This window comes from Pelecanus crispus, chromosome 1, assembly GCF_030463565.1.
Source record: "Pelecanus crispus isolate bPelCri1 chromosome 1, bPelCri1.pri, whole genome shotgun sequence".
NCBI lineage: Eukaryota > Metazoa > Chordata > Aves > Pelecaniformes > Pelecanidae > Pelecanus > Pelecanus crispus.
The window spans coordinates 127032098-127103073 of NC_134643.1; the positions used below are offsets into that span (position 1 = coordinate 127032098).

The 70976-nt window shown below is 43.7% G+C and overlaps 3 protein-coding genes across 4 annotated transcripts; 1 reads left to right on the forward strand and 2 right to left on the reverse strand.

The window, feature by feature from the left end:
- Window positions 1–2118: 2118 nt before the first annotated feature.
- Window positions 2119–20851, reverse strand: TMPRSS3 (transmembrane serine protease 3). The gene is made up of 13 exons (XM_009488890.2): window positions 20834–20851; window positions 19270–19414; window positions 17177–17287; window positions 16162–16278; window positions 14254–14377; window positions 13085–13210; window positions 12307–12350; window positions 11439–11604; window positions 9753–9922; window positions 8021–8116; window positions 6743–6885; window positions 5088–5240; window positions 2119–2139 (listed from the first exon to the last, which is right to left on the reverse strand). The coding sequence occupies exons 1-13, from the start codon at window positions 20849–20851 to the stop codon at window positions 2119–2121; spliced, it is 1434 nt and encodes a 477-aa protein (XP_009487165.1).
- Window positions 20852–22911: 2060 nt separating this feature from the next.
- Window positions 22912–45674, forward strand: UBASH3A (ubiquitin associated and SH3 domain containing A). Of its 2 annotated transcripts, none has more exons than XM_075714022.1 (14): window positions 22912–23024; window positions 27274–27327; window positions 28947–29133; window positions 31443–31641; window positions 32356–32525; window positions 33464–33672; window positions 34528–34654; window positions 36602–36710; window positions 38100–38222; window positions 39026–39118; window positions 40221–40365; window positions 43796–43902; window positions 44421–44527; window positions 45428–45674. In XM_075714022.1, the coding sequence occupies exons 1-14, from the start codon at window positions 22912–22914 to the stop codon at window positions 45563–45565; spliced, it is 1881 nt and encodes a 626-aa protein (XP_075570137.1). In that variant the 3' UTR covers window positions 45566–45674. The 2 variants fall into 2 exon arrangements, with proteins under 2 accessions (XP_075570137.1, XP_075570145.1); XM_075714030.1 differs by having other exon boundaries at window positions 36611–36710.
- Window positions 45675–61770: 16096 nt separating this feature from the next.
- RSPH1 (radial spoke head component 1) lies at window positions 61771–67387 on the reverse strand. Its single transcript, XM_075714138.1, has 8 exons — window positions 67337–67387; window positions 66629–66742; window positions 66402–66507; window positions 65143–65233; window positions 64770–64905; window positions 64400–64471; window positions 62409–62625; window positions 61771–61970 (listed from the first exon to the last, which is right to left on the reverse strand). Exons 1-8 carry the CDS (start codon window positions 67385–67387, stop codon window positions 61771–61773), a joined length of 987 nt encoding a protein of 328 aa, XP_075570253.1.
- Between the last annotated feature and the right edge of the window lie 3589 nt (window positions 67388–70976).

Consider the following 70976-nt stretch of genomic DNA (forward strand, 5'->3'; position numbering starts at 1 on the left):
AGCAAATGGCCTAAAACCCCATATATCTTCACCTGGGTTAACACAAAGAAATATGCTATTATTGTGATTATATATATTTTTAAACTGTTGGCATGCATGTTAATGGCATAAGTTGGGCAATGAAAATCCTCCTTTACAGAATGACTTTTGTGTTCTGCCTATATCTAAGACACCACAGGGAGGGGCATAACAGAAATCAGAAGAAAGGTTTGCAGCTTAGTGAGCCCGGGCTGGGTCTGCCCATAAGTGACTGTCATTGATCTGGGGGTCAATGTGGCTTCTTGCTGGGAAGAGTTCACTTGCTTTCTACATTTTACGTTCAATTTCTCTTTAACATAAAGGCAGACCACAATGGATACTTACCATACAGTCTTTTTATGGAAATAGAAGGAGTTCAAAGGGAATTTCCAGGGGTGTTTTCAGAAATACGAAATCACAACTCCGTGAACTCAGGGAGCAGTGCCCTCATCACCAGACTGCTGCTGCTAAGACTAAAACACGAGCCATGCTGCGGCTGTGAAAATGTTATGATAACAAACAGTGAACATTAAAACTCTGGTTCTGTCAAGTTGAAATTCCCCATTTCATTCCAGGTTTTGTGTCAGCTTTGCAATAACGCTTCCCTCTTCTTTTTAACAACATGCCATTTCTGGAAGTGCTGTTTCCATTGCACTGCAGTTTCTTTAGTCAGGGTGAAAGGTATTGAGGTCCTCTGAGAGCAATGTTTGTATCCACAGAACAACGTGGAGGTTGACAGTTCATGCAGGTTTGCTGTTCTCTCTTCATTTTGACCCGACATGTTGTAGTGAGAATGCAGTTCCAATTCCGCCAGTGCTTTCTTGCAGCAGTGGTGGATGACAGTAGTGATGCAGATACTGATTTAGAAGCATACAGACTGCATCCAAAACCACATTTCAAGCAGATTAGCAGCACTTGATCAGATGATAAGATCAATTTTAGCTGATACTGAAAAGCTCTGACAATATTATCCATTATACAGCCTACCTTGTCCCTGGCAATTCTAAAATTGACAACTTTCATCCCAAGATTTTTACAAAGGGCAAGTGCAAAACGATCAGGCATTTTCCAACCTAACAACACAAGGCTGTTATATTAAAATGGCTTGTAAAACAGGAAACCACAGCAGCACTGCAGTTATTTTGTGCCTTGCCTAGCTGGCATCAGTTCATCTGCACCATTGATGTCACTAATAGGTGCAAAGAGCACGGCATCTATATTGTCCTGTCTTCAGAGAAAGGGAGGGAAAATGGGGAAGGTGACTGAGCATGAGTGCCTTGGTGAACTGTACTACATGATGTGAGCTTGGGAGTATTCAATGGCTATTGCACTGCATGGTGCATCATAGATAGAGCAATGATTTTGGCTCTCTAGCCTACTGAAAGGCAGTAAAGAAGCTCCTCTTCCCTTTAAGCCTGTTCAGTAATCTCAGAACTTTTCATTCAAGTTACAACCTGCATGTTGCTCATTTCAGAGCTGTTTACTGCAAGAAAACATCTAAGAATTCAATTTTTTGTTCACAGCCACATGATAAAAGATTTGAATCCAGAGAGTTTTTTCTAACAAGAGTTGAACACATTTGCAAATGCTTGCCAAAATTGTCAGCTGCTTGCTTCCTGCTTGCTTTATGGCTTCAAAGAAAGCTGCTGCTGCCTGTGCAACAGAGCATGGACCTTATATATGAATACTTTCAGGAAAAAAGTCTTTTTGTAGTCTGGTTCTTGGAAGGTAAGTACTAAAATAATAGCTAGCAACCTGATCTGAAGTTGCTCTACTCTTTTACTCATAGTGTCTGCAAAACTTTATTTTGATAACATCCTGGATTGTCAGGTTTTTAGCACTTTTTCTACATGTGAAATTTGTAACTGACAGTAAACATGCGTGCCCATCATGCAGCTTCCAAATGCCTCTTCCATCCAAAAGAGGCTGAATGTGCAACAGTTTTCACTAAGTACAGTTACCAGTACCAAAAAGAAATGGTAAAAAGTAGTCTATGAAGGTACAAAGCTCAGAGCAGGTGTCCAGAAGAGTGCAGTGGGTCCTTCTGTGGGTCTGGAGCGTGATGTGGGTTTTCAGAAGCCCAGCGCACTGCCACTCTCCTTAGATCTGCAGTTCTTCTCTCTGAGAAGCAAAACCAGTTATGCATCTATTCAAATGCTCATGTTGCCACCTATTGAACTCTGAAAGGGAAAGACTTGTTTTTCCCTGCTGTACTAGGATCACCAGAGGAACCACAGGGCTGCTGGAGCCACTTCTGCCAGCTGAAGTTCTTCAGAAAAACACACCACCTCAACAAAAGAGATGTGGTCCAATTCCCACTGCGTGCACTGTGAACTTGAGCAAATGCCATCAGCCTCTCTCACCACTTTAGTTCGCTGATTCTCAGCCTTGCATGAGCTGAGACAGGAACACAGGGCTCTTAAAGAAATATGGTTATGGGGGATGGAGGAATATATTAGTAATAGTGGTAGATACTGCATGCATGGGACACATGCATACAGGGAGCTTAAGTAGGCTTTGAAGGGGTTTATTTTGTTTCCTCTTAGTTGTTCCATTGGTGGTTTCTTTTTTTTTTTTTTTTTCTTTTTTTCTGGGGTGGGAACCTTTCACATCTGTTCAGATTTAACAGTTGAAGCACAATATTTCTCAGACAGTAATGTATGTAGGTCACTGGTACTCCCCTTAGTGCTATAAACTTTTTGCTTCCTGCCCAGTGGGAGAGCTATTCAAAATGGAGGCAGCAGAAATTCTGTGCACAATATTGGAGAAACATCTTGCTAAATGGCATCAACTCATTTTCACCACTTAGTGGAAAGCAATAAAAAACTTTTCTTTGCACTCACAGGAGAGAGCCTTTAGCAAAATATTTGTATCCCCCTGAAAATCTGAGAGACAGAAGTACTTTATTCAGGTTTCAAAACTGGAAATAGAAGATCAGAAAACACAAATGCCTCCTCTTTGATCATGCCTTGCATCATATGATTAGCCCTGACAGATGAGCTGTTATAAAGCTAATTTCCAGAAAGAGAGCTTTTAAGGGCATGCTGATGGCCAAATTCCTTATCTTGCGATTTTGCATCTCTTAGATCAAAATAGATCTCTTTCCTAACTCCTTTGCTAAGCCTGAGCTACAAGAGTTAATTTTGTTCGAAGGAAGCACAGAAACTTCTGGAGAGATCAAATGAACCCCAGTCCATGGTGAACAACAGCAGGTAAGAGCAGATCAGGGACCGTTATGCCACAATACAGATCTGCCAGGTGCAAGCCATTCCCTTGGTCCCATTCCAAAGGCACACTAGTTCTACTTTTGGTTCGTTTCAGACTCCATTAAAAAGTGTCCATGTTTCTGTGCTGCAGTTGAAAATTCTTTCTAAGAGGATAAATTGATGAATTAATGTTTACATCTGAAGGATGTCCCTGTGAAAAAATATAACCTGTTAGCATTTAGCTAAACAAAGATTTAGCTGTACTTTTTTGCCCTTGATCACTTCTTTATAATGGAGATCTGTGCTTTCACTGGATATGAAGTCTCCATCTGAAATGTCTGGACTTCTGTATCTGCAAATGAATCACAATGATGTATGTATTTGGGGGGAAGAAAAAAAAGGTAATATTAGAGGTCCTAAAGATTTAGAAATGTTATCCTGTCTTCTTTAACTTTGTTGAGTGACAGATAGGCATGTGATAGCATAAATCTTCATGTGCAATATAGGCTGTGAAAACAGCATGTGTCATACAGTATACAGATGGGGGCTGAACTGGAATTGCACACATAACCTTATTTTGGGCATTTTCTTGCCTGTGAATGCTTGATATTGGCACTCTAGGTTTGAGGAGGAAGTCTCACATATTTCACAAACAAGTTGGGGGCAGGAGTGGTTTCATCATGTGCCATCATGGTGGCACAGGCAGCTGTTGGGGCTGGGGGCTGTATTGCTGGTGCTGGAATAGCATCACTGCTATTCATTCACTCAATCTGGCAAACTGGGTGCTGGAATAGCAGCACTGGCACCGCTGTCCATGAGGGCCAGGCTTGAGCAGGATGGGACGTACACTTTGGTGCTTAGGGTGGCTTTGCCATGAAGCTAAGAAAATGACAATTAAGAGCCCATGCATAGGTGTCTACCTGTGAGCTCTGTGTCTAGGCTCCTACCAGGGCAGTGGAGGAGGGTTCACTTGCCTTGCACATGCACTATCTAGTGCCACTTGTGGTGTCTTAGTGCACTTTGCCTGATCTCCAGCAGTTGATCTGGAAGGCCTCAGATCTCCCATAGATCCTCTTATCATATCTAGCTGAACCGTCGCAGGGTATCTGAGACACCCCTATGGGGACGGTGGGTACAACCCAAGGCTAGCTGCAGATCCTCGCCCTTCTGCAGGGGCACCCGTGGTCCAGGCAGGAGAGCCTGGGGTCTCTAAAATGGCTCTAGATGCCTCTGCTTAGGTGACAGATCCCTGCCTGTGAGCCCACCTGAAGCACAACCACTCTCCCTGCTCAGCTGACTGAACCCCACATCTCTCTGGCAGCGCTGGAAGGGTGCTGACAGCAGAGGACCTGGTCTCTGGAGAGTGGGCCATGCTCAGGACAGGTGAAGGTGGCTGCAGGGTCCCCCCACTTCTTTGCCTCTGCTCTCCTCTCCTTCCAGCCAACACTCTCCCCCCTCTTCACTTTCTTTGGCCCACTCAGCTTCCACTCCCCAGACTTTTTTGTAGCAGCCTCACAGCTTCAGGTAAAGTCCCCTAGCAACTCTCTTCTTGCCCCCCATCTCCTTACTCAGCCCTTTCACACCTCTCTGCTCCCTGCTCTGTGCCTCCAGGGCTCCTCCCCAGTCAATCCCATGCTCCTCTCCCCTCTCTACCCCTGCCCAGGTGCTCCCCACATCTCACTAGGACCCCCACACTGTGCTCTGCCCGCTCTGCGCGTGGACCTGCCCCAATCCTCAAACGCACCCTTGGGTCGCACATGTCCGTACAACACAACTCAGCTGTGACAAATACAAGCTAAACCCTGTGTGGCACAGGCGGAGCAAAGCAACAACCAGAGATGGAGAGACAGGGCAAAACCAGACCTCCATCTGTTCGTGTATCCAGTCCAGAAACGAGGTGGTTCGGCTGTAGACACCTGGCTTGTTCTTTTCTGCACAGCCCACTCCAAAGCTAGTGGTCCCCACCAGCTTCCAGATACTCATATCTTCGCATGCTAAAGGGCCCCCACTATCTCCCTGGAGGACAAAGAATTAAAACAAACATCAGTGCTCCAGAAAAGGAAGGGAACGTCTATTTGGGGGAGTAGGGGGAGAGGCATAGTCCAGTAATTCAAAGTCTTCTGTTTCTGCTCTGTTCTGGGTCCTGGGAAAAGCATGTTACGGCAGAAGTTGGAGACTTTTTAGACATGTGCATTAGATTGTATTTTTCTTTCCCCAGTTAGCAGTACAGCATAACAAGCAATGCTGAAGCCTGCTGTTGATTAACATTTAGGTGCTGGGGAGCATGCCTGTCCTGCAGGCTAATCTAATCACTAATCTGCAGTCTCCATGCCATGGTCTTAGTCTCTCACAGCTGCTTCTCTCAAAAAGCTCCTAGCTGTTGAGCTGAGCTGAGCCCAGGGTTGCAACAAGCTTGTACCCCACCTCCTTCCCTGCCTATTCCTGCATGCAGACTTATACACTGCTTTTCTGGCCCTTCCCAGACACTTTGCTAAGCAGATTCAACTCAATGGACTCACATCTGAGTACTGAAAATGCTCAGTTTATTTTGCTGGGGCAGTTTCCTGCCCTATGAGCATCAGAGCCAGCACAACAACAGAAAAAAAGGGGAGTTTAGAACAAGCCTCTCCCTTTGGTGAGTAGGGCTCATTTTGTCACTTGCTGAGCATGCTGCCTTTGGGCAGCTCTCCCAGGCATAGCGACGTGCTGGTGCCAGGTACCTTGCTGGAGGGGTTGTGCGAATAGGCACTTAAATGAAGATCTATACGCCTAATGTCCTTGCTCTGTCTTATCCCATGTGTAATTGGGACTGAGAAAATCTGAAAACATGAAGTTTCTCCCCAGCCCTTGCTCTTCATCCATGACTAGCTAGGTGAGTCCACATTAGTGTGTATGAGGGTGAGACCTGACACCAGGTGGGCACCGTCATGACTCTGACAGTGAATTTGAATCATCACCACCCTGTGTTGTGAAGGATCCTCTGATTCATCGCTGCTATGAGCCCCTCTCCCCCAGAGTCATTACCAGTCCTCTGAGTTACTCAAACACCTCTCCCTTTCTTCCTTCCCCTGCCTCACTCTATTGTTTCCAAAATCGCATGCTTCTGCTTCTCTATTGATATATGCTTTGGCTGCTTTTCACCACGGGGTTTCTACCCCTTGCAGGTCTCCGGAGCTGCTCACAGTGCAGTGCAGTGCAATTCAGTGCATGCAGAGGCTGCAGGCAGGGCAAAGAAAGGATGGAACCATGTTGTAGTACATGCAAGAAATTAAAAAATGTCTTAAGTAAATTTGGCTTCAGAAGTAGCAGATATGGTCCACAGAAGAAATATAAAAAGGGAATTGTAGCATATGAATGCATGCACAGTCAGTGATCGATATACATGGTAAAGAGATTAAATGGCACAAAACCAAATGTTTGCCCAAGAAAAGCCTGGGAGTGCCTTCTGTTAACTTATCACTCATGTTTTTCCATTGCTGCTGTTAATAAGCACAATTGCAGTTTGGAAACTTCCATACCTGGCAGGTGTCTACCCCTCCCTTTAGGAAACCAGCACAAAGCATTGAAGGAGTTATGATCCCACCGTAGACATCCCTGTGATTGCAAATTGCATTAGAAATCAGAGGAACACCTGCATAATTCATGGTGTCAGATGTATCACCTATTAAAAAAAAAAAAAAAAAAAAAACAAAGAAAAAACCTCTTTGTCCTTGAAACTAATCTCTAACTATAAACAGAACATATTTTAGTATATGAAGAATTGGCAAGCAAGGGTGAAAGAAATATGGTTAAAATGACATACAAGTAAGGCAACTAGGTATCTCATCACTTATAGAATCTAGTAACTAGTGACTTTACAGAGCTGTGGATTGTCACAGTACATAACATAATGCTGTACATTATATGTTTCTACTTCAAACTAGACAATCATTGACAGTAATGAACTTAAAAGCTAGTTGGACGCTGTCTTCAGTACTAGTGCCAAAATTTGTTTTGAATTTATCACCTGTTCTGTTAGTCAACAAATCATTTGCCAGCATCTTATTTATTTTATTTTATTCAGAGTCTGAATGGATCATTTCTACAAATGGGAGTATTTGCACACTGTCTGTTGTCAATTTATCGCTGACTTTTTACGTGGTAAACCTTGCTTTCATTTTTTTCCCACCTTTCGCTATTATCTGTAGGTCATGTAACATACTGTTCTTGTTCTCTGAACAACGGGAACATGTTAAATGAGATGAATGAGGAATGATAAAAAGCAATGACCTGAGAATTCAAGCATTTTCACATGAAAGTGATTCAGTATATATTATTGATTAACATGACCTGTGAGTCATGGTAAAAAGAAAAAAGAATTCCCTTTTCTTTGTGACATTATTCACAGATACAATTTCTACATCATCCAGCCTGCCCGAAAATGCATACGTGCTCTCTCTGAAAAAAATGGGTGATCGATTCTTGCATTCATGCTGTGCTTTCTATGCATGAAGTTATAAAGGACACAGCCTGTTTGACTGAGGCTGAGTACAACATTGTGGACAGTGTTGCTGCCTACATGTCATTTTCAACCTTTTCACAGAGTGTACCCATCCATTCCTTGTGATAAGGGTTTGTACAGCACTTCTGCAGTTCAGGGTGTGCATAAAATTTAGGAATATGTCTTATTCCACCACACCAACCCCCCCAGATACTCCAGAAAATTTAATGTTGAACAATGCTCCAACAAAATCCTGTATTTACTGTATGTGAGATGTTTTCATGTAGTGTAATCAACAGCAGACCATTTAAAATACCTCCTTCCACAGTTGCTCCCCATCCTGATACCCAACACATTTTCCCTTCTGGGAACTGTTCACCAAAATTAGGCAGACAAATTGGCTCTATGTGACCTATTTAAAAAAAAGAGAGAGAAGGAAGAGAGAATTGCTTTTAAAATTTAGCAAAAAATTGTATGCCTCAGTAAACTTTAAGGGTTTGGCTTGCAGTGAACTTGTTATGAACACCACCTATGCCCCGCATAAATAGCCTGGCAGTTCTGCAGGTCTTTTGTCTTATGGCAAATGCCATAGGTTTGAAACAATACCTGCACCAGGCCTAATTAGTTTGAAGCACGAAGCAACAGAAGAAGGTGTTGGCAGGCCAATAAACTGAAGAATGAACAAGCAAGAAATGTACCGTGCACGCAGCTGACAGGCAGATCAGAGACCTGATGGCACGCTGCTCAGGCAGAGAAGTGGCCTTGGCTAACCACGGCATGGCTGCACGGCACCTCCTAACAGGTTTTGTGCCACAGCACGTGCAAAGAGCCGTACATGCGCATCTCTGCGCTCTCCTGAAAGGGCAACAAGACCTCTGGGGTGCTCTTTGCTTCCCACCCATCGGCTCATAGAGTTTCAGTGCCTCTGCTCTCTGGGGCACTGAATGCCATGCAATACAGTCAGTGTTGGATGCTTGCAGGGACAAACTGTGACATGTCAAGATGAGGTGGCACTGAGAAAAGGGAGGGAAGATACAAGGTATTACTGGGCCATTCCTGGTGGTTCAGTTCTCCATAGTGCAGTGATCCCAGCTCAAAGCATCAAGCCCCCAGCGTGGAGCACCCAAGCCCCCCGGGCTGCCCCCAGCCCCCCCAGGGCACAGTGGGTATCTTGCTTAGGTGCAGAGCCATTACTGTTCTTGACAGCCTCCCAAACTTATTCCCAAGCAAAAGAAAACAGCACTAGCCGAGATATAAACCAGAACAAAATCAAGCTTAATTTTCATTCAAAGTGGAACTTTAAATTATTTCAAGAGAATTAATTTAGGAACTGACAATTTAGATGCGTCAGACCAAGCCAGCTCCCTTTTTCAGAGAGCTCACAGTGATGAGGAGATATTGGCAGGTGATCATTTAAATTCATACAATATTATTATACATTATTTCATTTCTCTAACTGTGTCAGCTGTAGGTAGCATCCTGCTGAGCAAATAAAAGTAGTTTTAATTTAAAAGCATCATTATATTTGAATTGCCTTTCCTTCTCTTTGAAATTTAAGCTTGATTTTCAGCTTTGGACGCTGCTGGATCTCACAGAAAGGACATGATAAAAATCTCTGTGACCTCCAAGTAAAATGAGGTGGGGCGTTTATTTTAGATAGGAAAAATATTTACAAAGAATAAAGTTAATGCTTGCCTACTATTAAATGCCTTCAGTAAACCAATACCAGGGAATCGGAACACTTTGCAGAGCCCTGTGACCACGTTGTTGCTCTCTGTGTCTGGATACTGAGTACAGAGGAGCTCCTGATACTGAGGCCGGGGGGTTTCTGCTGGTGTAGGCGGAGCAGGGGTCGCTGCCTTGCCACCACAGCAGCAGGCTGGCTACACCCACGCTGCGCATCTCTCATTGCTTTTAGAGGCAGTGGGGTTCCACTCGACTGTCCTGGGTCAGGCACAGGGCACCAACAGAAATTTCCCTGTCTGTACTAGGAAAGCTTTTAGCTAGAAAGGTGAGGAAGTCAAGTGAAAGCTAACAGAAAGAATTACCATTGAGAGCCAGTGGTGCTGCTAGTTTCATCAGTGCTATATCATTTCCCATTGTCTTGGGTTTATAATTTCGATGGTATATAATTTTTTCCACTGAATATGGGTGAACCTGGGTGTCTTGCTGAGTCACAAAACCAACCTGCACACTCCATGAGCTCGGCAAATACAGGCTGAAACAAAGAGGTAGGAGAGAGTGAAAAACCTTCAAGAAAACCCTCAGGTTTCCTAATTGTCTCCTGAGCTTAGGAACGACATAAAACTCTACAGGCAAATAGCAAGTGTCAGCTGTACTTGCTTCCCTGTCTATTAATATTGGCTATGTTTTGCATCTAATTTCAAAAAATATAGAAAGGGTGACTAATCTTAGTAACACACTGCGTCACTGGTATATTATCTGTGCAGCTTTCTACAAATATATGACAGTTTTGCGTTGGCCTACCTGTCTCCTCCTGTATGACCCCACAGCAGCCGATGCTGCTGCCTGGCACACCTGTGCTCAGCCACCTGGCTGGCTCAGCGGCACTTGTGGCAAGGCGTTTTCAAGGGAGAGGCTTTCCTTCTGGAAGGTGCTTCTGCCCCCAGTTCATGAGCAGCCGCATCTTTCAGCCTCCAGCACACGAGCAGCTCCTCTTCTCTTGGCTTCACCCCACCGGGCTAGCAGTGGGTTAGCGGCAGTGCTGGGAAAAGGCTCCAGGGATGTGGGTTGTGTTGCCAGCTCCCATCCCCGTCAGCCTTTGACCACACCACAACCAACTGGGTTGTGGGGGACAGAGCTAAGGACAGAAGTCCTAAAATTCTTAATTCCTAAGTAATTATTTTTATGGCAACACAGGGCTCTAAATAGGGTCTAGGAGTGGGATTTGTCTGTCCCATCTCTTCTCCCTGCTGGGTGTAAAAGCATCCTACAGGACTTGTTCAGAAGCAGGCATCCATGATGTGGGTGTCTAAAAGTGGTCAGACAAAGCCCATTTTAGCTGTCTAAATGTCTTTGGTGAAAGTGGCCTGGAGTTTGTAAGAGGGAGAAGAGCTCTCCTGCACTATTAGTGGCAAACAAGGCTGCAAAAACAGAAAACTCATTATAAATAAGAGAGGGCTATGTTTATAATTACACAGAGAAGAGGAGTCTAAAATAACTGTTTAGTATCTATTTACAACTCAAAGAGTACTTTGAACAGCATAAAAAGGACCAGTGATTGTGTGGTACAGGGCACTAAGCACACAACAACTCACTAACTAGCACTGATTGATCCTGTCAGCTTGAAAAAGATTGTGTAATTTATTTTGGAGCTCCAGACTACCAGAGCAGCCAAGTACAAATTCCTCCTGAGCTGTTAACTCACGTGCAACGTACAGATTGCGTTACCTAAAATCTAGCCTCAAATGTTGTTCTAAGCTGATTTCCCAGGAAGCTGGGAGTGCCCAGAATATCTGAAAACTGGGGCCCTTGATTTGGACCACTTCTTGGAGAGACTTTTTTTCAATAAAGACTTGCACTCGTGCAAGAAGACAGAGACGGTTTAAATGTTACAGAGCAAACCCATGAAATAAGGATAACCCAATCTCTCCTGCAGTTTATTTTTAAGAGAAAGCATGGTGCATTAGCCCTCCGCTGCAGTGGCCCCACACACAGACCTGCTGCAAGCGGGGTCAGCGGGACACCCTGAGCAAGACAATTTAGGGACTTACTCGTAGACGCAATGGGCAGCTGTGATGATCCAGCGTGGGGTGATGACGGACCCTCCGCAGAGGTGGTGCCCGTGGAACTGCAGGCTGACTTGCCAGGGCCACTGCTGGGGGGAGGACACGTTGCCCCCCACAATCCGTGGCCCATAGCTGGCTCGCGTCCCGCATGCTGCCAGAAAGCCAAGTTTACAGTTCGCAGACGAAACACAGGCATGTTTTCGGTCATCTTCAGCCCCTCTACTCCCAGCCTTGCTGAGCAGGACTGCCCCATCCCCATGGCCCACATCTCGGGCTGTGGCTGCCCCCAGAGGTTTCTCCTCTTCCCCTGCCATCCCTGCAGCATCGTGCCTGGCCAGTGTGGGGGCTGTGGGGCTCACATCTTCTCCCCTGCAGACGTAGTGCTCAGCTGAGCTGTAAACCCCACTGTTCCGCCTTCCTTAAATGCACAGGGTCCCAGGGGCCCACACAGGTAGGCTGAAGCATCTCCTCTCCCCTGGTGATTATTTTGCTGTTGTTTTTTGACTTGGGATGGAATTTCAAAAGTTAAGACAGATTTTCCCTTTGGCCACCAAGATGGCAAAGATTTGGAATTACAGTATTAGTCCATGGACTCAACTCACAATCCTTAAATGTCTACTTCCTACTGCAATTCTCACCAAAACACTCCTGCTCCCTGATACTCCCAATCTGCCCTCCCAGCCAATTCTCACTTTCTGAAATTCCTTTACATTTTATAAAAGAAATATAATTTTTCTTTGGTGTGATATGCTGATGGTATAGTATGCCCTGAGTACACCATTCCTCCCAACTCTTGCCATGCAGTGGATGAAGGCCAGTTTCTGATTTTATTTTCACTCTTCCTGATTCTTACCCAAACATTTTAAGATGATCACGTTGCCAGAAGTGCATTCCTCTCTAAGATGAAAAGACAGTGCGGTATTAGTTCCAATTCACAAACTCTGGAGGTTTTTTTTCAATATTGTGTCATCTTCCTGTACAGCTATGTGCACATAAGTATAAGTAATTCATATACTGAAGGAGGTACAAAGTCATGTACTCATCCAATCTACTTAGGGAATTTAGCTGAAATACTTAAGTTAGGAGCTTAGACACCATCGGGAGCCTGCAGACCATATGTTGCCCTGCTAAAGAGTGGGGAGGCTCTTCCGTGAGGGGAGGCCCATCAGCAATTTTCAACATGTGATCTGTAGTCTCCTTGGATCTATAGCTTGCTTCTCAGTGAAAGGTAACTAAGAAAAACAAGCAATTGTCAAGAGGAAGAAATGGACCATAAAGGGTTCATAAGCCCACTGGGAAATATCTAGGGATCTGTAAACTGAAACAAACTGCTTCACAATGAAAAAAGATAAGTGCCTGGTGTCTATTCATTTGCAAAAAAAGGGATCATGGGACAAATAGGCTTTTAAAATAGCTCATTTTAAAGCCTTTGTTGATTTTAATGGGCCTTGGATCAGGCTCTTAATTTGTATTCCAGCAAGACTGCTACTGAACCTTGGTCTATGATACATAACAATACCAACCACTTATGAAGTACTACATGCCTGAAAAAATAGGCAACAATCTCAAACTATTAGTAATTCTTCTGTTGGTTGCTCTCTTTCTGTTAGGATGAACAAGCTGAGGTATACCTGAGGTTTGTTGCATTGTGCAGGGATGTCACTTGATCAGCTGATAACCAGTGGCTGAGGGATACGAAATGTCTTTGAAACTGTTTTTCGACTGCAGCCACGGGCAGGTAACCTGAACTCACATAACTGCAAATAAACCATAAACACAGCTTCCTCAGACAGCATTTCAGTAATCTGTTTAAATAATTCAGTGGTTCTGCTAATGAAAACCCAGTGTAGCAACCACAATAATCAGATTCTGACACTTGATAAAGTTATCCTATCCTCCCCAAGAAACATTTCTTATAACATGCATGTATTTTTGCCATAATCATGTGTGGAAGTCACACATGCTGAGAGGCATTTAAGTAAGTAAATTTTAGTTCTAATATTGCAATAAAGCTTTTATTGTAACTGGATGGCACATTTCCTGAAGCACTAACAAGCTCATTGTCTCTTTTTTCTAGAGTTATGTTTTGCAGCAGGGAGGATGAATAATTTGTAATTTTTTCTTGTCTTTTTTGTTGAACAACTGAAATGTATTTTATCCTAAAAGCAACAAGAATTTATTCAAAGAAGCTTTATACTGCTAACTATAATGTGCAGAAATCAGAATGACACCATTGTAAGAAATAACAGAGCGTCATTGCAAGTCACAACTCCAGACTCTTTCTCAATTGTGTGAAAGTTTGTGAAAGAAATGGTGCTTTTTCAGGAATGGGATCAATCCAGCAAGAACCACCTTGCCAGGTTCTTCTTTAATTATGAGTTGTGAGTTAATTCCTAACACATATCATGACATGAATTGTATATACAGTTTTCCTGCAAAGGAAGTAAAATAAATGGAAAATGCTCATATGGTATTTAGTGCCTCTGACAGGCTGTAAGCTATTAGAGAGACAAGCAGGATTCAGATACCTGCACCCCACAGGGAAGATTTAACCAAACCATTGTATTTAGCTGTCATCCAGGATTTACAGCAGTAATAAATGGTATTTGCAGTGCACAAGTATTCAGGACTATTTCCCACATCATCCCAAATCTCCTCAACCATATAATTCACAAAGATGGATTGTTAAGTCCTTTTTTCCTTTAAAGCACAGACTAATAGAAGGCTTCATTAGAAGGATTGAAAACCTCGGAGTTTGTTCAAAATGCCAAATACAGTTTCTTCCATTTTGTGTTCATACCTTGAGAAACCCAAGTGTTTGCAGGTAGTATTTCCATACTCTTCTTTCCAGTCATCAGAGCAGACCGTTCGCCAGGATCCAGAAGTGAACACTTGCAGCACTGCTTTCTTGCCACTCAACCTGACTTTGAGATTCAGGAGAAGAAAAGCCTGAGTGAGTTGTGAAGAAGAACCACTGGGTACACAACAGGAACACAACAGTGTCAATGCACCACTGTGGCACCCACATTTCTTGGCTCACTGAGTTTTTACTACTTGTCTTTTTCATCACTTGGATCCTTTGACACAATTTTTCTGTGCCTTTTTTTCCCCCTTAAGGAAGGGAACCAAGGTACACTGAGCTAGAACAGCCAGGAGAAAGAAGTCTATGCTCATGGGAATGGATGCTAGCTATAATACAGATGGAGAAGGCTGCCTTGCCCTCTAGTGAGCCTAAGCAAGTCTTGCTGATTGCAGTGAGTTGGACCTGCAGATGCTTGGCACAGAGGAAACCTACAATCAAGATAAGTCACGAAAGGTGGCTGGAACCTCCTGCACTGCACAGCACAGTCAGAGAGGTGGATGCACTTGCACCCAGCTGCCTCTGGGCTCCCATGGAGTTTCCTACCTAATTCCCTCTGCTGAAATGGGGCTGGTGTGTCTGGACTGATGAGCGATGCGCAGGTTGGGAGCTGCCCCTCCCCATGCCAATCTGGCTCTGCTCAGCACAGCACTTCCCCATGGGCAGCTTTTCATGCCAGCCCAGCTGCAGGGCTGAGCCACCCCACAGACCTAGCACTGCTGCAAACTGTGCTGCCTCCGGCCAAGAGACCGACAGGGAAATACTGCAGGAGGCCCAGGTACAGAGCCATCACCCACAGTCCATCCTGCATGTTGCCATGTCCTCCTCACCCCACAGTCCATCCTGCACATTGCCATGTCCTCCTCACCCCTGAAGCCCGCACCACAGCCCCAGATAAGCAGGAGGCACCTGGACCGTGGAAAGGGCACATCTACATGGTCTTCCCAGGGAGAAGGGAGGCCACACACATGATCACTGCCAGGCAGGGGTTTCCCACTTAAGGAACTGCCCATGGGCCAGTGTCATGGCATTGCAAAGGCAGACAAGAAAAGCAGACATATTGCCCACAGGTTCCACAGAGGCCTGAAGCCTTCTTGGGGAAAACACACTAAAGTTTGAAAGCATTGTGCGGGGTTAGCTGGGGCCAGAAGCTCATGGTTCTTGTCATTCCTTGTATTGCACAGATGGAAAGCTGTGCTGCCTCCTTATCTGTAGGTACAGGAGTCAGAATTACAAGTGCACTGATCTAAAAATCAGTTATTCTGTTTACTAATATTAGAGTCCTTTCCCTCCAGTGGTTGCAAACACCATGCTTATCTTCCATAGCACAGGATAGGGAGGGACCATTTAAAATGGCCCTGTGATGCCCAAAACCATTACAGAGAGAAACTCGGACACGGGGGCATACATTTCACACATGAAGCAGTAAACTCCACAGTACTAAATGCACAAAAGGCAGTGCTGATCTCTCCCATTCCCACGTCCCTTAAGATAATAACAGGCTTTTGCAATCTTCAAAACCAACAGAGTGCAACTGTGTGCCAGTTGAATACAGAGCATGCTGTATATACACACCATAATGTAGTGATGGTATACCTTGCAGGCAGAGCAAATGCTAGCAGTCAAAAAGCATCTAGACTTCTAATGGAGAAACATGCCTGATATGGCAGTAGCAATATTCAGCAATCATCACATGTACCTTAAGAGCAGTTTGATTTCTCATAAACTGTAAATCAATACCTCAGAGAGATTGTTCCTCTCCCAAACTCTTTACGACAGGTATTTCTTGTTAATGTGCCAGATGACACAGGAGGAGGAAGGAGGGATTTATAATCAAATTTAAATTACCACATCCGTACTCATCCTCCCTTTCTTTACAGTTGAAGACACCATTGCACCTGGCTGATTTCTGGATACACTTAGAGGATGACTGGCAGCGAAACTTCCCAATGCAGTTGTACTGGACTAACAAGAATGAAAGAAAACAGGGTGATGAAAACACATTTGGATATTAATTTAACACTTCTGACTTCTATTATCTGGCCAGATTTCTATCTTGCTAAGGAAAAGACAACTCCCGTACTCTAGGAACTTTTGAAATACAACCTGCAGGTTGCTACATGGTGCTGCTAAACTCATCCATTAGTAATGACTTGTAGGATGAGTCAGCCTTGCTGTCTGTGCTGGCTCCTTCCCAGCTCCCTCTACCCAGTTTTTGTTGCACTCCAGGGTGGGTTTCTGCCTGGTGCTTCAGTCCCTCAGCAGCAAAACAAGGAGACCCTTGCAAAATATGGCCAGTGCATTCTCTTCCCGAGGGGATGCCTCAACTTCCCACAAGCTTAACCCTGTTGCAGGTATGAGGGCACTATTCTAGCATCGGCATATTTGGCACCTAGACCTGGACAGGTCACACTTTCCAGTTGCAACTAAACTCATTCTGCATTTTCTTTTCCTCTGTAGAAGTTGTTTGTGATAGGGGGAAGTTCTTTAATTCTTTGAATACAAACTTAGAGAAGCAAATTACAGGACAAAAATATGGTGCATGCTAACCTGAAGCCTCCCCCAGTTTCTAAACTCTTAGCTCACCACCTGAGAGGAATCGGTGAAGTTTTACTAGAGAAAGGTTTCCTGGAGCTGCGGGTTCCCCAGTGTTGTAAATATTACACCAATCCTCTCAATGAGTGCCAGATCAATTTTACCCCTACATGTAAATAAAATTTAAAGCCATCACATCAACAACATTTTTTACTTCAGCACACAAGCCACAGTAGCAGTTTATATTCCATTCTAAGTAAAAGGCTCATGAAAAATTAAGCATTTGAATGGTTAAGCGAGAACGTAATGAATAACTAATTGTACTCACCACCCAGGCCAATGGCAACTGCTAGGATTACTGCAAGGAATAAACCACAGATATATGGAAAGTATTTTAGGGAGATAAAAACATGGCACATCGAAGGTGGTTCGATATCTCCTAGAAACCAAACAGAGAGAACAGCTTCTGTGAAGTAAAACCAGCTTAAGTTTGCAATGAAAAAGAGTTATCTGACATTAAACTAGATGGCAGTAGTAACCCCTGCATACACTTTGTGAACTGACCTGACCCAGAGGGGTTCGGATCCCCCGGCTCAGGGGCTGAGAAGGCTCCAAGTGATTTGGGGCTGGCTGGTGCTTTCAGACACACCTTCAGCATTTGCCTCACAAGGGGTCTGAACTGTGCCCTTACAGAGCACCTGGCCTGTCCTCAATGCAATCAAGAATATGAGCTCTGAATTTTCATTTTCATGGGCTACATCACACTGTGAGCTTTAGAAGTATATGAGCACCTCTCCTGAAAACATGAGTACCAGAATAAAAATATAGTTCAGACCTGTTTTTTTGTGTAATCAAATCTGTGTGCAGGGTACAGGTATACTCTCTGAAGACTTCAGAAACCTCAAGTGGACTAATAAATTCTTTCAGTGAAAGTAGCAAAGAATGAACTAGCTTGAGTCTCCTTCTTACAGAGTTCCTGTCTGTGATGCCTCCTGACTCTTGCTGATACCAAGCCCGTGGTCCCAGTGCTCCCTCCAGCTGTAACCCCAGCTGGATGCTGCTCCTGCCTTGAGCATTGTGTCTGGGACAACGGAAATCCTGGGATGAGGCCAGAGGCCATGTAGCCCCGCCTCAGGCACTGGGGAGCTGTCCCATATGCAATGCATTCCTCCAGAGTTGGGGTAGCAGAAGCACGGAAACAAGTAAGAGGAGCCTAAGGATTCGAACAGGAGCAGGGATATTGGAAAAAGACAGGACTAGCTAGTAAATAGGTGTTCCAGACGAGAAGGAGGAAAGCCGCTGGTCTTCTTGGACTTGGAAGCAAGGTTAACTGAAAATGATAGAAAGTTAAATGTGCAAAAAACAGGACCCCCAAACTAGTCTTGAAAAATCTGGGAAAACGTGATCTGTTCAAAGTTTTGCTATAAAGACAAGGAGAGAACTGAGCAATGGCTCAAGGCTGAGTTTTGAGATTTCAAGGAAAAAAGATGTATCTAAAGTTAAAATATACATCAGTAGTAATTGCTGAATACATGTCATGAGCTGGACCAGTCCTGCTCACCAACCACCTCCATAGCTGATCTCATCTTAGTGGTATTGCCAGTCTAGAAGACAACAAATTCCACTGAAAATAATGACTGGTTCACTTGTTTCAAATGTATTCTGACATACAAAAGGCAAACTATGGGAAAATAGCACACACAGCTTGGTCATGGGTACACACAGAACTGGCAGAATCTTGTCTTCAATTTTAATTCATGCAACACTTCACCCTCTCGTTCTTCAAGCTTTGAATTTGAGGTTGGCAGACACAATCAGTCAAGGATGAGGAGTGTCTCCCAGGGCTTACAGACTCAAGTAAATCCCAGCCTACACAGACTCTTTCAGCAGCAGCTGAGTAACTGGTTTTGTCAATGGAGTTGGTGTCTGGTATGCCAAAAATCTTAGACAGCTGTAGTAGCTAATGGACTAGAAAATTAAATTGCTCTAACTTCATCCTTGATGCTCAGCCTGACTCCGTTGAAGTTAATCGTTATTTTTGCCATAAAACCTATGGGAAGTAGCAAACATGCATGTTATTCCTCCAAGGTTGCTGTATTGTACATCCATTTTTTTAATGGATCAATTTCCAGGTTGGTAAAATTCAAATGAGCCATTCAAAAATGTGTCTGAAAAGTGTGGGCAAAAATTTGCTATGTGGCTGAGGTGTGTGAATAATCTGGCTGTGAAAAATGCTTGCATATGCAAGCAAACCTCACGTTTGTGTATGCTGGCAAACCTCACAGCTGGAGGAGTGAGGTTTTCTTCTTCCTCTAAGTGATTGCTTTCTCTGACTGAGTGGGCAAGTATAGTTTTGCAAGGCTAGAGACCTACATCAGCCATTTAGGTTACAAAAGTCAAAAAGCTGTGCAGTATCCGTACCAGATCCATCTGCACTGGGGTCCACTCTTGCTTGTGGTATGAAGAAAAATCTTTTGAAGGAAAACTGAATTTCTGGTACTGGCGGTTCATCTTCTGTAACAGAGATGATTTCAAGACTTCCAGTAGTGGGATTTGTCTCTTGTACCTGACTCAACAGGAGAAAAAAGAAAAAAGAAAAAAAAAAAAGAATATAATAACCTTGTAAAATGTTATCATAGAATCATAGAATAGTTTGGGTTGAAAGGGACCTTTAGAGGTCATCTAGTCCAATCCCTCTGCAATAAGCAGGGACATCTTCAACTAGATCAGGTTGCTCAGAGCCCCATCCACCCTGACCTTGAATGTTTCCAGGGATTGGGCATCTACCACCTCTCTGGGCAACCTGTTCCAGTGTTTTACCACCCTCACTGTGGTAATTTGTAAAAAAATTTCTTCCTTATATCTAGTCTGAATCTACCCTCTTTGAGTTTAAAACCATTACACCTTGTCCTATTGCAACAGGCCCTGCTAAAAAGTCTGTTCCCATCTTTCTTATAAGCCCCCTTCAAGTATTGAAGGCCCACAATAAGGTCTTGCCGGAGCCTTCTCCAGGCTGAATAACCCCAACTCTCTCAGCCTTTCCTCATAGCAGAGGTGTTCCAGCCCTGGGATCATTTTTGTGGCCCTCCTCTGGACCTGCTCCAACAGGTCCATGTCCTTCTTGTGCTGAGGGCTCCAGAGCTGGACACAGTACATTATGTACTTAATGTTCATGAGAGGAGCTCTTATTAATTTACCAGCCAACTGCTGAAGTTAATTTTTGTTCAAATTTGTCTAAGCACCATAGCTACCTTTAATAACTCACACTGTGGGTGTGAATTCATCCCCTGCTCTCTAATTGCAATAGGAAACAAGAGAAAGACTAAAAAGCGTATGACACCTGCACAGCACCTGACAGGATCCTCATGCAGGGGCCCACTGAATTTTACTCCAGAACCTTTGATCGTTTTCTACACAGTGAAAAACAATTAAAATGGGCTACACTAGAATTCAGGGTAAATAGATTAGAAATGCTAGTTGCTGACTCTGCTTCCACACACTGTCACTGGCAAAAGGAATCAGATTTTTGAACTCATAGTGGTGTGAAATAGGTCCAGGATTGTTAAAGACAGTGGAGCTGGTAAGCTGTAAAAGCAGGGTAAGTGTTTGCAGAATGCTTACAATGACACATTTTAGGCAAAGAATATGTGTTTTGTCTGTGACACTATATCTTTAAGTCACCTGGAATATCTTTTCACCTTACAGCAAACAACTACAATAAGGTTTCTACTCTTTCATTTGATACAATTTCATGTACATTTCAATGAACATAAATTAAATTTTATATAGAATCTGCTAGCTTTAAGGCAGAGAAAAGGACAGCCTGCTGTGCATGATTTTTAAATATTTTTAAAAAAGCCTTCTAACTGGTGCATAAGTTGTCCCTCAGGAAACAAAACAGCATTGTGAACCATACTACACGAAAGCTAAACACTGATGTGTCATTTATCTAGAGGATATCACATGCTCCCAAAGCTTCACTCACCTCTTCCTGAGAAGTCATAGTTAAAAGCAAAACTGTTTTCTTTCTTCATTATCAAAAGAAGCCAAAAGGAAATTCTGAGACTAAGCCAGTCTGCTCTGGAAAGGTTTTCACTGAGCTACCCGTGGCTGCCCATTCGGTCATCTGCTGCATACGGCATTACGGCAGCAGCCTGTGTAATTCAACCTGGTGAGGGGTATCGGGTAGCCCCTGATGGCATGGCTACGGAAAGGGGAAGATAAAAATTCAGCACACATTTTAATTAGCCTAAGAGCGTCAGGTAATATCATAGTATTTGCAAACCTTTCTGTAACCCCTCAGCAAAGGAGCACCGCAAACTGCACAGGCTCACGCTTGCTCATCTTTTATCAAAATTCGTGCAGCTGAGGAGTCTGCCAATAGCTGTGGGTGGCAGAAGGCAGAAGCCCCAGGTTCTTCATCTCTTCAGCACACAAGGCCTGTAGGCCCACCTTGCTCTTCCTTCACTTGGTTGAGCCTTTGCTGTGTGCTTGCAGAAAAGAGCACACTTAAAGAGGGTTTTTGAAAAAGTCCCATGCTTTAGTTTTCCATTACTTTTATAATTAAATATTGCACAATATTTTGGAAGTACTTTGCAAGCAGTTATCTCGTGTTTCTGAAGTCTCAAGTAATTTGTACTCTGGGATTTAGGAAATGAAAATCTATGCTCAGCCTCATAAAACACTCAAGAGTAGTAATAATTTGGCTTTTTTTTTTTTTTACTGAGAAGAGAGATTGATGACAGAGGGGAGGGTAGAGGGAAGAAGAAGGAGGACAGATGAAGCAAAAAGCCACAGCAGTGTAAGTGAAATGAGGGTCCTGAGAGGCCAGGGAAGAAATGAAGGCTTTCCATGACAAAACCCACATCCCTGGGACATAGCTGCAATGAGGGAAGCTGTTCAGTCCCTTTGCTGTGCATGATGGAAAGTGGCACTTCCAAAGGAGAGGATGCCATGTCACGATCCTGTTAACTGTTCACATCTAGGCCATGACATCAAGAGTTCTTCATCATCTCTTATGCCACTCTTTCAGAAGCCTTCCCTGGAAATGGAAAACACAGGGGGACATAAGGAAAAAAAAAAAAAAAAGCAGACAAGAATGTATAAAGAAAGCTGCACTTCTTGAGTTGCTCACAGTGCTCTGATGTTCTCCCCACTGGGCTTCAGAGACAAGCTGTTGGAGAAGCAGCCCAAACTGGCCAGGTGTCCCACAGGCAACTTCAGCCAAGGGGGTGAAAGTGAGGGCTCATTTCAGGAGACCAGCAGCTCAGGTGACCCTTTCAGTCCACAGGGTGAGATGTCCTGTCCTCCCCAGGGAGCCGTGGCACCTTCAATGAGGACAGCCTAGGCCAGAGAAAATCGTCTCCAACCATTTCACCTGCTCTGGCCATGCTGGAAACCCTGGGGACCAGCCAGCACAGCTCTGCAAAGGGTCCCATGGTGGGACTGGCACCAGTGGAAAGGAGGGGCTTCTCCCTGCTGCCGCCCTGACCTGCTCCAAGCCCAGCCTCAGGGCATGATGTCTAGATGGGACATTGGGTTTGACGCTGCACAGTTGGCTGGCTCATCGCCTTTGGCTGAGAAGATCAAAGCCGCGTGTGATAGGGATGGGAGGACATGAAAATTGAGCCCAAAAGGAAAGAATTTGGCCTACAGACTAACTTCTTCCATGCTGCGGGGCAGCTTAGGTGGATTTCTTGACTTTCAGAAGACAATTTAAAATGAAAGGCTAAAAGATCCCATCTCAGACCCTTCTGCCGGTCCAGCCTGACTGTTGTGTTTACCTTTGGACTACTAGTCTTGTTCTGCTGGGCCTGATGGGAAAAGCCTACAGATAGTTTTTGCTTTTTTAGCCACCCTAAAAAAAAAAATTCAGAGATGCAGATGCTACGAAAACAGGATGTCAGCTTTTGTCAGAAAAGATCACAAGAGGTTTGAGGGTTTTTTTTTATTTTAGCTGCCTCTTTCTCTCTCATTTTCTTACTCCCTCCCTCCCTCGCACCCTCCTCCCACCTCCCAGTTTCTGTCAGCGCTCAGCACACAGTCAGGGGAAGATCAGAGGAGATGGCGGTGGCTGAGACACAGCTGTACGCAAAGGTGTCCAACAAGCACAGGAGCAAAAGCACCTCTGTACTCCTTGAGCCTCTCCTCGCCAAAGGATTCCCAGCTCACATCGCGTGAGTAATGTGTTTGGCTGCCTTTGCACAGTAAGACGTATTTAAGATATAAGAGGTATTTCTCATAAGATCCTGACAGCAGGCAGCTTGCTTTTTCCATCAAGAAAGTGTGCTGCTTCCTGGGGGTGATGTGCCTATACAGGGATCAGACCTGTCTTGCTTTGGATTTCTGTAGAGCAGCGTGTATTGCTCACATTGCAAAACCAACCTGCTCTGTATCCATTTTTATAAATGCTGTGTATATCTGAAGACACATGCCCTTCCACATTTGCGGGTTGAGAGGCTTCGCAATGAGTTAAGAAGTTGATGTCCATAGTTGCTCTTGGGATATATCCTCTTTCATTTTTTCTGCTTATCACTGTTATTATAAGGGAGTTAAATGTGGATGTAACTTCTGTCCAAAGTTTTTTTCACACCTGGAAAAGATCTCTTGCTGGATTTTGTCACTGGAAACTGTTTTAAAAGAGTAAGCTTTCCTTAACAAGATGCCACATAAGTGTGTCAATTTTTCTTCCCCTCTTGAATCAGGATCTTGTTCCAAAAGCATGTCCTACCTAGAAAATGTAATAGTAAAGAATGAGGCACTATTCTTGGCAGCAGCTAACCAAGTTAATAAAAAAGAAACATGGTGGTCACTCCTCCCCCAAACTTTGCTCTGGTTGGACAGGGAAGTTTTGGGGAGGATTTTCCAACTTCTAAACGGTAAGTATGGACAATTTGGTTCAACCTGTTAAAAAAATAAATCTTTTTATTTAAATGTCAAAGAAGCCCTCATAAAAATATTTTAGAACGGAGAGTGATATCTCTCTCTTTTGACTGAAAATTAAGCAAGTTGAAAAGGCTCCATTCGTCAGTGCTATGTTGCTTTTTTAGGAACAGCTGTGTTTAGTGGATCAACTTTAGACACAATGTGCACAGCTTACAAGGAAACTGTGGGTCCCTTTTTCTCAGTTATGCACAGTGGAATTTTAGCTGTGCAGCTGAAAACCTGGCTCATCATTTCTCTAGTAATACTATAAGTTTGTTCACCCCAAAGTAATGGCTAGTTTCTGAATTTTTTGTCCCGTATGTGATGTTCTTCAAATCCCCTTTGAAACACTTTCTGCTGTTACTGAGACGGCTTTGTGCTTCCCAGGTTAAAAATCAAGAAGCAGTAGCAGAAGTACTATGCAAATTGACATAAATGACAAAAAGTCCAAAAGCACTTTATTTTTTAATTTATTTGCTTTTATTGACTTTAAGACCTTTACATTTTTTCTTGCCTTTTTATAACACCTTTTAGCTGTCTCTGTAGTTCCTGGATTGAACCGTAAATGAAAGTATGGAAAAGTTGTTCTTTTGAGATGTCCCAGCCCGAGAAAAATGAGGCTGGGTGGAAATATTACAAAATCTTTCATAATGTAGAACCAGCATGCGAAAGCAACATTTCCCCAAAGAACAAAAACCAAATATGTGAGGATCAAGCCTAGCATCAGATCAACAAAATAGGCCTCCCCTGGTGCTTACACAGTACTGAACTGTGTCAGCAGTTTCTACTTTAGGGAAAAGACAGCTGTAAAGACACTGTTTTTGATACAGATTTTCAATGGTTTATTCCTATCTCTATCTGCAAGAAATTGGTATATACAGAATTTATTCTATGCATTATCTTTCAATCTTCATCACTCATCTTGGAAGCACAGGATGTCTAGTCACAGCCTAATGCTTTCCTGATGCTAAGGGCTCTACAAACCCTGCTGGAAAGCATCCTAGAGAGGAGCACAAGGGAGCAAGGAGATAGTACTGAGCAGCATGACAGCCCATAGTCTCAGGTCTCGCTTGTCTACATTTACATTTTTGCAGGCCCTATGGTAAAGAAAAGCTGGTGTCAAGCTCCATTTGTCTTCCAGGCTGTTTGCACAGAGTTTCTCTCAGAGTGGGAGGAGCAGCATGGCATGAAGCAGTAAAACACTCACTTTGAGGTGTAACAAGTGGTTGACAAAGTCTGGCATCACTGGCCGAGCAGCGTCAGGCACTGACATTTCAACAGGATATAGCAGGAAGGGCGGCATGGGGAAAATGACAAAAACACAGGTTGTTTGTGTTTGATGTGATGGAGAAGGGGAAACCAGCAGAGGCATGGAAAGAAAATATGTAGTATTCAGTCACAGAGGACACAGGCTAATTGTAGACCAGCTAGCTCATGTTTTTGCATTGATTTGGCCATGGTAGTTCATTTACTCGGTGGAGAAGAAAGGTAGAAGGTAAAGCTTGAGTGGAAAGCCTCATGTTAGCCCTCACCCATGTTGAGCACCCACTAAAGAGCCAGGCATGGTTGCACATACACATAAGTACATTTAAATGTTTTTAACAAGCCCATGTGTAGTTTTTGCACTAGAGAAAAGACAGAAAGTGAGGAGGAAGCACCATGGACAAACCTGAGTCCTGCTGCTTAATGCACTCATTGCACTGCTGCTGCATGCTCAGGTGTCACAGGGATGGATGGAGGATAAAAATGTGAGGACACTAAATGAATCAATGCCCTCAGGACCCGGTGGCCAGAAAGGATGGCCTCAAGAGAGAAGGAAAGAGATGAACAGATGCTTAGTAATTTAGCAGGTTTGCATCCATGTCCACTGTGTCTACTTCCCCTTCATGTCTCTTCTGAGAAGTTTGTAGGTGGGTTACAGGGCTGGAAATGGGGTCCATGGGTGCAAGTGCTACTTAAACACTGGAATCCTTCACCTGTCACCTAGCATTCAGTCACAAAGACTTGTTCATGGGAAGCACATAGTTGGCATTTTGAAAGCTCTAGTGAGAAAAATGCGAATAAAGTCCAATCCCAGAGAATGTCACTTGCATTAACAGAGAGAAATGTGAGATATTGTCCCTCATCTTGGACTGAACTGGTGGGTTAGATCTGGCTCTCTGCTGGCCTATGGGAGATCCTCAATCCAGACTTTCAGACCCCAATATGTTTTGCTTTGTCTATATGTATGGGCTTGGGCCTGGCATCTTGAACCAGAACATTATCCTATGAACCAAGCAAACCCTGCTCTTACAGTGAGTGGATGGATCATAGAATCATAGAATTGTTTAGGTTGGAAAAGACCCTTAAGATCATCCAGTCCAACCATTAACCTAACACTACCATGTCTACCACTAAACCAGTTAAGGGTAGACTAATAATTTCATGTTTCCTGGCTTGGTGGCTGGATTATTTTTTAATGAAAGTAAAAACTAGGAATCATTAAGATTGGAAAGGACCTCTAAGATCATCAGTCCAACCATCAACCCAACACCACCATGCCCACTAAACCATGTCCCAAAGTGCCACATCTACCCATTTTTTTTGAACACCTCCAGGGATGGTGACTCCACCACCTCTCTGGGCAGCCTCTTCCAATGCTTGACTACCCTTTCCATAAAGAAATTTTTCCTAATATCCAATCTAAACCTCCCCTGGTGCAGCTTGAGCCCATTTCCTCTCATCTTATTGCTAACTACATGGGAGAAGAGACCAACACCCACCTCACTACAACCTCCTGTCAGGTAGTTGTAGAGAGTGAGAAGGTCTCCCCTCAGCCTCCTTTTCTCCAGGCTAAACAACCCCAGTTCCCTCAGCCGCTCCTCAGAAGGCCTGTGCTCCAGACTCTTCACCAGCTTCGTTGCCCTTCTCTGAACACGCTCCAGCACCTCAATGTCTTTCTTGTATTGAGGGGCCCAAAACTGGACACAGTATTTGAGGTGCAGCCTCACCAGTGCCGAGTACAGGGGGACAATCACCTCCCTGCTCCTGCTGGCCACACTATTCCTGACACAAGCCAGGACGCTGTTGGCCTTCTTGGCCACCTGGGCACACTGCTGGCTCATGTTCAGCTGGCTGTCAACCAGCACCCCCAGGTCCTTTTCTGCCAGGCAGCTTTCCAGCCACTCTTCCCCAAGCCTGTAGTGTTGCATGGGGTTGTTGTGACCGAATGGTTTACCCAACGCTAAGGAAAACCATATAGTCAGTAGGGCTGCTAAGAAAACACCTCCAGAACACAAAAGAGGACATCCTGTGGGGAGGAGAGGTTACCAATCTTCAAGGAATTAAAGACTTGCAGTGGAAAAAACAACCTGGGGGGCTTCAAGAATATTAATATTTGCCAGGAATAACCAAGTTCTCTGTGCTGGAAAATAGACTTGGTGACCACAGCATATACATTCTTTACTTTCTAGGACTTTTCTTTCTGTTATTCTGATGAATCCATTTTGGCTTTTTCCCTAGGCAAAAAGCCTTGGCTGCTACTGGACAAAAGACAATAGAAGACGCTGCAAAATGGTAAGTACCTGTTATTTCTAAGGAGTGCTTTCACATTAAACCTGGCTAAAAATCCTTGTTCATGTGCTGATTCTGTCACTGAATTTGAAGTTAGCAGCCATAAAAAAACCCATGCATCTGAGTTCTTGGGTTTTTTTCATTTTAGTTCACACAGAGAAAGAAATAATTGTATTTGTACTTATTCTGGGAAGCAAGGTTGTTTGCAGAAGGCCTGGGATAAAACGAAAAAGCTAGGAAGGAAAGGGCAGTCTTGGGCAGAAGCAGCTACTTTTACCACAGTGATGTTAGTCAATTCATGGGACCAGCTGCTCTGGGCAGACAATTCTCAGTTTTAAGCCTCCTGCTTAGTTATGGCCGTGGCCACCGAGGTCTGCTCACTTCCTCTGCAAGGGGTTCCCGGGCTCTGAGCCAGGATTGCGGGCACACACTGGGGCACGTCCGGGAAGGTGCTCAGAGCCACCCATGGGGTAAATGTCCTCCCTGCCTTGGAACAGCTCTCACACCTCGTGGTGTGCACCCATGGGCAATGGGCACGGGGCCTGTGGGGGCAACCTGGACTCTCCATCTTGAAGAAAAGGAGGAAGGAAAAAGGGAAAATATCTGTAAACCCATGGTTGCAGTTATAAACGCATGCAATAACAACGTGGAGTTAAATGGCCATGGCTGAAGGCAAACAGCCTGTCTCCTTCCCTTGAGAGAGGCTCACTACGAAATAAGCTGAAAGGCTGGTGGTCAGAGGGAGGTGTCATTAGAGTCAAAATCACTTGTTAGTTTTGACCCCTACAAAGTTTTTTCCTCTGAACCAAGACTCTCACAGAGTATTTATATGTTATTCATATGCTGATAATTGATTTTTTTGCTTTAATCCACCTTCAAATTAAATCCAGTCTTTCCTTGCACTTTCTTCTGGTTTTGTTGTGCTTTTTGGGGTTTTTTTTGCTTGGTTTGATTGTTTTTCTTTTTTTGTGAAAAGCCAGAGGAGACGTTCGAGAATGGCATGTTGTTCCCAAATAATTTTTTGTCAGGGATGCTACCACACTTTCCAACAATCATTCCCAATCCAACAGCTGTGAAGCCAAACATACAGCATGTGAAGAACAAGGTGAAGGATATCATCACATAGGATAAGAGTTTCTGATTGCTTGTGCACTTTCTGATTTGTCTCGTTTGCCTTTATTAGGGCTGAATAAAAAGGCTAGGTCTTTTTGAGTTTTTTTTACATCTTCAATTAGTTTTCATTTTGTCATTCTTCAACTTTTTCTACACATTGCTTCTTTCTCCTCTTCCAATCCTCTGTTTCCAGTCATGAAAAAAGGAGGAAAATAACAAAAAAAACCCTAAAAAAATCTTTTTTGTTGTCTTTCAATTTCAGACATTGAAAAAAGTGAAGGCACATAATAAAATGTACAGTACACAAAAAATAAGCAGAAAAAAACCCCATTCTCCATTAGTTAGTACTTCAGAGAGAAAACTTGTAAGGAGCTTTTATTTTAGCTTTTCATTTGTAAGAAAATAACAACCTTGTATTTCCTTTTTCTGGTCTCTACTATGAATGCCTTCAACCACAGGAAACAAAAGTAAGCACACACTTATTCTCTGTGATATGCTCTTGATTTCAGGTTACACTCCCACTGCAATGATCCCTCTTTGGATGACCCAATCCCTCAGGAGTATGCTCTTTACTTGTGTCCCACTGGCTGTTTGTATAACCACCTGCAAGAGTTTTGGAAGGAGAGCAAGCGCCAGTGCGGGAAAAACAGAGCCCATGAGATTTTTCCACACATCACTCTCTGCGATTTCTTCACGGTAAGGCACAAAAGACGTGCAGGGGTCAAATACCAACTACTGGTGAAACTGGGCCACCTGCCATTGTCTTACACCAGAACTTCTCCTTGGTGGTCAAACCGACATGAGCCAGGTCCAGGCGTGCCTGCTTAATATTTGAGTGTTCAGCCCCTGTGTAAGCACCGGGGGCCTTTTTCCCTCCACCCACTTTAGCTACCCATCTTAGGCCTCAGCACACCTAAAAATTAGATGCTGGGACAAGTGGGATGCTTCGGGGTAGCTGGGTGACACATGTCTAGCATCTGTCTAGAGCAACCCTGTGCAGTCTGGGCTGCACATGGACCTGCCAGCAGGAAGCACAGCTCCCCATATGCAGCTATCGGCAGGCTTCGGAGACAGTGTCCATTGCTACATCAATCTAGGATGTTAAACCTTCCTGGCCAGGGCAGTAGTGGCTGCCTTCGGCCAGCTGTGCAGTCGTGACAGCGTTATCATAGGATTTAGACAACTTTGGTATTATGCCTATGGGAATCTCAGGGAAGCCCCTGCCTTTCCCAGAAAGCCCCAACCAGAAGGTCATTGCTACAGTGGAGTGTCTCAGTCTTTACCCTTTCTATTGAAGCTTGGATGTTGTGAAAAAGAGAGAACCATAATGCACAGGGATGGAAAGAGCAAGGGGAGCCAGACTGGAGCCCGGCAGTGCAATTGAGTCACTTGTCAATAATCTAACATGGAAGTTAGGCTCCTGAGCTGGACTCCTGGTGGGCTGTTTTCTGGTTCTAGAGATGCTACTGTCCTCCTAGGTGACCTTCTGAATGCTGGGTAACCCGCTAGACAACTTCCCAGCAGAGCTGCTTCTCCGGTGTAGGTCAATGTGCCAGTATTGGCAAAGACCAGCAAAGAGTCACCTATCTGGAAAAACTCTGGAGCCACCTGGAATCCAGTTTTCGCATGGTGATGGTGCAGCACATGAACATCAGCTGCAGCTGAGATGTGCTGAAACAGACATGAGCTAGAGCAGCTGGACAAAAATTATTCTGTTAATCATACTTTTACGGTAAACCATGCCACTAAGTATAAACAGTGAAAATAAGAATATTTTGTTGCAGAATACTGAATGGTACTGTATGGCCATTAATCACAATTATATAGAACAAAAATCATTAATTAATAATGAACACCATACTCCTGAAAGGTATCAAATTTAAAGGCCTGCCCTTGTAAGAGACAACTGAATTACAGCCCTCACCTTGCGCATCTCAGCCCCTTTCAGGTAGCATATTTCTAGGGACAAATGCACCCTCTGGTGCTGTTCTCCGCTCCTTGGCTGTCCGCAAGAGCTGACATGGGCACCTCAGAGGCAGAAAGCAAGACTCACTGACCTGGCTCTCACCTCCTTCCCCCAATGCGGCCCTCTCCTTTTTCCTGATTCCCCATGTCTTTTGGAGCTTGTGGACTTGTCGGCCCCAGAGGAGCCTGCTGCACAGCACTTGCCCTGGTGCAGGATCCCACCCACCCCTGGCCACCCACAGCCCAGTCTGCCCGGTGCCCCCTTGGTGCACCCCTCATCCCTGTGGCCTGAGAAATGGTCCGGAGAGAAAGACGGTCTAAGCAGGAGGAGCTCCTTTCTTCTCTTTTGCTGTTCCCCTTCAGCAGCTTGACCCAGTGTAAAGGCTAAATGGAGCAAATAGCTCTATGGAGGAGAATAAAGCAACGCAGGAATGGAGCATCATTAATGTTCCTGTCTTTGTCTGGACGGCACAAATTCCATCTTTGTCTCTTCACTTCTTAAATTGCTTAATTGCTACTTTTTTGTGGAAGCATGGCTCTGTACAGTCCTTTAATTTGCTTTGATTAGAGCGCTAAGGATCATAATGACAAAGATGCCTTATGAATTTTGCTAGGCATGTTGCTCAGCATCTGAGATCTCGAAGTTTTAGCAGGAGCGATTTCAGCTAAGGACCGTAGGATAATAATAAACAAATTTCTTACTTAGAATTGAAGAGGGAAATAATGATCCTTGCCTCATTTCAGGCAGGTTACCGCACACCCATCAGACCATAACATCTTTTGGCTCTTTCCTACCCAGGCTAGATACACTTCCTGGTAGAAGGCTCCATCTCCTATTATAGCACCAGGATACTGCACTGATCAAACTGCCCAATATTACTGATTTTAATACCAGGAATTTCAGGCAAATTTGTAGGTGTGTTGTCTGTCTCAGGAAGTCTAATACCTGCACTGCTTTCTGGTACTACTGTATAACACAGGCTATGATAGTAGCTGTTGAGCCAGTACGTAAAGCCTGCTTCTCCTCTGTTTTCTTTCAGTGTGAAGATCAGAAAGTGGAATTATTGTATGACACCTTAAAGAGAGTTGGTGACAGCTTTTCACAGTACTTTCCACCATCCATTTCCCTATCACTACACTCATCCACCAGCTATCTTGGCTTCTTCATTGGTGACAGCCACGCAAATATCATCAAAGAGTTTGCTCTGGCATTCTCATCAGAAGCCTCAGCCCTGGCAGGTAGGACCAACATCAGAGGGAAAACGGGTGGGCCATAGCACAAATGCTTAGGCATGGTACTGAAAACACCTCCTGTGTCTCCAGGGGAACTTAGCTGATGTTTTATTGCCAGCAAGCACCCTTTCCTCCTACAGATTTGAAAACGACGTGGCTAGGGGAGCATGTTTTAGACTTTGAAGACACAGTGCTTTTGTCTAGAAGCTGAAATGGTTGGCCAAGTGACCGGACAGGCCATTGATCAAGATATCCAAGATAGGCAGGGATATAATACTCCTTATTCCCAGACCTCCATCCCCATGGCGTTATGGCCCGATGGCCTGATTGCATCCCTGAGAAATAGGTCCTAATCCACGCTCCAGTGACATCCAAGGGAAACTGCATCACCAGTGGAGACTGAAGGGACACAGCCCCAGCATAGTGAGGTCTGGGTGAAACAAGTTCACTACATCTCAGACTGGGAGAGGAATTCAAGCCCTGTTCATTTTTTTCTCCCAGCTGAAGCCAGGGAGCAAATCCAGTCCATGTGTGTGAATTATTTTGGCATGATTAAAACCATGACATTCTGCAAAACCATTATTCAGCAAAACTATGATCTACTCTACAACTAATTAGTATGACATTTCCTGCATCATGCAAAGCATCTAGGATAAGACAAGAGGAAGAGCTTTAAATGACCTTTGCTTCTATGTCGTGATGTCTTTGTTTCATTCCTAGATTGCCATGTGAAGCCCTGCCTAAAGCAGCTCCACCTCACCTTGGCTCACAAGTTTTATCCTCACCATCAGAAGACTTTGGAACAATTGGCCAAATGCATTAACCCAGGGGAGACCTGCCAGTGGGTAGCTGCTCTCTACTCACGGGACATGCGTTTTGTGCATTATCAGGTACTGTCATCAGATTTATTTAATTTCCTGAGCCCACAGTCACACTCTTTGCTACAACCATCTTGCCTTTTTTATAAATGAAGAAAATCAGTGCATGTATAGTGCAGTGTTTCAAAAGGCATGGTTGTTTCAGGTACCTCTTTGGGTTGAAAAACTGTACTCATGAATCAGTGGAAGATACCTTTACGGTAGGCTGCTTGATCTGCATTGTCAGCAAGGTCTAATTCCAAATTTCAGCAGAAAAAAATAATCTTACGATGACATGAGAAAATAAGAGACAGGAAATGATGATCCTTGAATATTTGTTAAGATTTGTCAGATCACAGCTTTGCAGTAAAATTCTATTCAGCAAAATTAGTTTTCTTGATTGTTCCAGCCACGATGAAAACTGCACAGGTTAAATACCAGTGAGCAGGGCACAATACTCGCTGATAATTTTCTGCTTAACAGACTCTTAGTTAAAACCAGTCAACATTTTTCCAGTTCTCATTTCCAAATTAGAGTTATGGAATGATCAACATTTTTTAGTCAGATCAGTAAATATATATATATCAGTCAGATCAGTAGAGATATATATATGAGTCAGATCAGCTTTGTCACAAGTCTCATACTGGATTTTCGTCACACTCAGGAGAGCTGCACGTAATCACAAAAATAGCTGATAATGCTTTTGCCATGTTTGCTTTCAAGTAAGTCTGCACTAGTTACAAGAAAAAAGTATTTTTATGAAAACCAAGCGCCTATTTTTACACATACTGCAAATGCAGTAGTGTCTTACTTTTTCTGCTGAAGTGCCATTGAAGAGCATGTTGCAGAGTAGAAAACAGTGCTAGTCGCTGTGTCCGGTAGAGAGTTGAACAAGCATCCCCTGAACCGCTGCAGCACGTGCAGCAGCGGGCTCCGGGCAGCAGCCTGACCCCGCTGCATGTTCCCCCCAGACGCTGAGGGCTGTCTTCCAGTACAAGCCCCAGAACATCGATGAACTCATGATCAACATCGGGGACTTCATCTACGTTGACCCAACGCAGCAGTCTGATGTGAGCGAAGGCTGGGTGATCGGGACTTCTCATCGGACCGGCTGCAGGGGTTTTCTTCCCGAAAACTATACTGAGAGGGCCAACGAGTCAGACACGTGGGTTAAGCACAGGTAAGTTGGGGTTTCATGGGTGTTGCTTTATGTCAGCTGCTTTTCCTGCTGGGGAGCCGTGGCAACATTCCTCCTCACCATGAGCTGTGAGCTGCCAAGTAGGAGCTGGAGGTGTTGTGGGCAGAGGAGAGCGGGGTCCTGGGGGTCTGGGTGGGATGCTGAGACTTCTGGAAGAAAAGATGTAGGACACACACCCACAGACACCCAGAGTTCATTAGTTCAGCTGCTCAAGGGATGATCCCTGTTTGCTCTTGAACAACCTGGACATCCTAATGAATTTTAAAAGACGACATTCTAACAGGCAGGCTGAGCCTTCAGCCTGGCTCACTGCTTTCTTCTTTCTTCTTTTTTCTCACTTCAAGAGCTTGCAAAGTTAACTTGAAGTGAAACCACACAGTTACTCCACCACCTTGCGCCCACCGTCGTCTTGTTGATTTACCCTGTATCAGCAGGCATCTGTCTGGCTTCCTGCACTTTGCTCTGCAGCTGACAGTGCGGCTGATGCTACTTGTAGATTAAGAGCTGATTTTTCTAAGCAGGGAGATGTAGGTGCACTTCTTGCTGAGTCCTCAGAGACAGATAGGAGGCAACCAGGTAGTATTTCCTGTTTAAAGATCATGCTTTAGCAGGGTTACACCCAACATATGCCATCAGTTCATATTATTTAGCCTCATTTTTACTGGGCAGATTCTAAATCAAGAACAAAATGATGAAGTGGATTGCAAGTGTGAAAAAAAAATTGAATGGAATATGAAACCTGACTTACATGTGTCTGTAGACAAGATCATGACTCCCTTCTATTTGTGTGTGCACCCATATGTTCATACATGTGTGTTGCTTCTGCTTTTTCTACAGGGAATATGTTTTTGTAACAGCTTCAAGATCCTTCACCCAAACTGAAAATGAACCTAATGTAAAGCTGAATGGAGAAGTCCATAATCCTAGTATGTCAAGGAGCGTAACCAATGTTTTTTCTCTTCAGGTAATTGTTTTCTTCCATTTCTTATCTTTGCCAAGTGCCTGTGCAGATATATTATTAATTAAAAGCATTTAGTAAATTTAATAGTATCTTCCTTTTTCTCCCTCACTTTTTCATGTTATGTTGTAATGCACACACATATATATATGTATACACACACACACACTCATACATTCATACTGTATGGTATAATATCTCATAAATATTTTGTAACTTATATGTTGTATATTACTCTTGCCTTCTTTCATAAAACTCATTTCATTCCTTCATAATATCACAACAAATGAGTCCTCTGCTCGGGTTTCTCTGTGCACAGCCTCACTAGGGAAGCTGTGCAGAGGTATGGCAACAAGTCTGGCAAGCGAGACACAGGCACAACTTCCCCTGACTTTCATATGGGTTCATAGCAGAGTAACTAGAGCAGATGTAGGCTCATTGTTCATTGTTACTTTTATGTCCAGATTCTATGGATGTCACTTGGTGGTTTACGTGGTCCCACATCTTAGCACATTTAAATCATGTTTCATATTGTTTTGTATTTTTAGATACATAGCTAAAGCAAATAACTGCACAGAACTGCAGCAAAAGAACAGCTAGCTGGAAAGATTAGCAGCACTGATGGGATTGCATTTTTGACCCAGTTTCAAAATAAACATGTATCAGTTTTTTTCCCAAGTTTTCCACTGGTCTTCTGGTAGGAAGAGCAAGACAGACAAGGACTCTTGGTTTTTTACTTATAGCACATTTGTACCTGCACTGCCTTATTGCCTCTGACTGTCAGGGATGACTGACGTGCTGCAGAAACCCCTTTGGGCTTGCTGGCCCCATGGCCTCCCTTATTGCTGTGCTGGGGGGTAACCCTGGGTTCATTTGTGTTAAGATCAGAGAAACTTGAAGACTCCTTGAGAGAACTTCCATCCTGGGGCCTCCTAGGACACTGTGTGTACAACCGTAAGACAGAAACTTCTACACAAGTCACACATCCTTCCACTGGCTCTTGATTGCTCTTGGCCTCTCTTATCCAGCTGTGATCTGTGGCAGTGCCACTGCTTGGCCAGAGGAACAGATTTTGCAGATGTGTACATCTCCAGTCTAGGAGTTTCCCCAGCCTCTGGGTTTCCCTTAAGCAGAAGAACAAGACCACAAAACCTTAGTTCTAAACTCTGATCTTGTGGCGGTTGATTCATGTTTCATGGCAGAAATGCAATAGTGTTTAGCCGAATACATGAATATTAATCTCATACCACTTCTTAAGAATCCCCTTCTCTACTGCTGAAGATACACATCGCTGACCTCAGTGCTGCAGCAGTAACTTGAAAAAGTTTTAAAGACTTTGACCTGTTCCTCCTTATCTTCTCATCTGTATTTAACGTTCATTGTATACTAACCCCAAACTACTTAGAACTTATTTGTAATTCCATGCAGTCTGAGTAAAAAAGTGGCCTCAGAGGACATCTGGGTTCACTGTTGACTTGGCCGTACAGTTATGAAAAGTGTAAAAGTAGTGTTTTCTTTAGGAAAAGAAGGACAATCTTGGTGTTAGTCCTGGTGTAGAAAAAAGCATTACCACTTAAATCTTAGCTAGTTTCCCTCTTCTGTTTATATCAACCATATGATATATATTAAAATTATAATTCCTTCCCACACTGGAATTAAAAGATCTGTTATCAGCACTACCTTTCACTAGTGTAAACACAGAGTTAAAACCTCATCTGTAGCCCATGAAGATCAGGGATCTCTTTCATTTGCCTTCAGTGGAGAGCCAGTCCAGCTTACTATTGTCCTAAAGATAGGCATCTATTATAGCAGCTCCTTTCTCTCCCGCTCTATGCTTGTTATAAACCTCCCAGGACAGGTCTGCCGTTCCTTCCTCCATCAGGCAGCATCAAGGAATCCAGACTTTTCATGCAGGTTATATATAATTTTGTAATAATACCCCTTTTTACACAGCTGTCTCAGAATGCCACCCTGCGAAGAGGCGTGCTGGTGATGCACCACGGGGAAAGAGTTGATCAGGTCTTTGGCAAGTCTTGGCTTCAACAATGCTTGACTGCAGATGGTAAGATAATAGAGGTATCTTAGCAAATCAGAACCAAAACTAATTAACCCCAGTAATGGGTACAAGAGATTCAGTCTCCTATGTGTAAATGTAAACACTGACACAAAAGACTGAGTAAAATTGCAAATCAGGTACAGCACTGCTTTGACCTCCACGTAACCAGTATTTCATAATCTCCTGAAGTCCTTCATGTTTATGTTGGATAACCTCTGCAGAACGAGCAAGCTTTTGTGATACTCATGTGTCTCACCGACGGATGTACAAAACACAAGACCTCTACCGCTTGTTACACGAGGTGGTGGTTGTCAGACCCCTCCACCTTTCCGCACTTGAGTTAGAATTATGGTCTGTTGATCAGAGTCACAATACATCACTAGTCAAACCTGGGGAAGAAGACCAATAGCAAACCATGGTGGAAATGAGATGTCAGCACTGACCTAAATTAAAAGCTGAATTTCTTGGCCCTTTCTCTCAAAAAACCTATGTTCTGAGGTGAAGAAAACTGACCCAGAACAGGGAAATATGTGTCAGGAAGAAGGAGGGGAACAAAAATGTTCAGAAGGGAGAGCTTTATGCTGAAAGTCTCTTTTGTTATGCTGGAGATCTCCTATAAGTCACACTAGATCATGAGGGTGGTACCTTCTCACTGCATAATCAACTCTCTGGTTTCATTTTTCTTCAGTGGAAATGTCGTTTTTTGTCATTTTGGCAACAGTAAACACATATCGATATGGAGTGGATTTTTGTTTCATTTGAGCCCCACAAACCCTAGTTCTCATGATTTCCTGTCCTCTCTATCCTCCCCCCGATTTGCTCCTTTAGGGCTTGCAGAAGAGGTGCTGTTTTGGTAGGACAAGTGATTTCCCAAGCCAGTGTTGTTACCTTAAAAATGTGATCTCTTTAAGGTAATAGCAGTCACTGGGTTTTTTTCATCAGTGAGACACTGACTATGTCTGCAGTACTAAAATAATCCTGTAGGCATCTGAGTTTAGGCACTGTCCCATGATCCCCCAAACTGCTTAGTTATTAGCTGTCTCCTTGGCGTGGTCTCAGCTGATGGCAGCTCCCCCTCACCCACACGGTTTACAGGTGAGGTCTGGGGAGAGCACAAACCATAGTCCATCCCCAGTGGACAGACAGCATGGGGTTTTGAGGTGGAGGGAAGAGAACCTAGCTCCTTGGGCAGATGCCCTGCTTTGTGACTTGCCCTCATGGCCAGAGAAGGGGCCTCAACCTGTTTCATTTGCCAGTCAACATACCACTCTGGGCTGTTTTCAGAACCAGCCATCCAACCATTCAGGAGAAACAAAGCCATTATAACGAAATGCCACCTATGTGTTCAGCTGCTGCATCCCTTGTGCCATGGCAAAATGTCCCACTTTATTTCAGGAAAATACTACAGAGCAGATCTGAACTTCCCTGCCACCCTGCCGAAACGGAAAGACGGCATGAAGCATTTTGAACACGATCCTCCTTTATCTTGCTGTGGTATTTTCCAGTCAAGGCTTATAGGTAAGGTGGATAATATCCTACTGCAAATGTAAGGGTTTGGGAAGCAGGCTTTCATCATCTGCAAAAGCTCATACTGGCTTTGCAGTGGAAAAACTTCCTAGCGGCACTCATTGTGGTAACTCTTCTCTATGGGCAACCACTGCAAAATCGTGTTAAATAGTAAAATAGAGAGTGGGGCCGGTGGCTTATCTTTGAGACCCATTCTGCCAGTTCCTGGCACAGAAAGTTACAAGAAAGAAGCTGCAACACTATCTGTGCCCCACTGCTTGTCTGCAAGGGACTAATGTCTTACACAGTTGTCACTGAACATCACTGAGGAGTGAAGGGGCTGGCCAGAGGAAGCAGCTTCATGGTCAGCAGAGTGTGGTCACCTCATGACAGGTACCTGATGGCTGGGTGGTATGGGTTAGTCTGACTCAATTCACTCACTAGATGAAGTTGTTTCTGCTCCCTGAGCAAGCGCACCTGACTACGACAATGCAAGTCTGGTGCAAATGCTTGTCTCTGATGATCCAGATATATGGAGACAGCCTAATGCCTAACTGCTGTTTGCAGATTTGGAGTGAATCTTCTGTAATTATCTTTCCAACATGCATTCTAAACTTGTTGTTGCCACCAGAATGAGCTTTTTAGTGAGCTCAGTCAGCCGATAGTGTGAAAAAATGAATAGAAATGAACTGTCAATATATCTCATGTCAATGAAACTGAAAAGCTCCAAGCTGATTTTTGCAGAAAGTATATTGTGGTAGTTTCTCATCTGTCATGATTTGTTAAAGAGCAACTCACTTTGCTGTTCCCTCCAGGGGAAGCTCTGCTGGACCAGGAGGTAACAGTCAGCTACGTGTACTCCTCACCTGCACTCCGCTGCGTACAGACAGCTCAACACATACTGCAGGGTAAGGCAGCGAAACTGGTCAGGTGCTTCTGCCATGGTGCAAATGTCTTTTTCAAACTTCTGTGAAATCTCTGAGATGAGTAATTAAGAAGATGTATGACTTTGTGGTTATTTGTTGTTATATTTAAGCAGGGAAGACAAGGTGGGTTTGTCTACCTAGTAACATAGGCAGTAATAAACCTGCTGCCATGTGTATGGTCTGGAGGGTACCATCCCATTAACTCTAGTCCTTGCTAGTTAAAATGGAATCTAATGTTATATGAAACAGAGGTGTTTCACATCAGGTTGAATTCAACATTAGTAGGTGCTCATCAATTCACCACTACCACCTCTTCCAGAAAACATTCTGAGCCAAAACACAAATGTTTCCAGTGCTCTGAAGGATATGTATATGAATCAGGGAAGACAGCTTTCTCCTGAAAGTATTTGCCTTTGCAAGCCAAAGTATTCGAATTCCTTCATACTGCAGAACCTCTTTCCTTCTCCTTCTCCCCCTCCCTCTCCCTCTCTTCCTTGTTCCTCTCCTGTCCCCTCCGACAGGTCTGTCAGAGGTTGACAGTTCATTGCCATGTTTAGATCAGAATTATGATGGAGTGCATTTCTTCTGGGAACTAGTGCCACTCAGTAACCTCTCTTGAGAATAATCAACAAAATAATATGTCTTTTGACAAAAGAATTCCATTTCTAACACTGTAGGACAATTTACTGCCCCACCGAGGACCACTGAGCAAAATGTTATATAAAAATGGTAAAAACATTTCCTGTCTAAAGTTTATTCAGATTGCAACATTACTGAGGTCTTTTCTTCTATTCTCTCCTGTACCCTGCGGATCATCACAAGAGAGCTTCTGAAATAATAATAATAATAATAATAATAATAATAATAATAATAGTAATGATGATGATGTAAGAATTTGTACTGCCTTAACATTAGTCAGAATGTAATGTTTGCTTCATTAATCAACATGATCCTCTTTTGTTTGACAATAAGTAATTCTTTTTCATTGATGAAAATATTACAGCGAACAGGGTGGAATGTACAGCACAAGTGTAACACTTTGAGTGTACCTTTCTTTTCTAATAAATATTTCTTGTTCTTGCAGGGCTTAAGTTAGATCAGAAAGTCAAAATCAGGGTGGAACCAGGGCTGTTTGAATGGACCAAGTGGGAAGCAAGCAGAGTAATTCCTAACTTCATGACTTTAACAGAACTGGCAGCAGCCTCTTACAAAATAGACACAAGTTACAGGTAATTGCTCCTTATCTAGCTGCTAAAGCCGTATTTTTTTTTTTCCCTGAGGTATCTCTTCATCTTTTTATTTGTCACAAACCATTATGAACACTGCAAAAAAGGGGTGATTCTGATCAAATTTAGATCTGTTCCCAAAATACGACGTGTTGTCAGCTGTCTTGTGCCAAGAGTCAACTTTGTTTGCTGCTCTGACACAAAGACACACACGTACGCTTGGGAATGTGCAGGCACGTAGCACACAGGTGCACCTCCACATGCACAAACCTCTGATACTTGTGTATGGGACCAGCCCTGCGTTGGTGTTGCCTTCAGCTCCGCTGGCTCAGTCCCATGGTTTGTCATGCACAAGGATAGCTGCATTATAGGCATTAGTGTCAGGTACCAGGGGTTTTGTTTTTACCTTTGGCTCATGTGAAGCACACTTTAGAAATGTGAAGAACAACCTGTCGGGTAAATAACATGCTTGTTTTCAGAGACGAAGAAATGTGATTTCAGAAAAGGTTAGTAAGCCCTTTGTTTAGGGTCTGCAGGGCAGCAGCAAGAGGTCTGCCCCACGGCAGAGGGTGAGCCCAGGCTGGGAGGTGGCAGGGAGCACAGGTCCACACCTGAAACATCGCTGGAAGGGAAAGCGGGGGCCACCCCCATGCACCTGAGGGCAGAGCCACGCAGGGTCTGGGGAGAGAGAGGTAAGCCCAACACGAGCCAGCTGTCCTTCTGGTTTTGGGGGCAGGCAGGATAACAGCATTTCACTGTAATGGATGTTTGTGCCAAATTTGGTCAGGGACGGGGGTTGTTTTGTTTTGAGTTGCTCAAAGGTTAGTACTGTGCTCAGCAAGGACGTTTTGGGGCCCTTACAACTTGGGGGGTGGGGGGAGTGATGCCTTTTCTGAGTGCTTGCAAACCACAGCAGGGCAGGAAATGATAAGCCTCCAATTCAATCTAGCTCCTCATCTTGCTCACAAACCAGGCTGCTTTGTGTTCACAGTGCACAGCCAGATCCAGGAAATTACTCAGCTAATAAAAGTGAGTGTCTCTGGGGTTTCCCACATGCACAAGAAAGGGGGAAAGGAAACGTCTCATGTCTTAATGCATTTCTTACAGCCAAGCAACTGACTTCATTTGAAATTGCATGAAGGAACAAAATCCTTCATTTTCTTGGATCATAGTGCTTTCTGGTGTGTCTAACCGCCAACAGACTGTTTTCCCTAGTTTTTTCAATTAAAAAAAATCTCTTGCCTCAAACTTCCACATAGAAAAGGGTGCAAATGCAGAGCAGTGGGAAGTTCAGAGGGGAAGCTCCGAAGCAGTGCTAACTACCCCTCACAGTGCTGCTACCCCTCACAGCTCACTCAGGTCCAGGCAAAAATAGGATGGATGAGCTGTAAACTTGCACATATGATGCCAGTTTCTTCCCATCACATGCAGGGTTCACAATCCTCCGGTCCCAGGGGCTGGTTTTACCTTATTCACCCACTGCAAATGACAGCATTCAACTAGGGTGAATCCCTGATCGTTCCCTGTCAGCAGTGGACATAACCCAAATTCTCCTGTTTCCAGTGCCACTAAGAGACATCATGAGTGGTGCTGAAACTTTTGCTGCCTATGCGTCGTGTGCTGAGATGAAATCACCTTGAGGTTCACTGCACCCAGCCGCAGACATCTAAGAGTTGGGTGCCTAGCCTGTGATGGTTAGCTAGCAGTCGTCTTGTCAGTGGAAAGAAGGGGACTCCCAAGACAGTGATTTTCCATCTTAGATAACCTACATCAGACACTTAAGATAGCATGAATTGCCCTCTGAAGGGGTGTCCTTGTCTCCCTTGACCTCACCAAACACTTGAGCTGTAGGCAGCTAAGGTTGGGTGAAGTTTAACTCTGCCTCTCTCTCCTCTCATGCTCTCACAGAAGCAGAGGGGTGGTAGATGCTCCCTGTCCCAAAGCAGGATAAACTCTGCCTTTGCCATTTCTGCTGTTAAAGACTTCCAGTCACAGTGTAAGCCACTTTTTTCTCTTCACCCTTTGCATGGAGGACAGACCCTTCCTTTCCTCTTCACAACAGCCTTTTGCGGGCTATTATCATGTCCTTCTTCAACCTTTTCCTCTGAGCTGAACTCTTTCCATCATCCCTTGTAGGCTGTGCTTTCTGTACACCTGTTCACTGCTCCCCTCTGGATTTTCTCTTGTTGGTCCTCACCTCACATGCACTGTAGCACTCACAGCTGGAGACAGCACTCCCACCGAGACCTTAGCCTGGGCTGAGCACTCCTGTTGCCATTTAGCCTGGAACCACTTGGGCCAGTGCTGGTGATGCTCACTTCTGCTGCAGAATGCCTAGTTAATAACAGGGTTAATACTGAAAGGACTGAGGTACCAACACAACAACACATTAAAAAAAATTGCAGCTCTGCCAAAAGGCAGGCTAGTTTTGAGTACCCCAATCTAGACTTCTCCGACCTAGCCAGGATTAATATTAGCTATGATTAACAAACCAGCATGAGCTTTTCATATGGTTTTACCACCTATTTTCTACTTCTGCAGTTTGTGCCGACATAATGTACCGAGGACTCACCTGTGAAAGTACACTGTGATACCATACCTTACTACAATACATTAATCCAGTCTTACTCCTGCCTATTCACTGAATAAGGAGACAATCAAATCGGAGTGAGGGAGGCAGGTTTTTTTAGGAAAAGAATGAACACCCTGTATTGTATCACAAGACATGGCTAACAATATTTGCCAGCCATAGCAGAGAATGCCTCCCTTTCCCAGAGAAGGTAGATTAAGAGGATGACATGAAAAATAGATGAAAAATAGAAGAAGTGCTCAGATACTTAGGAGTGGTGCATTGTGATTAATATCCTTGGAAACGTTTTTTTTTAACTCTAGGAGTGAAAGTCTTTACTATCGATTTGTAATGCAGATATGCCTTGTTTGTTGTTGATTTTGTTTTGCTTTGTTTATTAAGGAGACTAACACTGAGGTGCCAAATCTTGAAAGCATTCACATCATCAGTGTCTCACCTTGGTTTGAGCTCAGTCAGGACTGCTAGAGCTGGGCTGCTCTGCAAGTTTGCAGTCCATACCTGGGCCGTAGTCTCTGCTGACAGAATTGCTGAAAGCACAGCTTTTCTTAGGCATGAATCCTACTTTAAATAATCTCCACTGTAAACTACAAGTTTTATTAAAGCATGGTTTTCCCCACATCTGGTGCTTTATGAGCTATGAGATTTAGCCATAAGACTTAATAGAAATTACTGTGGGGGCAGCTAATGCTCCATGAAAGCTGAGGTAGCAGTATGTCAGCCAAGTCAGTAGATAAACCTATATACTTGTAACCAAGTGCCTTTTCTCTGGTGTAGTCATTCAGTAGTGCTCACAGTATCCCCATATTCATCTAGATTAACATGTATTTGTGGTTTGATTGTCAGGGGTAACTTCCCACTCTCTTCTCTGGTGCCATCGGAAAGTTATGAAGACTACGTAAGCAGAAGCTCTGCAGTTATAAAACAGATCATCACTGCCTGCCCCAGTAAAGGTAAAGCTTTCAGATCTTTGTATATTCTGTCAGACACTTTCAGTAACAGGAACAGGCAGAGATTTGCCAACAGAAGCACATTTAACATGAGTTGTTAGTATCGCACAGAGCTTAAGGTAGACTCTTAGTCCCTGTCCTGGGCTACACTAAATCGAAATATGTGCAATTTATGGGATAGAAATGAAAAAGTGAAATTAAACAGAAGACAGTAGAGTACTAAATTACAAGAGTATACTCTTTGCTTGGTCTTTCTACATCCAGATGTAGCTCAGCATAAGATAGTATGCTTTTCTGGAAAGCCTTTTTTTCTCTTTTCCTAGCAAATGCTTTCTCTCACTAGCTGGCATGCCTACAACACACCAGACTTTTTCTGACCAGCACAGTACAGCCTGCCACATTATCAAGGAGGTCTGAAAAGATGAACAGCCCCAAAAGAGCATCATACCCATCTGCTGATGGCTAACCTGACAGTGCTGCAGCTCCCTTATGACTTTGCTTTGCTTTCTCTGCTATATCAGGTGTCATCCTCATTGTGGGCCATGGCTCTTCCTTGGCATCTTTCACCCGACCTCTGATAGGGCTCCCTGCCAGAGACAGCAGTGACTTTGCCCAGGTGGTGCGAAAGGTAAGAAGATTTTTTTCAGCAGGAAGTTTTCTTTTTGTTTTATTATACTTTCAATAAGGAGCCTGCTTATGCAGTGAGACATGCATGTAACTGCATGCCAACACCAATGACATTAGCTTTCTCATTACAAAGGGAATCTCATGTAGTTTTAGCAAAGCACTGGAGGTCAAGAGAAGGATTTTCTGGTGAACAGTATGTGACAAACAGCTAAGTCTTTGGAGATTTTCATCCAACTCCCCTGGAAAGTCAATGCCAGGTAACAACTACAGACGAGAGGAACTTTTGGAAACCTCTCCATCTGGAGCTAGCCTCCTTCCTTTAGAAACAGGGCTGAGAGTCTTCCCTCTCTTCCCCATGGTGTTGTGAGATTGACCTGCAGCTACATTCAGGGAGTCACTCTTTTAAGAAGCTGTGTGGTTTTTGAGTCACTGTAAGTTCACAGCTTTGGTGCTCAGCTACAGAATGAAGCGGAGAAGGGTTTCTTGCCAGCTTTGCAAGTGGGCCCTGTGCTTGAGACTTGGTCATCAAGACTTTTTGTTTACTTTGTGTATTATCACCAGTGGCAGAATTCTTCACCCCAGTTTTCCTTACCATCTGCCTTGGTACAACCAACCAGAGAATTCAGTCTTTAGACATATTTTTACTACCACTGTCAATGCATAAGAAGGAGTGAATATATTTTGATCATCAAATCCAAGTATGAATGTGGGGTGATGACACAAGTTCAGCTTTCACCCCCCAGGCCTCCAGTCTGTTTTTAGTTCATTTCAGAAGCAGCAAAATGTCCTGGTCTCCCCTCCCAGAACAGTCTCAGGGTCTGCTCTCTTCTGTAGGCAATCCCCCTCTTTCATGTCAAAGCAATGACACTGCTAGTAACTCTGCTGGTAACTTCTTTCCTAGATCCCTTCGCTGGGCATGTGTTTCTGCGAAGAACTGAAAGAGGAAAACAAATGGCAGATGGTCAACCCACCAGTGAAGACATTGACTCATGGAGCAAATGCAGCGTTTAACTGGAGAAATGGTATCGTGGAAGATTAGAAGGCCGGCTCTGCCTTTGCAGTTGTCAAAAATGAGCCAAAGACAGTTTGTGGTTCAGCACAGTCCAGTGATTCATCCAGAAGACTTACAGAGGGTGGGAAACAGCCTCTCTGAGTTGTCAAAGCACAGAAAAACACTTCTGGGTTTGGTGCCTGAATTTTGTTTTTATTTCAGTGGCTGAGAAGAAGGAACCTAGGAACTGGCGTGCAAGTGAGAAATAACTCTTCTGGTGGTGAAGAAAGTAGCTTTTTATCTTTCCTGAGAGTACCAACATTTAATAAATACAGAACTACCTGATTATAAATTCCACTGCTAAAGGCACTAAAGTAGATGATGTTGCATTTTCCAAGACCAAAATACATCCAGCATGAATTGCTTTTTTTCATGTACTTGGATATTTTCAGACAAGCAGAGAAACTGGGACTGAAAAAAAAGCCACTTCCTACCTGAAGCGGAGACCAGCTCTACCTAAAGCCACCGGCTTTCCTGTTCACTCTGTCAGTTCTGCGACAGCAAATACCACACTGACTATTTCTTTACCTCTGTTACAAAGGAGGTCCATTTTCTATCACAGTGACTCCCCAATTCAGCAATTCCCGAGTGATCTGTATTGCAAAAGGGACTACATGATTCCTTTTTGAAGAAAACTGAGCTGATTGCTTTACTGTTGCTGGGACAAAGAAAGACGCCCTGTGTTACTGTACTGGTGACAAAACTGTGACATGAACAACTCTAACTGCTGAACACTTCCTGAGAAGGCACTTGCAGGACAACAGCTTTGCTTAGTGCTGTTCCGTGCCAAATTGTATAAATGGTGACACACCTACCAGATGGGTCACCTGAAAGGTCTGTGTAGCTCTTCTCTTGGTGATTTGTTTAATTGAGGGAACATAGCCCTAAAATTTTATGCACAAACAGGAACATGCCTTTCCACAGTCTGTTTTCCTTTCTAGTTATCCTCTCAGATAACTACCTCTGGGAAAGCACAAGTGTTTCTTTCCATGAAAGGGAAAAATGAAGGTCACTCTTTCTCTCTTAGCATGACTAAAATGTTTTCTTTTTCACTTTTCACCTCCCTGCTCCTTCTTGACATAACTCTGCATGCATACTGTTAGCCATCAGGGCATGCAGTAGAGCCCATCCAACATTTAGGCTTTAGGGCTGTGTCGGACAAGCACCCTTATCTGTGGGTGTGGAGATTTTGTATCTTGGTCTTGTACCTGAAATGATTAATTTTGACATTCCAGCTCTGGTGAAGATGCTTGAGCTCTTGCTTTTCTGACAGTGCTGTAATTTTAAAGTGAAAAACAAATGCCCCAGGGCCAAGACAGGAGCTCTCTCTTTAGCTAGCAAGCGTTGCAAGGAAAGGCATGGGCCGGCATCGCTGGTTGCAGCTCGAGTGCATGAGATGAGTGGCTATGGATGCAGCCCCAGAAACAGGTAAAAACCCCAAGCGTCTTCAGAGCCTTTTCTTGCTCCAGGGGAGCAGGATGCCACTGCAGCACTGAGAAGACTGTGGCTTGGTTACTTCTCCGCATCTCACCCTGTCACGCACTTGCTGTCAGCTGGGAGGGCCAGATGTGGTGAGGGATGATTTTGCACTGAGCCCCAAAGGCTCCTCTGCGGTCTTCAGGGAGGGCTGTGAGTCAGAAGTCTAGCTGAGAAAGGGCCATGCAATACAAGAAAATCAGCAGGTAGAGGAAGAGCAAGGTGATGAGGGAGGGAGCAACATCTCTGCCTTGTGCTCAGCCATGCTAACAGCAAGCAGCAAGGGTCTCCCACAGCTCCCTTGGGCTGCGCTCAGCCCCCAGCTATGGGGGCAAGCCCAACCCTGTGCTGGTGAAAAGCAGCCCCTTTGGGTGCCCTGTTTCCTCACCAAGGAACCTGTCCAAGTGGGAAGGGAGGGGGAAATGGGGACAGCGGGGCAATGGGGGTGGCATGGGGCAAGGACCTGGCCCTGGGCATGGCACATGTCTGGTCACTCCCGGGAGGTTCAAGCTCAATGCTCACAGAGGAGTCAGCTCCCACCTCACAGTGCTCCTGTGGAGCTTTCTTCTCTATGAAAGCTGTTGCTTTTAGTATGATTTGTTCTGATTTCATCAAGTGATTTTGAGCCATAGGACAGGTGTCATCTGAGAAGCTGTTGCCCCAGATTGAAAGCCCCATGTGAGAGATGTCCCAGCTCTGACCAGGGCTTGGGGGTGTGTGGTACCAGGGTTGTGGGAGTGTCAATGTGTGTTTCTGGGTCGACATTTTGCTAGGGATACAGCCTCTGGATAGGGACCTGGCTCTGTGTTAACACGTGGTAGCAGCTGTACTTACAGAATCATAGAATCATAGAATCGTTTAGGTTGGAAAAGACCTTTAAGATCATCCAGTCCAACCATTAACCTACACTACCAAGTCCACACTAAACCAATCAAGGGTAGACTGGACTAAACCATTTCCCAGAGTGCCACGTCTACCTATATTTTGAATGTTTCCAGGGATGGTGACTCCACCACCTCTCTGGGCAGCCTCTTCCAATGCTTGACTACCCTTTCCGTAAAGAAATTTTTCCTAATATCCAACCTAAACCTCCCCTGGTGCAGCTTGAGCCCATTTCCTCTCATCCTATCGCTAACTACTTGGGAGAAGAGACCAACACCCACCTCACTACAACCTCCTTTCAGGTAGTTGTAGAGAGCGATAAGGTCTCCCCTCAGCCTCCTTTTCTCCAGGCTAAACAACCCCAGTTCCCTCAGCCGCTCCTCAGAAGGCCTGTGCTCCAGACCCTTCACCAGCTTCGTTGCCCTTCTTTGGACACGCTCCAGCACCTCAATGTCTTTCTTGTCTTGAGGGGCCCAAAACTGGACACAGTATTTGAGGTGCAGCCTCACCAGCACCGAGTACAGGAGCACAATCACCTCCCTGCTCCTGCTGGCCACACTATTCCTGACACAAGCCAGGATGCTGTTGGCCTTCTTGGCCACCTGGGCACACTGCTGGCTCATGTTCAGCTGGCTGTCAACCAGCACCCCCAGGTCCTTTCCTGCCAGGCAGCTTTCCAGCCACTCTTCCCCAAGCCTGTAGCATTACATGGGGTTGTTGTGACCCAAGTGCAGGACCCGGCACTTGGCCTTGTTAAACCTCATACAGTTGGCCTCGGCCCACCAGTCCAGCCTGTCCAGATCCCTCTGCAGGGCCATCCTACCCTCCAGCAGATCGACACTCCCACCCAGTTTGGTGTCATCTGCAAACGGACTGAGGGTGCACTCAATCCCCTCATCCAGATCATTGATAAAGATATTAAAGAAGACTGGCCCCAAAACAGAGCCCTGGGGAACACCGCTTGTGACCGGTCGCCAACTGGACTTAATTCCATTCACCACTATTCTCTGGGCTTGGCCACCCAACCAGTTTTTTACCCAGAGAAGACTACACCCATCCAAGCCATGAGCTGCCAGCTTCCCAAGGAGAATATTATGGGAGACTGTGTCAAAGGCTTTGCTAAAGTCCAGGTAAATGACATCCACAGCCTTGTTACAGTCCATGCTACCTCTGTCCCTCACCTCTCAAAAACTGCCTTTTGACACAGCTTTTGCAGTCTGTGTCCCAGGTTTCAGCCTACCTGCTTTCAGCTTTTTGAGTTGCTCCAGCCTTGGGACTGATCCCTCCTCCCTACATGAGAAGTGCAGGCAAGTCACAGGGAGTGTCTTTCTTCTCCAGTGGGGCAGGTGTCTATGCAACTATACTGCATAAGGGGAGGTCTTGACCTCGATGGCCCAGGCACGGAGGCCAGTTGGAGCGAAACAAAAGCCCAGGTGAGGATAAGGATGGATGGGAGCGACAGTGGTGCTCCAGGTTCACACAGGAAGGGAAAATGCTTGCTGCTGAAATGACACCCAGTGAGAGCAGGGCACGATGGCACACTGCCTGCCTGGGGATGGAGCCAGAGGCAGGTAAGGAGAGGCAGGTGAGACCTGTGCTCTCCTCCTTACATGATGCACCTGCCTGCAGGGTATGGAGTTGGCACTAACTGACAAGAAAGAGAAAAAGGAAACTTCCTTCAGGAACAGGAGTCTCCAAAGCCATTTAAAAGACTGGTCATTTTTAAAGCATTATTGGCATAAAATTTCAAGTGCTTTCATGAGAAACTTTCTCCTATCTTTTTAGAAATAAGGGGGGAGGGGGTGTCTGTAATACTCTTAATCTTAGATTTTGCTGTAAATACCAGTTTGGGTTGGGTTAAGAATCTAGGTCTTCTTTTAAAACATCAAACGACATCTGTCCCTTCACTCAACGGCATCAGAAGTACTGTCAGGGTGGGTCTGTTGTGAAAAGTAACCTGTAAGAACAACATCATCTCCTTTCTTTGAACAGCTTTCCTACAGTGCTGCTGCCATGTGCAACATAGCAATGAAATACTTCTCTTTGCTTTTCACTCCTTTTGGTCTGCAGAAATAATGTTACTAAAAGCCAGTTTACAGCACTCTAATCCTGTTATTGTCCATCAAGTTCCTATCCAAAACAAGCATGTGCCAGCTGCCCTAGAGGCAGGTGTTGAGAGGGGAGATGGACATGGCTGGGCGAAGTGCCTCTCTGTCTGGTAGGACCTTTCTTACAGGTTGGGGGGACATGGGGGAAGGATTCAACCAGCTTACCCAATCTTGGCATGTAATCAAAAGGCCCACAGAGCATGAACAACACTATTTGCAAACTAAATATGCTTAATAGGCAGATTGCTAAGACACTTGAATCAAAATCATAGATCATAGAATGCTTTGGGTTGGAAGGGACCTTGAGAGATCATCGAGCCCAACCCCCCTGCAGTAAGCAGGGATTGAACCTGTGAACTTGGCGTTATTAGCACCGTGTTCTAACCAACTCAGCTAACCCGACTGGTCAAATGCCACTATGCTTTTCTTTTTTCAATAGAGATGCACTCCAATTAATTTAACTTCAGTGAATGCAATGAATTAAACCTCAGAGCATGTGGGAAAGAGGGTTTGGGGACTTAAATATTTCTCTTGTGGTGGTTTCTAATTCAGACAGTGCTGAGAAGGTGAGGACAAATGCTTAATTGCAAAATACTTTCTTTAACTTATAAATACTTCTCTATTTCTACCATCCAAATCAATCAAACAGAAAGAACAGGCAGCAGAAATAGCAAGCCATTGAAAATGTATCTCAGTTTTAATAACAAAAGGGCAAAGACAAGCTCTTCTACTCACAAGGACCCCGCTTTTGGCTTTCCTGGGACCCCACGTGAGCACAGGTTCACCTGTAAAGAACAGGTTTTAGCATCAGGGCTGAAATTATATCTTTAACATACAAAGGTTCTTGGTTGTAAAATCTAGTCCTCAGAAGAGAAAGAGAATTCCTAATGTGGTATGTTCATAATACGAAACTAATCGCTGAATGGAGGTGAAATGAAGAAAATGTCCTTGGAAGCTTTGAAGTTGTTTTCATAATAAGCAAAAGAAATAGGAAATGCTTTTCCAGTTTCTTGATTTTTTATGCAAATTCAAAAAATAGATGTTGCCTTACTCCATTGCAATTTTCTTTAGTTGGATCTCTTTCATTACAAAGTTATGTACTTTAATAGATGCTTTTAATGCTACCTAGAGAATCTGAATGTTTTGTTTATATCTTAAAAACTGAAAAGATATATTCTTTTGATAGAGATGTACAGTGTAGTTAATCTATGGTGACACCTTGTGGGAAAACACAACCTCAGATTTACATGACTAAGTAAGATCTCGTGTGATTGAGGAATGGGGAGGAGGAGCCGCAGTGTTTTGGTTTTGGACAACAATGTTCCTTCCATACACTTTGAAAGGATGGTAACATAGAAATTTATAATAATGTTATGATGTTTTGTTCCTGATATTCCAAAGCTTTTTCCTTGTGCCAGCATTGATACTGGTGCAAGGCGAAAGTGCAGTTCTGCTGAGTCAGAACCGTAGTTTTTTCTATTCACTTCACAAAATTTTAAATTATCAAGTGGGGAGTAAAGCAGTTGAGTAGATTTTTGACTGTCTCTTGAGAGCTTTGTTGTTGAAATGCTCCTAAACAAAAGGAAAATTTTTGAAAAGACTGTATGCAGCTGTTTGTTGTGAGTTCAGAAGGATGTATGGGTCTGGTCTTGATCTTTTAGTGCTTTCTTTAATGGGTGATTAAAAATTAAAGCGTTCATGACTCTTTGAACTTGAGAACAGCCAAAAGCTTTGAACAAATGAAAGATTGTACTATGGAGAATAGGAAGGAGTTAGTGAATCATTTAATTTTACAATCCAGCTTTTTGTGGAGATCACAAAGGATCTGGAGAGCACTTCAGGCCTCTTAATTCTAACACCTAGTTAGAAGAAAAACTGGGAGAAAAACTGTTCAAAACCTCCAGATGCGATCTCCATGAGCTTCCTGCGTTCTCAGTGAGGATGCCCAGGAGACAGTATCTCCTACTTCTATGAGTGCAAGGAATAAAAACAAACCCATATTGTTAAAAGCATTTAACCTGATCCACCTGAAAGTGCCTCCCTAATGGAACTATTTGTGTAATCAAGTGTTTGGAAAACCAGGGCCTAAATCTGTAGCATTTTGCTGTTCAGATACTGCTGGGTTGCAGGGGGAAACAAACAGAGATGCTACTGACACACATATGTTTTCTAATTCACAGCAGGAATTTTTGTTGCAAATCTGTTTATGAAAATTCATTAATCCAATTTTGACAGAACACTTTTAAAATATAATGACCTTATTTCTGTCTTCTAAAGCTCAGTTGTCTCTAAATTTGTCTGATACTAAGATGTCATTTCCCAGGTGTTCTGCCAGGTTTCTCTTGCCACCTGTGGGCTAGAAAGCTGAATAAATAATACACAGAATGGAAAGTGTGTGCAATATAACCTATTACCCAGTACCAACTTATTCAAAAGAACCTTGCAAAAGCATCAGTCTTTATGAAAAATAGCAAGCTAGATGTACTTAAGAAATGGGGTTTTGTGGTCCCACAGAACTCGTGTCAGAAAGTTGTTAATTTAAGACACACTGTGGTGTTCAGTTTAAAATCATGTGGTACATCACTGTACCTGAGGATGGTTCAGAAACCACTCCAGTACATGAGAGTAACTGTGCTATTTAAAAAAACTTCTAAAGAATCCTTTGTGGAAATACCTCTGCCAGTGAAAACCTCTGTGATTGTGTGGGTTGGCAAATGAATCACAAACAATTGCCCGCCTTCACAAGTGGAGCCAAGCTGTATATTCCAGACAGAAGAATAAGGAACACACATGTAAATCTCTTTTACGGCTTTGTTTCCCACTTTATGTACACAATAAAACTTCGGGCTCTGCTGTCTTCTGTGCTCTTCTGCAGGACTGAAATGCACAGACACCTACATTGGCACTCTAGTTTCTTTCTTCACTTGCCCACACAGCTCAGCAGTGCTTCATGCAGCAATCTTTGTGTCCGTGTCACACCTGGAGAGACACTCTTGGCACAGAGAAGCAGATTGCAAATAACCTCTTTGCTGGGCCTACAGGCTGAACAAAGCAGGTTACCAAAGGACCTTTCAGTATCTTTTGGGATACTGTGCTGGTTTTGGCTGGGATGGTGCTAGTTTTCTTCATACTATCTTGTATGGTGCTATGTTTCGGATTTGTGACCAAAACAGTGTTGATAACACAGGGATGTTTTCGTTATTGCTGAGCAGTGCCTACACAGAGTCAAAGCCTTTTCTGCTCCTCACACCACCCCACCAGTGAGGAGGCTGGGGGTGCATGAGAAGCTGGGAAGGGACACAGCTGGGACAGCTGACCCCAACTGACCAAAGGGATATCCCACACCATATGACATCATGCTCAGCATATAAAGCTGGGGGAAGAAGAAGGAAGGGGGGGGACGTTTGGAGTGATGGCATTTGTCTTCCCAAGTAACCATTACGCGTGATGGAGCCCTGCTTTCCTGGGGATGGCTGAACACCTGCCTACCGATGGGAGGTAGTGAATTAATTCCTTATTTTGTTTTGCTTGCATGTCCGGCTTTTGCTTTACCTGCTAAACTGTCTTTATCTGAACCCACGAGTTTTCTCGCTTTTACACCTTCCAGTTCTCTCACCAATCCTGTTGTGGGGGAATGACCAAGCAGCTGTGTGGGGCTGGGCCACCTACTGGGGTTAAACCACAACAAGTACCTATCTGTGGAAGTCATTGAATCAAGTATAAAAGCAATTCCATACCTCCTTAACCTGTTTTCTTCCCCTAAAATTTGATGTCTGACATTATTTCTAATGTGGTAAAAGACCCCAGGCTGAACACATCTGAAAAGTACATGGCCAGTTTAAAAAAAACCTACCTTACACTGTATAACAAATTTATTGGCCTTTGGGGTGGGGGGAAGACAGCCTGCTGGAACTGTTCCAGCACAATCCTCCTAGAAAAGAGGAACAATGTTCACTCATGTTCCACGGCATGTGAAATCTTTTTAGGAGAGAAAAGGCCCCGATACTGCAAGATTTCCCTCTTGCAGTTCCTCAAACTTGCAGGAAGTGAGGACTCATAAAATTTGACAGAAGGGATGTTTCCTACATCTTGCATGCATAGATTATAGTGCTCTGGAAAAAGGCATAAATTTCCTTAGCACGAAGTGGATGAAAGAGGGGAAAGCTTGCTTTATGCAACAGCTCAAACAGGTCTTTTTTCCCTTATCATTTGTGAATGTAAAATGGACCTCTCTCCAAAAGTGTTTAAAACATTTGCTTTTTCAGGTGGAAATAGAATCATAGAATCATAGAATGCTTTGGGTTGGGTGCACTCCAAGACCTTCTTGGTGTGAGAAGAACTTGAGAACCCCAGATGCGTCCTCTAGCTGCAATGAACTCTAGTGTCCAGCTTCCTTGTCAACTGTGGAAAAAGTCCTGTCTCTGGGGAAGAAGTAGCTCTGAAAGTAAAATGTGACAGGGTCTCTTGATGTTTTTCTAAGACCATTTTCTCAGCACCATTTTTCATACACAGCTTTATATATGGGAGGGAATTACGTGACTTTTAACCTTGAACTCATAATGTCTTATATGTCATTAAAATACCAAGGTCAGGTTGGATGGGGCTGTGAGCAACCTGATCTACTGAAAGATGTCCCTACCCAGGGCAGGGGAGGTGGACTAGGGGATCTTTAAAGGTCCCTTCCAACCCAAACCATTCCGTGATTCTATGCTTCCATGATTTAAAGGCAAAAAACTGGGCACCTAAACCAGTATTAGATGCATAAGTTAAAATGGTCTAATATTTTTAAATAATACTTGTACCAACTTTGGAGTACACTTTGGACATGGGAGTGATAACCTAAGGATGAAAAGCTGGAGGGAAACCTTCAGAGCCTGAAGTTTAACATCATATCCTTGCATTCAGTACATCTTTTTTTTACTTTATTTAGGAAGAGTTCTGAAAAAATGACTGCTCTAATACTATCTAAAATGGTCTTTCTTCATTACTGAAAAGCAAAGAGGCAGAAGGATGAGAGAGGCTTAGCATACCTTTGTGCAACAGGCTTTGGCAGGGGTTCCTCCCTCTCCAAGATAAGGATGAAGGAACTACTACTAACTAGTTTCCAAACTATCCTTAAGGTATTTCTGGAAAATACAGTGAAATTAAATGTCTCATCCAACAAAAGCACCAGTGGTTTCCAAAAGGAGCAAGCCATCTTCTTAGGAGCACTTTTTAGCACATTAGAGAATTCCAGATGTTGTTAGCTGTTCTTGATTGTATTCCAGACAGGATGCACTTTTTGCAGGTATACCACTGGAGGTCACTCATGTACTAATAAACAATACAGAACCGGCTGCTGCAGGGGAGAAGGTGATTGCATAAATCATCCAAGAATGAACTCAGCTTGAACTGAAGATTACCTTAAAACGGAAATGAGTTGGGAAATATGCTGTGCGGATATTTCTCAAATTTACAGTAGAATATATTAAAACTAGCAAGTAAACTAATGATTTTTAGTTTTTTATGAAAAGACAAAAACCCCAACATTAACAAGACAAGTTTGCTTTGATCCAGCTACAGTAATAATGGCAATGCAGCACGTCTCTTTGCCAAAGAAAGCAAAAAGAGGAACAGATAACCACCTCCAAAAATGTTTACTGAAGTCACAATCAGTGTGACAAGAAATTGCAAACAAAATGACATGTAAGATAGGAGGGGAAAGATTGCATGGGAATTTTCTCACTACAAAATTTCTGATAGGAGAAAAACTGCAGGAAGAAGTAATAAACTCTCTTTATATGACTTGTTTCCTTATCTCTACTTTCTGTTAATCCATTTTTATCACTACCTTTCAAACTTCTGGGCATACCTTTGCTGAGATTATGAGTTGTTGAGAAAAGGAACTTGTTAAAATGTTTTTCCTTTTTCCCCTAAACTAAAGTTTTAGTATAGATTTCTTGCTCTGAGGTGAAGAATGAAAAAAATGCAGGTCTTGTTTCAGCAATTATCAGTATAACGTCTCTTATCCCAATTGGGCCAAAACCAGTTATTTTACTTCAAAAGCAAGCTGCTACTGGCTGGCAACTCTCTACCTCAGGCTCCAGGGCCATCAACTTTCATACCAATATTGTCACACTATGAAAGAGTCAATTAAAGTCAGACAGATACATATGTTAATAATTAAGGTATAGCTTACATATTATCAGGAAAAAAAATGTTTCAGAGCAGCTTTATTCACCTGCAGAAGAGGAGAAAACTCTGTCCATGGCATTTAGTGCTTGCACAGTACTTTGTGCAGCTCTGCCTTCCTCTGTACTTTTAACTTACTATTTGATTCCGGTGGCTTCTAGGGGTCTTCCACAGCTGCTGTCTCCTGCTGGCTGCTTCCTGATTGACAGGTTCTTGGTTTAAAAGGAGCTGCATGTTCAGTTGTTAGCTGCCTGCTGATTAGGGAGTGCTGGACTGGTTTTTGTCTGCTGTGTAGGGATACTTATTTAGCTGGGATATGGGAATACAGCAAGCAGAGCTTTTGGTAGTTTGCGTTGGTGCTGGGGAAAGGCAGAAGCTCTCCTGCAAACAGTGTGGGACTGTGCCACACCAGTGTTGATGAATGCCCTGGTTTCAGCTGGGATAGAGTTAATGTTCTTCCTAGTAGCTGGCATAGTGCTGTGTTTTAGATTTAGGATGAGGATAATGCTGATAACACACTGATGGTTTAGTTGTTGCTGAGCAGTGCTTACACCAGTCAAGGACTTTTTCAGCTTCCCATGCTCTGCCAGGTGCACAAGAAGCTGGGAGGGGGCACAGCCAGGACAGCTGACCCAAACTGCCCAAAGGGCTATTCCATACCATGTGACATCATGCTCAGTATAGAAACTGGGGGAGTTGGCTGGGGGGCAGTGATTGCTCCCTGGGGGCTGGCTGGGTGTTTGTTGGTGGGTGGTTGCATTGCTTGTTTTTTTTCCCCTGGGTTTTGTTCCTCTTCTTGTTGTTTTCCTTTTCACTGTTTATTTATATTTTATTTCAATTATTAAACTGTTCTTATCCCAACCCATGAGTTTTCTTACTTTTACCCTTCCAATTCTCTCCCCCATCCTACTGGGGCCGGGTGGGGGGGAGAAGTGAGCAGCTGCGTGGTGCTTGGTTGCTGGCTGGGGTTAAACCATGACAATGAGCTACTGGGTCTGATCTCCAGCACCAGTGAAGAAAGCATCCTTGGCACATCAGTGGTGAGAGCCTAGACAGGGCTTGGGCAGGGGGACGTTGTGTTCCAGTGTCTCACTGGGGCTGTGGGTGATGGGGTCCTCCCCTGTGGGAGGTGTGTAGTGGTCCAGGTGCTGTGTATCCAAGGGCCTGCAGAAGGAGGTATGCAGGCTGTTTGCTGTTAAGGAGGGTAAATGGGATATCAGCAGGGTCTCCACAGAGGTGAGAGCCTGAGCCTGAGGTGGAGGGATGTCTAGGGCCTGGGTTGGATGGAGCTGTGGATGGGGACTCCCCTGAAGGAGGCTGCTGAAGTTCATGACTTCTGGCAGCAGGAGACATGTTCCTCCTCCCTGCTTGGACCTGAATGTAGAGAGTTGCTATTGAGCCTTAACAGCTGATGGAACAGATGCTGCTAAGGGAGGCTTCAGAGCCAGCTGTGCCCAGCTTGGGCACCAGCAGCAAGTGGCAGCAGTTGGAGATCCCCTTCTGTAGGGAATAAAGGAACCTGTCTGCTGACCAGACATGCTGTCATGGGAGGTTTGTTCTTTGGTAGATGCCCAAATACTGGGTGTTGTAGAGAGATGTCCAAGGCTCACCCAGCTGCCTGACTGTTACCCCTCATTGCTCATCAGTGTGACCATCAGTGATACTGCTGAGGGACACCTGGAGCAAGATGAGAGTAACTGCAGGATTCTAGGTGGCAAAGGACATGGAAACCCACAGGATGTCCCCTCAATCCTCCATGGGAAGATGTCAGGTAGGAGGGCACACAATCCTGAGAGGTAACAACTGGTCACATGGCTATTGCCATAGGTAGTGCTTTGGCTTTAATCACCATGGGTCCCTCTGGGAGGAACAAGGAGATATGACAAACTGGGGTAAGAGTATCTTTGCCAACAGGTTTGTAAATCTGGTGAGAGAGACTTAAACTTGATACCTTGGAAGATGATGATAACTGCTTACACTAAGTGAAGGAATGAAGTTCAGGGTTGGTAAGTAAATGGGGCAAGGTGATGGGAGCAAGATACCCCATGGGCAAGATAAAACAAGTCAAAAGGGAGCCTACCTTAAGTATGTGTATACAGATGGAACTAGGACCTGCTCTTGCAGAACTGTGACATTCTTGGAAAAACTGAAACATGGTGGGACAGCTGACACAACTGGAGCTCTCCAATGAATGAAGAGCTCATTAGTAAAGACAGAAAGGGAAAATGAGGGAGAGAGTTTTCCTCTATGTGAAGAAGCAGCTTGAATGCATGGAGCTCTTCTATACTATGGACAACATGCTGGTTGAGAGCTTGTGGATCAGCAAGGGTCTTAAGTGTCGCATAGTGTTGGGAATTTGTTACAGATCCATTTCCTCACCCTGATCAGTTGACAGTCTCCTTTAAACAGCTTAAGGAAGACTACAAAGTAAACAAGAAACTTGGGACTGAGCTGTAACACAGACAAAAAAATCAAAAGTAGTAACATACAGAATACACTGAATAAGTAGTAATATATAGAATATACTGAATTTTGTATCAGAAATAGCGTGGCCAGCAGGAGCAGGGAGGTGATTGTCCCCCTGTACTCAGCACTGGTGAGGCCGCACCTCGAATACTGTGTCCAGTTTTGGGCCCCTCAAGACAAGAAAGACATTGAGGTGCTGGAGCGTGTCCAAAGAAGGGCAACGAAGCTGGTGAAGGGTCTGGAGCACAGGCCTTATGAGGAGCGGCTGAGGGAACTGGGGTTGTTTAGCCTGGAGAAAAGGAGGATGAGGGGAGACCTTCTCGCTGTCTACAACTACCTGAAAGGAGGTTGTAGTGAGGTGGGTGTCGGTCTCTTCTCCCAAGTATCAAGTGATAGGACGAGAGGAAATGGGCTCAAGCTGCACCAGGGGAGGTTTAGATTGGATATTAGGAAATACTTCTTCACTGAAAGGGTTGTCAAGCATTGGAACAGGCTACCCAGGGAAGTGGTTGAGTCACCATCCCTGGAGGTATTTAAAAGATGTGCAGATGTGGTGGTTAGCTACATGGTTTAATGGTGGAGTTGGTAGTGTTAGGTTAATGGTTGGACTGGATGATCTTAAAGGTCCTTTCCAACCTAAATGATTCTGTGAAAACAGAAATAAAAACAGACTACAAAGGAAGAATTTAAAAACACTGCACTGGTATGTTAGGAAAGCAAAATTCAGTTTGAGTTCGAACTGGCAAAGGGAGATCTAGGGTAACAAGAAGAGCTTCTACAGCTACCTGAATAATAAAAAAATAAACACGGAAAATGTAGGCCTGTGATTGGTGGTCTAGTGACAGGGGATACAGAGAGAGCTTGGAAGCTTAATGCTGCCTTTGTCTTCACAAGCAAGATGCCCAGGTTTCTGTGCCCAGAGGCAGGGTTCAAGGAAGAGAACTACCAGTGGTGGGAGAAGATTGAGTTTGCTTCCGCAAACTTGTGAGGACACAACTTCATGGATCCATAATAATCTTGTACTGATTTCAACAACTGACTACCTGCTACATGGAATAAAGAAAGTTGTCGTGAGACTGCACACTCCTGAGATCATAAAAGTTTCAGAGATAATATATATTCCAGGTGGAATATTGACAGAAAGGTTTATTCAAAGTATCTTAACTCAGCCTTTTATGAATAAAAATGTTGCAGGTTTACCATAATAAATGATTCACTCTCAAATTTCCCTTTTTTTGCTCTTTGTCTTTAGTTGTATCCAATTAATCTGATTCCTTTGATTCATCCTCCTTATCCTAGTAGTTCCTGTGGAGGCAAAAGAAAGACAGGACATAGCAACACATCATATTAAAAAATACTGGAAAGTAATCCTAGTAACCTTAAACATAATTCTAGGACTATGCTGTCTACTTCAGTCATCTTTCCCATTGCCTTTCACTGCCAATACTTAAATTTAACTGTTACACGCTGTTTGTCAGTTGTCAGACAGACTCAGTACACACATATTGACTGCCAGCCGGCCCATATGTAACTCTGGAATAGCTAAAGAATGTCTCCTGTTTAGACAAGTATCATAAGAAACATGGAGCAAGAAGGATGGAATTCTTGTGTGGAAAAAAATGATGGTAATGGGACAGAGAATATAAGGCTGCAAGAAACCAGATTTTGTTACAGCTGCTCTTCACAGTATGTATATTTTCGTCAAATCATTTCCTCTTACTATAACTTAATCTTGCTAAACATAAAGACAAGGGGAACAATATGCTGCCTAATTAATTATGGATGTAGACCTATGCTGAAAAATGTATAAAATCCAACTCTTTGATTCTAGAAATAAAGAGCTGGAAGGAACTTTGAGAACATCTATCACATTCCTATGTTTTCATGCATTGGAATCTGCGTCTATGCTGTCTCTGACAGATACTTGGGTCCATTTGTTCTTTTTTTAAAAAATAAAACAAAACCAAACCACAAAAAAATAATGGGAATACCAGAACTGCTTCATTGTGGTAGGCCAGAAAATTTGTTAGAATCAAGTTCAGTCAAAAATAGTTATTTGAGTCCAAGAGACTTTGAGACAAACCAGGCTCAATGAACTTTTGCCAAATCCAAAGCAGAGCTATGCAGGAAACCTGCTTAGATTTCTGCTGGATCTGATCCAAGCCCAGGGATCCTGTAAGATGTCAGTCCTGTACACCAGATCAGCTAGCTGGCTAGTCTGCCCTGAAGCAGGAGTGCACTTTCAGAGGTAATGGGTAAAAAATGAGAGCAAATAAACTATGAAAATTCCATTCCAAGAGCTGACCTAAATGTTTAGTGTGTACCTCCAGGCATTTTCACACAGTTTAATAGTCTTTCTGATCCCTATGGATAGTGCTTTGCTTTGATTTATTGTAAAATGGACTGATTACAAATGGATAAATTTATCTTATGTTTTCATACATCCGATATGTAAGCTTGCAAATGCTAACACTTAATAAATACAAACACCACAATTGGGTGGAGGCCTACAGGCTAAATATAAGTAAACACAGATACAACCTTTTGTTGCTTCTTAGTAATTTTGTATTTAAAACAGGCTTCTGAACTGCCTGGAAGAAAACCTGAGCATCTGAATTCCAAATATCTTTGGTTTGTAAGAGAAACAAATCAACCAGAGACTGTTCAAACCATAATGCATAACAATACCTAAAATTTGTTTCTTCAGATTTGTTTTGCCTGCTTTTTAACTGCAGTTGAGAGAATAAGAATACACAGTTCCATTCATGAAAGAGAAGTGGAGTGCTCAAAACCCCCTGAATTACCCAGGGTCTGAAATTTTCTCTGTCATTTTTGTACAAAAAAAAGTTTGCAGATGCAATCACTTACAAACTCAGCCCTGCAAGTGCTGTCAACTGTACATGCATAGATAATGCTGCACAGAAGTGTCACTTCTAATTTGTACTGTTACAGTATACGAACTTGACTACTCAAAAACAGTTTACACCTATAGAGGACTGCCCCCCTTACGGAAGGTTGAGATTCCCATCGTCTCTTCAGCTTGATAATGGACCTCTCAGCAGCAGCATGACTTCAGCGGATTGACATACATCATTTCAAACCCTGATTGCTAATTGAAGAATGAGCACGCATGCCCCATTCCTCACCTTGATCCTCTTGATCTTTGTTTTCTTCTTCCTCTCTGCTTTCCTCATCTTCCTCTTCTGCATCCCCTGCTGCACTAAAAACTTCACTGAATACTTCATGAAGAGAAGGCTCATCATCCCTACCCTCAGCAGACTCATCAGTGACTGAAATACAAGAAATTAGAAATACCAAAGAAAATTCATTTTTACAAATTTGCACTCAGCCACTGTTTTCATGCAGTAGTCAATAAACCCTACTGAAGTCTGCAGTCTTTACTCACATGAGAAATCCCACAAAATCTTCTGTAACTGTTTATAATCAAGTTTGTATTACAGGCCATGATATAGACTAAAAAGATTCGCAGGCTTCCCAACATGGTTTTATCTCATTATGCTATGTGAGATAAAACAGACATATATACATTGTGCAGTTTATGAACAGCCTTGGAAGTTCCTGACAATCAATATGTGGTAAATTATAGGAGGAAAACCAAAAACAAACCAAAAAACCCAATCTCTCACACCACTTGATATTAAACATGAAAAACACGGTTTCAGGGGATAGTCAAAGCATGGAGTTTCCAGCTATCCAGCAGAACAAACCTGCAATTGATGGTATTTTATCCTCTTCAGTTACTGCCGCTGCTGCTCTTTCTTCCACGGCTTCTGCTGCTGGTGCTGCCACTGGGGAGGCTTCTCTGGGAGGAGGTGGGTTTTCCCCATGGGGAGTCCAGAGTGTTAATTTGGTAATTTCTGATACTTTCCATTTTGGTACAACAAGTAATGAGGGCTCCTCCTCTTCTTCTTCTTCTCCTTTATCCTAGAAGACAACTCATGAAAGCCAGCATCTCATCTTACAGGTATTAAGGGAGTAACTAAGATGACAGTTTTGTAAACTAAAACCTCTTTATCCGGGCTCAAAACGGCAATGACATGGCCTTTTAAAGTATTTACAGGTGGAGGAACTTCAGCAGCCACAAATCTTGGGAGAGAATTACACTTTGAACCTTGATGAAGTCAGTTGACTATTACTAATGAGCAATGCTTGCCAGCTTGCTTTCTTTAAGGTAAAATTTTGTCTCTCCCTTAAACAGAATGGCTGTGAGAGGCCTATCAATTATGTCTCATCTTCTATGCCTGTCTACAGGATAACAGTGGCAAATAAGACCTGATGCTCTGTCTAGTAGATGCTACACTGTCGATCTCACAGAGGAATAGAGTGGTAAAACAGCTCTTTCTGCCTCAATCTTTGCTTAGGGAAGACCTTGGAATGGATCTCAGGATCAGTAAGGTACTGCACAAAGCTGATGGTTTTTGAAATTTTAAGACAATATTTTTTATTTAAAAAATCATGCTTTATTTTTTTCCAAATATGAATGAGCCTTAGTAATGGAATCATTATCTGTATTGCAAGCTAATTTCTTTATTTTTTTTTAAATGGGCCTTGTTCTGCAATTACTTCAACTAAAGAAAAGAGGCAAAATTTAATCTTACTTTAGTGACAGCACTGTCCCTTGCTTTACACAGTCACTACAGCATTCGCATGAGAAAAAATTATTGTTCCTGAGAGTAATGATTTTCAGAAGCCAAGTGCTTAACCTTGGGTTCTTAAATTCATGTTTAAACTCCCACATCAATAGCCTAATGTTTCAAAATCAGCACATCCAACAATTTCCAACTGAACTGAGGATACACATCACTTTGGATAGTCATATGAATCTGATACTTAATTTGAGGATCTCTTGCTTTTCACCAGAAAAGCAAAACAGTCTCCATAGTTTGCAAATCTCTATCATTAACGATAGGAATTTATTATTGTTATTATTTTGTCCTTGTCTTAAGAAACAATTGCTGCGTTGGAGAATTTTCAAAGAGTGTGTAATGGGAACTAAAGTGTCACACAACAGAGGTAGCAAACTTCTAAGATAAAATGTGGTATATTTTCTTGAAATCAAACCAGTAATACTAAGATACATTTCTTATTTCTATACCTACTTGGCACCATATTAATAAGAAACATTTCACAACATTCATGCATGAAAGAGAAGGAAAAACAGGCCCTGATCCCAGCTGCTCCCTACAATTATTAGGAGCTGTGGACATTAAGCTCCTAACAGGACCAGGACAACAATGGGATATGACTCCAAAACACGAATCTGCTGGTAATTACCATTTGTACGCATAACATCAAGCAACTGAGAAATGTAAGACGAAATATTTGTCATTGTTTTCTGGTGTTCAGAACAGAGTGGAATACAGGCTAAATATACAGAAAAATACATCTACATTCTTCTGTGGTTTGAAATTTCAAATGGTCTTGATTCTTCTAAACTTTCAGCAGAAAGGACTCCTGTCTGCAAGTAGCGCAAAAATCACACCTTGTACTTGTCAAAGCTTACACAGTAGAGAAGCTAAAGAAAAAAGCAATATAAAACCTCATTTAGTTCTTAAGAATCCCTGAGTTTCTACCCTTTGTTGACTGGTTAGATCTACTTTAACATTAGTATCTATAAGACATTTTATAGATTACTCAACAATAGATTTGATTTACTGAGTACTCTGGTATTCAGTATAATTTCCACTATTTCTTTTACCTGCTCTGATTGTATGTATTCACCATGCTGTTCACATCCAATATCAAAGACATATTTGCCATGACCTACAGGCTGCACAAAGATACAAAGAAGTCAGGAGAACTATAAAGTTAGTACATTCTAAGCATATAAATGTAAAACATGCTTTACTACAGAATTCATACAATAGTTAATGTAGTTTGAAAGCAAAGTTGCAGAGAAACTTGGCATTCTGTCCTACAGATGAATTCAGTTTCATGTTACACTTGTGGTACAAGAAATCCAACAAAAGATCAGGAACTTAGCTTCTTATTTTAAGTGGAAACAGATCATATTAAGGCAATTCCATGCTAACTGTTCAGATGAATAGAGAGTTTTCCAGCACACTTACATTTCCATTCAAAAACTTGCCCTTATATCTATGGTTTAGGTGGATAAGTTCAGCTTCTCCTTCCTGGTTTCCGTTTACCCAACCACCAACATACTTAGATCCTGTGTCTTTATAGACATATGTACCTTGCCCGTGCCTAAGGAGAAAATAATAATTTTGCTTTATATTACTGAATATTAAGAATTTAGGATGTTGTTATACTTAAGGCATTAAAACTGTATTATTTAAGTAGCTGAAATGACTCAAGTTGGATTAAATTGCCAAGGTCATCCAGTAGCACTTGATTTGCTGCAGTCAGCCACACTTTGAAAATAACCTTTGCATTTTAATGCCATCGGGTGACTTGAAACATCACTGAAAGAATGAAACAAACCTATTGTGGTTAAACCATTCTCCAGTATAGGTGTCTCCATTTGCATACATATACTCTCCATAGCCATGTCTCTGGTCATTCACCCAGTCTCCTTCAATGAGAATATGACAAAAACAGAGTGAGACGTGGTGTATTTCATTGCGTGATAGAGTGGTCTGTTTGTAAAGTTATCATACATGAATTATTAGAGAAGGAAAAGAAAGTTATGACACTGTTGTGATTCATTACCATTCCTTACACTGTTCCTTACTCTAAGACCTTGCTCTTTTTTCTTCTCTCTGTCCGTCTCCACACATATTTGTGCAGATGCCTGACCTCCCTCTCATTTTGTCCATCATGGTCTGTCTCTTATCACTCTCCATTATCATTATGAACACAAGAAACCATCATGATCCTATCTTTAAATTTGGACATGTATTACAGTTGCATCAGATAATGTGACACTTCCACTCAGGTAAAAAGAGGGACTACTTTAGTTTGACTCATTTGCTAAAATTGTCCTGTCAGTCAGGGGGCATATATACTCAAAAGGATGCTAGATGTGTCTTAATTACTCTTCTATTCAAACATAAAAGAAATTTAAAAAAAAAAAAAATCATACATGCATATGCTCCTGTAAGGCAAGATTGGCCTGCTCTTTTTGCTCTCTGCTTCTAGCCCTCACAATGTGAATGTCCTTTCTTGCCTAGCTTAGAAAGGAGGGGGGTAAATATTGTCCCTTGGAGCCCAACTGATATTCAGAGTGTTTTGGGTACTCTCCTGAAAGAAGAGAAACAATGTGAGTCTCAACTTCAAAATTCAGAGGCATCCCAACCCCCGAGTAAGTGCTCTAGTCAGTAGGCTATTTTTTAAGGATGCACCTAATAAAGTCCTAAAATACTTTATTTCTAATCATCATTCAGAAATAAGTAACTCTACTCTCTTCTACCAAGATTGCACTGATTTGTAAAAGATAATCAATATTTCTCAGGACTCAGAACACCCCACTTGAAAGGAGGACATGACAAGAATAAACCGCTACTAAATACCACACTTCTCACAATAATTGACATAAATCCCCATAAATAAAACCCACACTTCTCAGAGCTTGTAGTAAAAAAGGAATAAAAGGAAAACATTTTGCAGCAAATTTAGCTTCTTAAAATAATACATTCTCCAATTCACTATCTCCTTGCATTTGGGGGATGGAGGATGTGGTGAGGGGGGGGAATGTGTCCTTTCAGTTACAGAAATCCTTGCAGTTGTGTTCAGTGTTTTACCTTCATATTTTGATCCATCTGGATAAAAAAAAATACCCCGGCCATGCTTTTTGTTTTGAAGATACTCTCCAATGTAGCAAGCACCATTTTTAAATCTGTAGGTCCCCTGAAATGTATTTGGTATAGATAAAATACTTGTCAGTTCTCACTCTTATTTCAATATAGTGCCCAAACTAACAGAACTGCTGAAACATAGGCACAACTGCTGTCTTCTGTCACTGTCTTACCCGTCCATTTCTGAAACCATGTTCATATTCTCCATCGTATGTATCACCATTGGGCAGATGTGCTTTTCCACGTCCATGTCGCTCACCTTCTGAATTGCGTTCACCATCATACTCCTGATGAAATGTGAGAAAAAAAAAAAAAATCGCTGAGAAGGGCTAGACCTGACTGAATCTAACCTCATTAGACAGAGGAAAACGGGTGTTTGTTCAAAGCTGCTCCGATTTGGCTTGAATCAGAGACTGCGGGAGCACCTGGCCAACAGATGTACTGCTTATGCAGACACTTCCATCAGATCCTGGCACCCAGAGGCTTTCCTCCCTTCCTGACACACCACTGGAAAGTACGGATGACTTGTTTTCATCCAGCGGAGACAGTTAGGCAGGTCCCAACCGAAATGGTGGCAGCCCCACTTCCGAAACTCCCCTGCCTGGAGGAAGCACCTCGGGAGCTCTCCCAGGCTCGGCACGGACCACGTACAATATTTAAGACACCGTGACCGGTAACGTTCACTCTTCCCTTCCCCGCTGGCGCTCCCCCACCCGCTGCCCGAGGCGCCCGTGGCCGTGAGCCGCTTCCCCGCTTCCCGCCCCGCTCCTCCCCAGCGCCCTCGGCGGCGGATGCTCCCGGCAGGGGCCGGCAGACGGAGGCAGGACCGCCTGCGCTGGTGCTGCCGAGCCGCCAGCGGCACCCCGACCGCCCCGGCGGACCCCTAAGTCGGCCTCGGCCTCCTCGGTCTCCTCCAAGCTCAGGTCCGACATGGCCGCGGCGCCGCCGTCACCGTGGCAACCGGGGCGCGCGGGCGGGCTCGCGCTGCTGTCCCGGGTGCTGAGGGCAACGGCCCCGCCCGGCCCCGCCCCGCCCCGCCCCGCCCCGCGGGGGTGTTCTGAGGGGGAGCGCGGGCGGCCGGCGCCATCACCGGCCGCGGAGGGTCCCGCCGCCCCGGCATGTCCCCCGGGCTGCCCCCCCCGGGCTGCCCCTCCCGGGCTGCCCACCCCAGGCTACCCCTCCCGGGCTACCCCTCCCGGGCTACCCCTCCCGGGCTGCCTGGTGGCTCTCGGCGCGGAAGTCCCCGGAAGGGTGCGCCAAGCGTCAGAGGACTGCCGTGTTAATAAACGCTTGGGGGGGGGGGGGGGTGGGCCGCCGCCTTTTTCCCTGGCCCCCGTCTCCCTTCTGCTTCGTGCGCTTCGCTTTTCCCGACCTCTACCTGAAGTGTCGTGAAACAGGCTGGCGACATTTGAGATGAGACCTGAGACCCCTCGGTCTCCTGACAGCTCCCAGTAGTTTGGCCAGTTTGGCCTGTAAACAACATCTATTTTTTTTTTTTTTCTGTCAGGTTTAATTATGTTCAGAAATTCCAGTCCATGGATCTTATCTTTTTGGTTTGTATCTTAACAGTTCCAGCCTGATGAGCCTCATTCACCTGCTCAACAGACCAGACGTTTCGCCCTGCGCGGCCTGGTGAATCCCACTGGAATTCAGTACACTCCTTCAGCTGGAGCCAGAAAGCCAACGGCATTCATCTCCAGTCTCTGAAATCCCACAGGATTCCCACAGCTAGCTTGCCAGCGCATGTCCGACGGCGCGGTTAAAGACAGAGGACCCACGTGTACTCATCGAGGGGCGTCCCAGAAACATGCTTTGGCTGTCACCGGCACGCCTGGGACACTGTCATGCTGCTGGTGGCCAAGCTCTGCATTTTGGGGCACTCTGAGAAGATTCCCTTGTTTTCTATGCAAAGTGCAGCAGAATGGTCCGTACGGGTAATTCGGGGGTCAGGACAGAGGTGGGGAAATGCTCTGGTGCCAATCACTGCTGGAGCTTAGGCATTGGAAGTCATCAAACAACTGTGTGATCTGGCCTGGAAGATCCTGTGTTTCTGCGGAAATGAATGGAGTGCAAGTTATCTCTCCCGTTATTCTTTCTAAATTGCACTAACTGCCGTGGTGATAGGGGCACTGTGCAGTTCTAACAGAGTAACTAGTGAGATAGCAGAACAATGAGTCAATCAGGTCTTTACATCACTTAAGCATCTTCTGCTTTCACACATACAATTACTTCCACTATTTTTTTTTCTTGTCTTTTTAGTAACTACAATTCTTAATGATCTTAGTATGTAGGAAATTCTCTGTGTTCTGACTTTTCTCCAAACCTCTCTACTCAGTCAGCCTCAGCAGTGATCTACATAACTCTGATGACAAGTTCAGTCACCTCAGCCAGGCAAGAACCTCCTGTACTAATATGATTACAGCTAAATCAATGCAGGGAGGCAAAAGAAAGGTTCTCATTTCCGAAAAGGCCAAGAAGAGTGGAAGGGAGTCGCTCACAAGGAAAGGGAGAGAGGATAGGACATCACAGCCACCCTCAGTCCATATTAATCAGCAAAAATACCCCAAATGGTAGTGAAGTGGTGGCTCCATAGTGCTTGCAGGAGTTTGGCAGGACCCGGGGCCTGCCGGTGATACAGAAGTCAGGCAAATCACCTCACTATCACTTTGCACAAGTAATTTAATGGCCAAGGTTTCATGGGAGGAGCATGCAAGGATATGTGTGGTGAAAAGCAGTTAGCTAACTAAGCGCTGGGCAGAGGAGGTGACACTCTGAGGTAGGCAGCCAAAGGAGTGGCAAGAGGTTGGAAAACGTGATGGAGGTCACCTTATACCCTAGGTCAAAGCTTTACCACCCAAACCAGAAGAAAAACTGTGTCATCTCTGTACAAAGATATACCATATATTCAGGCAATTTTCTTAGTTCTCATAAACAGGAATCTAAATAGGCAGTATTTAGATAATAAATAAATAGTATTTATTTATTAAGGTGTGTCACTTATGTGGCATATGTGTCTTTTTGTTTCCAGTTGGGCAAAGATGAAAACGAAAGAGAACTATTGCTAAATATCATTGTGTTGTTAGTTCATAGGAAGCGTTTGGGCTTCCGAGTTAACACCCAGCTACTAATTTGAGAGTGCTTTCTGTTTGAAACATTTAAGAACATTGAAACTAAATTTTGTTAGCTGGCAGAGCTTTAAGAAGCTATATATTTATTAACTCAAAATTGTATGGTTATTTCTCTTTCCTGAACATCTCCAGCATTTGACTAGGGAAGCCTAATTTGCATAATGGCTGTACTGTTAATAAGTAACTGCAGAGTATACAAACTACTGCTCTGATTGCTTACCTCCTGCAGAACTGGGTATGAGTGCACGTTATCTGAAGCATAGTCTGTGCATTTCCTCCTTTCTTACTCTCGATGATGCCTCAGTTTCTTCTTTCACCTAAGGATGGCTAAATTATTTTATCTGTGATAAGGCAATGTCTCTAATTATAAAACTGGTTACTCAGTCTTTGAGTGGCATGTTAATTCTAAGCAGACACTGCGGCTCAGAGTTGTAAGGGAAAATATGTTTGGGATGCATACAGAAGTGCTCCCTGTTAAACCTGATGGCAAAAATAACTGGATGTGTCTTTTGGCTTCAAAGTTCATGTAGCCCAGGGTACAGCTGTGACACAAACAGGACGCAGTGACAAGCCATCAGAGACACTCTCCCTAATGATCACTAGCTCTACTTAGTGTTTCAGAGTCCTGAAGGAGGAAAGGGTCTGAAGGAAGAACAGTTCATTTTCTCGGGAAACAGACAGGAACTATTTCTTTATAAAATTTAAGCTGCTCTGAACCTAGAAAGGGCAGATAGCAAAAATGTCTGTGTGTCAGGATCACATAGTTTGACCTATATGCGGGAGGCATCATTTAAAGTTTTCTATACCTAGAAACTGTCTTGTGAGTACAACTACAGCTTATACAGATGATACAATTAATGACAAGGAGGATATATTTTGTAGTTTCTGGTCATTCAGTTGCATTTGGGTGTGTTTCAATGTCAGATTAAAGTTAAGCTTTAAGTATGTTACTATTTAAAGAAGGGCTGCTATCATCTTTATTTTCTTCTTTTTTCCTTTTCCATCAAAGGATCAATTCTTAATTCATGCTAGGTGCACTTGGGCATTCCTGCCCTCTAGGAGCTCTCTGCTCTAGAAAAGCAGTTGGCATTCAGGGATGAAAAAATACCTCACAGTCAGTATAAGAATAAAGCAGTGTTTATATTGCATTTTTCTGTACTTGGTCTCTGGAAGTGGGTTTTGTTTCATTAAATAAGCATAACCCCAAACCTAAGCTTCTTTATTTAGGCATAGCTTGTAATGACATAAAGCTGAAGCAGCCCAATCCTTTCGTCTGTACCATCTGACGTCCTAACCTGGTAACTCAGAATGAATTCAATAGAGAAGAATGAAACTATTGAGGTAGATGGGACTAATCTGCTGCCTCTTCATTCCTGTCAGCTTGAATACCTTC

Bases quoted from the DNA above. Each gene is read 5' to 3' on its own strand.
- TMPRSS3 (XM_009488890.2), bottom strand. The intron at 16,279-17,176 runs GTGAGTACAATT...CATTCTTGTTAG, and splicing joins AGTTGCCATTGGCCTGGGTG to TCCAGTACAACTGCATTGGG. The intron at 14,378-16,161 runs GTAATTTAAATT...TGAATCTCAAAG, and splicing joins GGAGGATGAGTACGGATGTG to TCAGGTTGAGTGGCAAGAAA.
- UBASH3A (XM_075714022.1), top strand. From the start codon at position 22,912: ATGGCGGTGGCTGAGACACAGCTGTACGCAAAGGTGTCCAACAAGCAC. The intron at 31,642-32,355 runs GTAGGACCAACA...TTTCATTCCTAG, and splicing joins AGAAGCCTCAGCCCTGGCAG to ATTGCCATGTGAAGCCCTGC. The intron at 43,903-44,420 runs GTAAAGCTTTCA...CTGCTATATCAG, and splicing joins CACTGCCTGCCCCAGTAAAG to GTGTCATCCTCATTGTGGGC.
- RSPH1 (XM_075714138.1), bottom strand. From the start codon at position 67,387: ATGTCGGACCTGAGCTTGGAGGAGACCGAGGAGGCCGAGGCCGACTTA. The intron at 64,906-65,142 runs GTTTGTTTCATT...TTTTCTCCTTAG, and splicing joins GAATGGTTTAACCACAATAG to GCACGGGCAAGGTACATATG. The intron at 62,626-64,399 runs GTAAAAGAAATA...GTTGTCTTCTAG, and splicing joins AATACATACAATCAGAGCAG to GATAAAGGAGAAGAAGAAGA.